Source organism: Hippoglossus hippoglossus, chromosome 4, assembly GCF_009819705.1.
Source record: "Hippoglossus hippoglossus isolate fHipHip1 chromosome 4, fHipHip1.pri, whole genome shotgun sequence".
Lineage (NCBI taxonomy): Eukaryota > Metazoa > Chordata > Actinopteri > Pleuronectiformes > Pleuronectidae > Hippoglossus > Hippoglossus hippoglossus.
In genome coordinates this window covers 11691407-11746472 of record NC_047154.1, presented here as the reverse complement: position 1 = coordinate 11746472, position 55066 = coordinate 11691407, and the positions used below count along the sequence as shown (strand labels likewise).

The following is a 55066-nucleotide window of genomic DNA, read 5'->3' as shown; positions in this document are numbered from 1 at the left end:
CATTATTATAAAATCATCTTTTCAGTTCATCTGTATATTGTTAAAGTAAAAGTGAAGTTGCAGCATCCTGAGTTGTAGTGTTGTAGGCTATCTGGAATAATAATGTTTTGATTAGTGTTAATGTCATCTGTAAATATAATACAACAAATCGTTGCAGGTTCTTTTCTGTTTTCCTTGACGCCATATGTTCAAATCATTGGTAGAATCACCTTAATCATCAAATTAACTGTATCACTGAGGGGCAGAGCCTCATAATGCAGCTCATCAGTGTGAATTCAGAGCATGTGCGTTTTGATTAGAGCCGTCCCTGAGGTCTCAAATGCATCAAAAAACACATCTCTGGGGAACACACACACAAACACACCCACACCGCCAGGAGCGAGGCTGTGAATGTGGAACAGAACCTTTTTTTTAATTAACTCCAACCTTGTATCCAGGGAGGTGCCAGACGGCTGTGTGATGGCCTGTGCTGAACCAAACACAATACAAGTGTGAAATTATCTGTTCCATTTGCATCTGTTCGCGGCGCCTCAAGCAGTTTTGTTTTTCCTTATTATATGGTCCCTAACCTGAAGAGTCTATACCTCTTGGTGAAAAAAAAGTCTAAGTCCCAACTTCCTGTTAATGTTTTTTCATCAGTTTAACAGCAAAAGATACAAAATATTTTTTTTGGCATGGCAGAAATCTAAAAAAGAAAAGCAATTACACGACTGTCTGACTCACACTTAGAATATAAAAGTGTTTCAAGGGGCTTATGAGCTTATCAGCCATTTATGGCAAATAACACCAAACAGATTTTAGAGAATCTTAATTTGAGCAAGAGACAGCATTGACAATATAACTATGTATGTGTATATATATTTACATATATAGTTATATATAAAGTGTTATTGTATTCTTAAATTTGCATTACCAAAGGAACATTAACAAAGGACAATTTCTTGCGTTTAAGGTCATATTATTGCGCTGTGCTGCAACGTCTTCCTATTGGGTCATATTTGTAAAGATAATATGAATTTAAAGTTCTAGTACAGAGAACAAGTGTAGTGAGGAGGTTGAAATGGTATTGTGTTCTCCAGGCCAGATATCACTGCTTACTTGGTCACAGGTTGAAGAAAACAGAGCATCTGAAGGCAGCTGAAGTCGTTATGTCCTGCATCTTCAGCCCCAAGACATAACACATCTTCATTCCTTTTGCAAATCCTCTCCACTAACAGAAAGATCATTGACTCATCGAGTGACATTCCCACCAGTCACTGATGCAATTTCCTGTTGCCCAATGTGCAGAATTACTGTGTTTATCCAATTGATTAGAAAAAAATAAGAACACCCGGTGGAGTCTGTGTCTCTGTTACACATTAATGCAGCGATGTCCACTGCTACACAATGCTGTTGAACTACTTTTGAATGGTGAGACTTGGGGTCAGCAGGGTTGATTGTAACTGCAGCAAGAGTGGTGAAGGGTGATTGTATGAGAATCATCTTCTGTTTCTTATTAAAGAAAATTATATAATTGAACTGCCACAGAGAGAGAAATTGACTTTTGTTTCACAACGTGGAAAAAGGCTGCAAAACCAAACCTGCACAAAATGGGCCTGCATCTGTTGTGTACCCTCTCGATTATGTAATTAGCAAGCTGTTGACTTCCATCATTTATTGCTGAATGACAAGCAGATGGGCTGGCATCACACTTCTTTGTTTTAAGCACTTTTCGTCCAAATTAGGTTGATAACCACAGTGCTAGCGTCATCATGATAGATTGTTCCACATTTACCGTACTTTACTCGTGTAGCAGTCAGAAGAGTTCATACTTCCATCAAGGCTCAATTGTCCCTTAAATTCAATCAAGCTGCACCAAATTGTACACACTCAGAGATATCAGTATCAAAATCCATTAATACAAAAAATAATATTAATAAAACAATGAAAATGTTGAAAAACGCTATATCTCACAATGTTATTGATAAGGAAGAAAATGTCTGGATCCACCCCTGATCCCGATCTGCACCAAAATGTATTGGCTTCGTCCCTGACCCACCACGCATCCTTCCAAGTTCTGTAGTAATCCGTCCAGTAGTTTATGCATAGTACTACACAAAAACAAACACAGATGACAACATAACCGCCTTGGCAGAGATAATAACGTGATTCTCTGCTCCTGGCGTGCTACTGGCCGTGAGCTGCCACATCAACATATGTTATGTCCCAGTGAAGTCAGTCCCCTGTTAATGACCGGCCTTTGGCAACCTGAGCTCTCATTGCTTTCATCTAGATTACTAGACATTAGTTTTTAGATGTCAGTGTTTAATGTAAATTAAATGTCCCATTTGTAATCCAATTGTGCATCAAAGACATAAGGTATTCACTTTTTAGATATTCTGTCATTAAAAAGGGATAAGGTTTGGCAATGTGTGCACTTACTATTCAGGAAACATCCATGTTGAATCCCTGTAACTGCTGCTGTCACAGATAAAACAGGCTTCTTATTTCTCTGCTGCCACTTCCCGTCACTATAATTGACCCTCAAAATCCTCAAAAATCGCACAATGGGTCCAAAGCTCAATTTAGTGTTGCGAGTAATTTGCTCCCTCAGACTCAACACTTTGCAAATGGAAAAAGATTCGATTTTTTTCCTCACCTACAGTTATCTATATTTACAATATTGTAGGTTAGTAGATAGATAGATAGATAGATAGATAGATAGATAGATAGATTTATTGAATTGCATAACAATGTATTGTACAACAAGATTTCTGTACATGTAAAAATGAGCACTCGTATGTGTTTTTTTGTTTTTCTGTTTTGTTTTTAGGTGGTTTTCCATTAAATGCAATGTACATTTACGGCATATATTGGAAAATGCAACACATAAATGTAGAACAGATGCATTAATTAATTATTACAATTATGAGAGGTGCCGCCCCTATAACTTCACCTTCTATAAGTCCACGTCTGCACGAGAATGACATTGCAATTTGGTACAAAACAGCATTGGACCAAAACCGAGAAACCAAAAAAGGCAAGAACGAACACTCAATAAATACACAATGAATGTTGTACTGTTTTCTTCACTGTCTGTCTCACACCTCCATGGTAATGCAGGCTCCACTGCAGCAGCATATAAATGGATGAAGCAGACATCTCTTCAAACTACCTGAGGACACGGAGAGAGGAAGCGCTGCAGTACCGCAGACACACCAGGCGAGGTCAGTGTTTCCCCACAGTACAACAGGCTAGCATGTTCTTTGTGGCTTTGATCAACAATAAGAAAACTCTCGTGTTGTTGCAGCACACGTGGGGGAACACGGTCCACCTGTGCTCGGTGGTGTTGAATCCCACTGATGTTCACGGCCGCTGGAACCACAGTGAGGGGGAGAGCTTTACTGGATCTCATCCCAACAAAGGGGAGCCAGGACCCTCGGCAGCAGCGGCGGCGGGGGAGGGGGGCGGGGTGTCGCGGCCCCTTTAAGCCCGTTTAGGAATAATTAATGACGTCGGGCTGTAAACACGACTGACGCTCAGCTGCGTGGTCACAGCATCCTCTCAGACCCGGAGCCCCGAGAAGACCTCTCCAGGTTCCCCGGGTTTATCCGCCGACAGCACCGACGCCACCGCAGTCCACCTCGACTCTCATATGCGGTCTCCAAAACCCAGACGACGGCGGTGCATCTCTCCTACCAAGTGCCATGGCTAGAAAGACGGACATCCCCTCCTCTTACTACGGTGAGTCGCTTCTTCTTTGTTGTAAATCGCGCAGGGCTTTTTTTTTTTGTTGTTCGTCTTCCACGTATATCGTTGGCATTTTCCTTATTTTAGCCCGAATGACGCTGTGGTTTACGGGGACGTTTAGCTAGCTTCCCGCTGTCAGCCGCTAACGAGGCTGTTTTAGGGGGCTGTTTTAAAGGTTGGCACCAAATACGCAGCAGCGACGGGATAACGATTGAAATGGTTGTTAATGTTAGAAGTGACCTTTCGCTTGTTTTCACCTCCATGTTTTTGTCCCCAAATGACCCATGTCAACAATGTTGAGTGTTTTCTTGCTCTGGTTTGTGCCCCGTATTGTTTGTGCTGTGTTGTTTACCTGCTGGAACCATCTCGACTTTCCTCCTCCACTGCTTCGTCTTTGTGGCGAGAGACAGCTACAGCACCACACATCTGCAAATGATCATGGTTATCGATTATTGTTGCTCCAATGATCGTGCGATCACACTGGGACATGTCCAGAAAATAGTGAAAACCTGATGCCATCAAATTCCTTTTGTTTAAGTCCAATACCAGACGAGAAACTCGAGATGTTGTCATCACATGAGACAAAGAGAAGCCCCTCCACTACTGAGAAGGTGACATTTGGCAATTGTTGACATTTTTTGCTCAAAACAATCGTCAATGATACACAATCAAAATAACTTGGTTGATAGTAAATTGTCTAGAAATGCTCCAACTAATCCTCTTAATCCTGAATGATGTCTGACCCCTTTCTGTGATTTAGTCAATTTGTTGTAATTGACGTCAAATATGCACTAATGCTAGAGTTTTGCTATTATGAATTATTTAATCATGCAATATCCAATTCAGTGTGTTTTTTTCCTTGAACGTTTCTCTTTTTTTTAAACCCTAAACTGGCTCACAATGATCCACATCCTTTGTTAACGGTTGGTTTGGTAGTTTGTGTCTGAAACACTTTTTACCTTCTTTTTTTAAATCAATAAATAAAGTTGTCTGAACAAAAAAAGAACCATTATCATTTGGAAAATTTGATACGCCCATCCTGCCCATGTTTTCACTGCGCATGACTGGAGTCTTCAGCCGGAGACATGTAACCACTGAAGCAGAGATGATAACCAGAAGTTAGTGAGCAAGTCAGAGAAAAGTCAGAGTTTTCATGCTGTGCACGTTCATATACTTTACTTTACTTTATTTGACAGTGACACTGCTAATATTAACATTTGTGAAAATATGCCAGAGTTAGCCACAGTGGCTAATTTTCATCCGTAGTCTTTAAGAATAAAATGCAATGAAAATACCAACAAATATAAACGCAGTGAAAAATATAGAGACACAAACGGGGCCTCCCTTACATAAAAGCAAGAGCAGCTGCCAACCTGAGCACAAGAATGACATGCAAGACAACAGATAACACAAATACAAAAACTATTTTAGTGTTCACAATTTTGATTTCTAATAAACCAGGCTCTTAATGTGGAGGAGAATGGTAGTTTGCACTGTTTCTTATGTGTTGTGATGGGTTGTTGCAGTAATGAAGGAGCTTTAATGTCTCGATCGCCACCTGGTGGCCGACTGCAGCATAGGACATAAATCCTGCCTCATCCATGTTAATGGATGGGACATGGACCAGACTTAAAAGTGCGTGTCATATAGATTTTTTCTTTTAGATAATTTCTGTCATTTTAGCTATAGTTATTATCAAACGGATGTTTTTTCAAGTCCAAATTTTTCGAGGAAGTTAGGTTTGAATTAGTTATATGATGATATAAAATCACAGTGAAACATCATGAATGACAGCTGAGCCTGTCGAGCACATGAATTGACGTCACATTGCTACTGCTGCTCCATCTTTGTCTCCAAATGCGCAAGATGACAGCATTGATATCCAAGATATTTTGGCTTGTTTTTGGGGGGATAGTGGGAGAAAGTGAAAACGCATCATCCATCTTTATAAAGTCTATGATTGTAGCAGCTGCGGCACCAGCATTGCGGTTTGTAATAAAGGAAGCAATTTCCTCTGTTAACAGTTTTAATATAAAATAATTTAGTGTCTTGTGGCATATCCGATGTATATTTAATCTGTGAGCGGATTTTGTGTCCATTAGCCTTCCTTTGTTATCATGTTGTTTACAAAAGCAATATAATCCTTTATAACCACCAGATGCCATGCAGACAGCAGGCCTTTGTCTGAAACCAAGAGTCACTTACACTGGTGATTTTCAACATGACTGCTGGTGTTGGTGGTGGCTTATTGAGATTTGAGGCCATTAATACTTACACAGCCAATATATGTCTTTATTTACCAATCTTCCATTTAAAATAACTATTCAATGCTTTCACAATTGTATTATTTGAAATATTAACAGGCTACCACAAGACTATTGTGAGGAACTCAGTGGATCCTCATCTTTACAAAGGATTATGTTTCACATAAAATAAAATGTAATTTCCGGTTTTATTTAAGAGTTGTTCTCATGGGACTGTAGTCAAGGAATAATTTTATATGATTATTAACTTTCTCATATCACACTTGTCAGTATCAGAAGAGTCTGCCTCATCAAATGCATCCTATCACGAATATCTGTTTAAGTTGTGACAAATTCGTATATGAGGCGTCAATCAGCGAGGCTTGATCATAAGATTCAGCGGCTGCACCGTCTCAGAGTGACACAGGCATCGTCGACTCTGCTCCTGACAGCTCTTGATAGGGGAGAGCTACTATGTCTCCCTGTTATTTCCCCACACGCTGACCTCGTGTGTCCCCCAGACCTCATGACTCCAGCACTGCGCCAATCACAACTGCAACCTGTCAGCTGTAGTCGATTCTCACTGCTCCCTGCAGACCTGCAGCCCACCATTGGGGCCTTCAAACGTTCTTTCACTCCATGTTTACAAGTTCATGCTGTTGCGTTAAAATGAACCATAAACCTGGCGTTACAGATTACGTGTAAAGTGTTGGAATTAAGGAGCTCAGTGAGCAGTGAAACACAGTGTGATTATATACACTATTTAGATTAGAGTTGGGTAATGTTTAGTTTTTTCTGATTCCGGTGCTAAATCAATACTTTTGAAACATTGACGGTGCCTAAACGGTTCCAGAACATACAATACATTTAAAAAAGATAAATATGTTTTTGATATGGTTTGTGTTTGATGATAGGAACAGATAAGCTAAGGCTAATTGGAAGTTAAGTATACTTTAAACTGTTTAGAGGAAATTTAATGTTTCCTCTAAACAGTTTAAAGTGTACTTAACTTCGAAATCATTTTACGTGAAATTCACACATTTAGCTTTAGGCATTTTTGTTGTTGTGTCGACTGTAGTTTAAGGTTGATACTAGCTAAGTGTAGGATAACGTTACATGCTGCCAGAGCCACATAGGGAGTGTCTTACCACCAGATTTAAATGTATTGTTAACCAGGCACATGCTGTGATACTGTGTTGCCTGGAAGCAGGGCAACTATTTCAGTACATACATCAGACACCGAAATTAGATATTGTAAATCTGAGTTGTGATTCGGTCCGGTAGGTACCAGCCGTGTAAAACCGGTGTCTGATTGGCACTGGTTTTTGGTATTCAGCCCTAATTTCTATGTGCATAATTATACAGGTTTATATTTATATTTGTATGCTTGCATTATCTTCTCGAGCTTCCACTCTGGTGGTGCTCTCCAAAGAATCACACAGAATACAGAGAGACAATTTAATGAGGGAACATCATTTTTCCCTAGCAGTGTCCAGTGACTAAGATAGTGCAGCATGGGATAGACTTATGGTGCCTCCCTGTGTTTAGGTCAGCTCCTTTACGTTATTGGCTCCCTGCTGCTTCTTTTCCATCAGCTAACTTGGCAAAAGAGCAATTCAAAGTATTTGGGCCCCACAGAACAAGAATACCAATTTCACTTCAGCATCCCCCACCCAGTAGTGTTGTCAAATTACGTTGGCAGCAAATGTTTCACACTCTGCATTTGTTTAAATGCAGACTAAGCGTGGACTGCACAGTAAAGAAAATCAGCTTTTTGTAGTTGCTGATAATAAACTGTGGATTTCTGGCTCTCATTCTCGTTAGGGATTTTTTCCAAAAGATAGTGTGGATGATACTGTCCAACCGATTATTTCCTTTCCAGCTAGCTGCTAAATGTCAGTAACTAAGACTAAAGAAAGGGGTTCTTTGTGAACTTCCCACATTGTAGCTACACTCAACTGTTACACAGGAATAGGTAGAGGAGACACACCTGCTTATGACTACAAGGCCTGTTCTGTGTTAGTCTTCTCACTTTATTTTCTCCAACTCACATAAAGTTATCACCATACATTTATGAGAAACGTGGACAACCAGTGTAGCAGAGGTAAAGAAGGCAGGATGATGAGGGATTGATGATAACGAGAAAATTACCAGATGTAAATTGGGATGTTCCGTTACCAGCATTGGAAATGCCTCTGATACAGCTGAAAATCCTGGGTCGGGCATTAGCGATGGTCTGAATCTATGAACTGATCCAATACCACGTCTTTTAAGTATATTAGTTTCACCCCGATAAAACTGCAATTGTCTTTTCCCAGAAATTACTCCTTCTTTGCTCCTTCAACACAGCAATTTCACTGTACTGCCACTGCAATTACTGTTTTTAGAGCAGCGAAGAAGAAGTGAGTAGCTTTAGCCAGAGCTAGCTAAAATGACAGCAAGTTGGCAAACTTTTTCACTGGATTGTCCCACAAGTATAACACGGATGTGTTCTGTAAGACTTTTAAAGCTATTTTAAAGGAAGTAATTGGATACTGTTATGACAAATTTCCTTCTTTTTTAATATTACTATTTTAATTTGTCATAACAGATAGCAATCATCAATCCAAGAGATTAAAATATGTTTTATAAGTTGGTATTTTCCAAATGCACTGGTATCAGATCGGTGTGTGGTATTCGCTGATAAGCAAAGACCAGGTATTGGAATCTATATCTAATTGGGAAAAATGGTATCAGAACATGTTCAGATGCAATTCCTCTTAATGTTGATGAGGGCTTATATAAAGTTGAATTCTTCTTTTAATGAATATAATTGGCACATGAAGGGAAAAAAACATAAAAGAAGATCACTGACTCATGTAGTCAAACTAGCTGCCATCTCGTCATTCACATCAAACACAGTTGCTCTACATTCCAGATTCAAGTGTACACTTGAGGCTGGTGTATTATATAACATTTCTATGTGTGCATAATTAGCTGAAATGTTCAGTCAGTCAGAAAAGTAGAAAAATAGCGCATAATCATTATGTGACAAGTTTGTAAGTAACAATTTAGATATGGGTTTCTTTCACCACAGAAAATGTTAAGTCCGGCACACAGTTAATTAAGAAATTTCTCGCATGGGCAGTTCCCCTAAACGCTGCATTTTTATACCGAGTCAATGCAGAGCCCTGGCAGAGAGCTGAGAACTGTGTTTCAGAATCAAACGTTCAACATTCACCGCCTCCTCCTGTGAAATTGCAGTCAGATAAGGTTGTGGCTCTAAAGGCCACATTCTAAAGGCATTTTGCACCCAAGACTAAGTGCTATTCAGGGATTTTTAAGTGTCATAGTCCTCTCCGCAAATATTCGTTTTAAATGAAGACCAATGCTCACTCTTTGCTACACATTTTATTTGTCTGTATGGCAGACTATTGGTGTGTATCTGCTCATTATTTTTAACAAGGTTATTTTCTTTTGCTACTAATTTCACATGTCTTTTCTCAAGAGGTAGCTGTGTTTTAGCATGGAAGTTTGAAGTATGTTATTCGCTCTAATGATGGGGTGAGTCTGTAAATCATTTCAGAAATACACTCTTGCACAGAAGGTAAGCGACAGACAGTTATTTGTTAGAGTCTGCAAAAATGGGAAAATCTTGCTGTGGAGAGGCTCTCTAGGTGACAGCAAGGAGACTTTAAATTTCCAATTTGCAGCACAAATACAGTCAGTTTGTTTATGACTAAAAGGCTAAGTGACGTTGACAGTGACTGATGAACCACAATCCAAAGATAGAGAGGATAATGGATGAGAGATGCAGCTACATTCATGCAAGACATATAGGTTTTGAGTCTCAGGTGCTCAGTGAGACTTGAGGTGACTTTTCTTTAGGTCTAATGTGCTAAATGATGTAGCTATTTTTATCTAAACAAATTACAACAAATGAGACAAAGTGCTCTGATGTTGTTCAAGCTTGGTTGCTCAGGTGCACCTTCCCAGTTTGCTTAGATATTTTAGGGTTTTAGCTGATCTAAATTTCATGTATGCAGATTTATTCAACGTAATGATTTCTGTTGAAACTGTGTGAAAAAGAACACATTTTGTGGGGAAATCCAAAGGACGTGACGTTTATGCTCGTGTCCGAGTATCAGTTCACTTTCTGGTTAATGCTCAGATATGCTTGCCTGTTTATTATGGCATTCACGCACAGTGTCATTAATAACAAGGCTTTTCAAATGTTACATACTTAACCTTTACCTAGTGTCTCACAAGTTGCACACTAGAGGCATTAAAACCTGAGCACACTGAACATTTCTTGCTACTTCTAGCAACAAGAGAATAAAGATCTGCAATGTGACACATACACATGGTACTTTAGTTTGTGTGGGGTGTAACATCCACATGACCTTCAACTATTTACGAGCGTCTTCACCAGAAAATATCAGAAAAATATACAGTTGATTCTAAGACAGAGTTGTGGTCATGAGTATAAGCTTGTTCCTCTTTCCAGCTTTATGTTAAATATATACTCTGATGTGCAAACCAAGATCAGGATATTTGTGTCAACATAGACAGGAAAGAAATCCCCATCTTAATTAGTCATTTAATCTGTTACAGGGTCTTAAACCTTATTTTCCTGAGACATGTGAAAGTCTGCCTGCAGGGTGAGATTATTTACTGTAACCTATTTCCACTGCAGATTAATTTTCTGTGCATACTGTTGTGAAAGTAATGGAGTCATCTGCGACATTTGTCTGGGTTTTTCAAGATACCAACGCTAATTGCTAAAACAAACCTGAATAGGATGTGGCTGTATTGGTGGAAACGTGAAATTAAACAAGCTTTGAAGGAAATTACACGTGTACCGGTAGAGGTGTGTAAACAATAGCCTCTTTTTAATTGCCCAAAAAACCTACTAATACGCACTAACATCTGGAATTTGTGGGAATTGATACAATCGATATTCACACCCGGGTCGATTGATTCAGCAGTAGACACAGACAGACAGTACACACATTTAAAAATTCCCAGCGTATACTTGCTAAATTGGTTGGTGTAAAATAGGTATAACTGTATGTGTCTTTCTACACATTGTTGTGTGTATTGCATATTTGGATATGAAAAATTGGCCCCACTTATTTCTAAGTCTTTACAAATCCAGGCCAAAGCTGGTTGAGCCTGTCACTGATCCAAAGTTGTGAGTCTTACACAGGGCTGCCACTGACATGCCTGGAGGCTCCCACAGAAGTAACCAAGGTCACAAAGCACCAGCCACAATACTGCCTCTCCACTTGGAGCAGCAGGCCAGCTGTCAGCGTCTGACACTCTCAGATGCTAACTCCCCTCTTGGGGCTCGAATCCCGGCGTAGATCTCACTGTTCTCAGCATTTTAGGGGATGTCAGATAGCACTCCTTCCCTCTGAAAATATAATTACTAAGTACCGTTCGTGCACTGATAGGAGATAACACAGTGGGCTACGAAGCCAGTTATGCCAAATACATATACAGTCCTCAAACATCTGTTATTAGTTATGAGGATCCCAAAGGGACTGTGCTGAGTGAACCTAAACCAGAGATGTGGATGTTGTTGTCTTGTTTCAATAAGGAGTCAAGTACTTTAAAGGTTGTGCTTTTCTCCAGGGAGGGAAAATAAGAGCAAGACCGAAAAGATGTTTCATGATTCAGGAGGGCAAGAGAACGTTGGTGTTACACGGAGCATGATTGCGGGAATTATCTCTTGACAAATTTCAAATTACGAAGAAAGTGAGCCTTCTAGAGGTTTTTAAATTGCTCTGATTCTTTCAGATAGGGACTCTAAGTCTCTCTCTTTTTTCCTCATCCAAGGAGTGTGGGAGACCTGCGTGATCACGATGCTGTTCCCAATTCATCTGTGTGTGAATATGTGCGTTTGTGTGTGTGTGGGCACGATGTGTTAGGGTTAGTGGGATGTGAGAGTGCTTCCTGACTTAAGTGAAGTCTTGCCAGTAAATCACTACCCACCATGACGCTCCCAAGTCCGCTGAGTTTGTGAATGTCTTTGTGATTCAGCTGTGAAACCTTGATAAAGAATTTCTGCCCCATAGACTACCCCATGACCTCCTTCTTCTCTTTTATCTTATCACAGACTCACTGGCCCCTTTATCTTTATGGCTAGCTTTGTTACTAGTGCCCTGTACCCAGCATGGCAGGAGAAGCCGGAACACTGCTAGTTTTTAAATACAGAGTCGAGGAACACTCAAAGGCCCACAGCCATGTTACTGATGTTGTTTCCCTCCTTGGATTGACAGAAGCCTGCACTTTCATCAAATATGAATGAATATACTGTACACAGCATTGAGACTGTGCCTACCCTGCTAAGCAACATCATTATTCAGAATTTTTAACATTTGCTTTCTCCTTTTTTGCTTATTCTTAGCTGGATATTCGAGGTCTCTGAGCCCAACTTCAGCTTTTTCAAAAGTGCAGTCTAATGGCACATTCCCCTCCAGGTCTTGGAAACATTTATGAATCAGAGTAAAAACAACAAAAAAAGTCCTTTCCAAATGGCCCCTCTGACCTAACCCATGTGAAGCACCTGCAGTGTTCGAGCTGTTTGCCTGACCACAGTATGAAAGAGGCCTGTGTTGGACAGTGGAGTCTGGGGACACTGGTGCCTGTGTCTGCCCATGTTGATGTGTCAGTGAAGTGGATGTACAGAGACGAGCTACGAAAGTTGGGTATAGTGTAGGGGTAAGTTTTACTATGGATGGTGCACTGTACTGTATAACAATTTCTTGATTTCTTGTACATCCATATTTTCTATTGACTGATGTAATTTTATTCGCAAACCGCACTCTTCCAAGCAAAGACCTCAGTTGTTGTACCTGCATTTGGTAGAGCCACTCTCCCAGTGTGGGTGTGACAGCTCCTAATCCTAAAAATTCCCACTGGGACTACTTTAGACGTCACCCTCCACATCTGTTCCAGATGTTCCTTCAGCCCCTAGTACTTCTTGATCATGCTTCTTCTCTCTGATGTCAGTTGGGATTACCACATCTATCAAAACCCCTCTCCTCTGCTCCTATATGTGTGGTTGGTTAGCAAATCGCTGCTTTTCAGTGTGGAACTTCAAATATCACAGAACCTTAGCTCTGTTGTTCTCAACCACTTTTGGTGATGTGTCCCAATAGGATTCATGGACATCTAATCCATACCCAGAGATATTCCTATAGACTAACCCAGACACATGGTTATCGCTCTCAGTGTACATTCTCCTAACTTGCATACACCCTGCTGTAGGAGTCGATGGGATGAAGTAGTCACCTTTGCACAACCTGCATCTATGGATCTGTTGCTTTGGGCATGTTCTTGTGTTGCCATAATCAGAACCTTTGTGCTGTCCTTCAGGCCGGTCATGTCTATCCACTGATAGGATTTCTTCATGACAGCCTCTTCCTCTCTTTTCAAACTATGCATCCCATGGAAGGGCCACCTCTTTTTTCTTCCTGATATGACCCTCTGCTGCTGGAGACAGTCTTTGCAAGCTTTAAAAGAATATGCTCATAATCCCAGAGCAGTCTAACCTTGTGATAGAGTGAGCCACAGGAGATAAGTGCACAATTTAGTCCCTTTCAAAATTGTGAAATAAGACTATAAACTGCTTCTGTGACTTTTCCTTGAGGTTTTATCACCTCAAGCCAGGTCATTAAAACTGGCTCTCTTCTAGCACAGGCACGCTTAAGATGATCTTAATAGTCAATATCAGCTATACTTACATATAGAATCTATATGGACTTCAAATTGAGGCATTGTCATAGTGCTTTTCAATCTTTCGGTGAGTGCTTTTTTTTAACAACATAATAGTTGAAGGAATTATATCCATTATCTATACCACTAATCCTTTAAGGCCACAGGGGGCTGGAGTCATTAGAAGAAGGGATTTTAACAAACAATTTTAATGTGTGTCACAGTTAGTTAATAAGAGCCTCACCACTGTAAATGTATCCATAGATCTTGTTGATCTTGTACACTAGATACAAATGCAAATGATAATAGGGAGTGAAGATTATTGCCAAAGCCTTTGTATAATCCTGATGTGTAATTCCTCACCCATCTAGCCTCATTGCCTTTAAGCTTTTGATTACCACCACGATTGTTTTGTTTTGCATAAATCTTTCAGTCACAGTCGGGACACGGTTGCATTATCCAACACTATGTCAATAGAGTAGAGAAGCAGTTAGTGGAGTTAAGAGCGACCCTAGCTGTCCCAGTGTAGCATGCCTGCCAGGCTTTTTCCAACTGTTGTTGACAACAGACCCTCATTCAACCTGACTTCAGCCAGCAGTACACATCCAGTCCACCAGCCTCATCTCTCGCACTGCCAGACTGCAGTGCTGCCCAAACAGCCGCCATCTAATGCAGAGTCTGCTGGTGGCCTGGCATTGCTAAAAGATCTTCACCACTCTGTCTTATCTCTTCACTAAAATCTGCTCTGTGGGCTAGAAGAAACTATTACAGCCTTGGAAATAGTCAGGCTGATGCGGGGAGTAACATCAGCTAAAGCTAAATTTAGCTTCGCCGAACAAGCAAATGCTCTGCCACCTGAAAGTTATTGTGTGAGACTGAAGAGGATTGTAATCCTCTTCAATCTAACACAATAAACTACAATGTTTAGGTGTGTGCATGTGTGCTTGTGTGCATGTGTGCTTGTGTGTGTGCGCACTTGCCCTTTTCCAGTATAAACACTCACTTTGTCGGGACCAGTAGATCTCATAAGCCATTTTCAGACATGACCTACGGATAAAGTCCGGAGAATGGGTACAAACTTCCCCCGCAGTTTGCCTTTCACACGTACACAACAGAGCGTGAGGTTTTATGCACAGATTCGTTCACAACAGCAACAAATCCTCCACAGAGGTGGTGCAGTCCGGTGCAGCAGGCAGAGGCAAGAAGTAACGTATTCATTCCACTGCCAAGATCACGTGATTTTGTTTGCAACACACAGACACCGGTGTCGCCACAAACTCTCTAGACCTCTTCGGTGGTGTCTTCTATTTGTGCTTCACCGCTTTTTCACCCGGAGATGTTTGTTTTCTTTTCATTTTTGCGTCTGATGCATGTTTGAGGCATCAGCTGGGATCCCCTGCTGTGTTCTCACATGGGATTGTCCTGGCTTTCTGTCACAGGGTCCACAGCTCCAAACAGTAGGCTGTTCAAGAAACCACTGATCTGTTCCCCGAAAAAGGCTCACTCCCTGATACTCACCACCTGATCCGCACCACAATCTGTCCTCTCACCACTGACCCTCCATGATATCAGTGGGATTCAGCTTGCACTCGCCATATGGAGCAACCTGTTTTTACCGCTTGGTACCCGCCCTATGGAGACCTGCATGTGTTGAATATCCACACAAACCTCGGATGATCAAGGAATGGTTTTTTTTTACTATATATACAGCTTGCATTGGACACAGTCTAGTAGCTATCTAAGTATCTTGCTCACCCCCAGGAGTGGTACTTCTAATTAGCTCTGATGTGATCTAGCCCTTCCTTCTATAATGCTGCAACAACCACTGAGATATACAAGTAATTGAAGGTAACTTCAACCAAAGGAATAACAGTGTATGGTGCACAGTTGCTGGCTTTGAAAGTGATATGGAGCTGCCATCAAGTCACATGTTTAAACTAAACCATTGAAATGACAATCTCTGGTTCTTGGGCAATGTCCACACTACGTACTATGTTTTAGTTTAAAGCTCATCACTGCTTCTACATTTAGCAGCTACACCAGCATGCGCATGCCCAGTGTAATATATTATATTATTATTGATGCAGAGCTGAAACGCTTGTGGACAGAGATCCTTTTTGTATTCAAACACCGTATTAAAAACGAAAATGTATTAATATTGATGTAGCCTTGGCATTTGACTCATTTCAGCTTTCTAGTCAAAGTTGTTCATTTAGCAGCATCGTTCATTTGACTTTGTGTATCGGGAACAAATAGTTAAGTAACTCTAATTGTTCAAGTTGTATTATTAAACTGGATTGTGTGTATAATATCTTGTGCGTTTGCATTTGAGTTGTGTTCTCCACATTCCAGACAGGTATATTACAAGGTCCTCTTATCCTCATCCTCATATATTCAATGTCAGTGCCCTGCAAATGCTGCAGTGAGCACCTGGACTGGTGTCACTTTGTCCTTGGTTCAGTAATTTACTCTGAACACCCCCCATTTTCAGACCTGAAACACAAATGCAAATGAATGACTTTCAGTGACAACCAACAGATATTGAAGGTCATATGACAGTAGAAATAAGGAATAATACCTTTTAAAATAAAGTTAAATGCTCACTCTGCTTCAGTGTAAAAGAAAAGGAAGTGGTCGTACTGTCATTTCACTTTCATGTCAGGAATGTCCTCATTATTCAGCAGGTGTCCCATGTATAGTCATGACACCAGCCACTGGTTCAAAGAGGTAACGTCTGATACCTGCAGCCCTTCATCTGCCATAACTGTCGACCATCTGCAATAGACAGCATGTAACAATGGACCAAAGCAGCAATGTGACTATACCAGCTCAGTTAAATACAAGCACAGTTTGTGGTCCTGGCAGTTTTTGCTGCTGACTGTGCAGCTTAAGGACACCTCCTGGGCTTGCTACTTTCCCAGACATTATTTTGCTGTTGGCATCTCTATCCTTCACACGGATGCTGCTGCGGTAGAGAAACAACAGCAGGGAAATGGTTCAGAGTACATTGAAGATGAAGGAGGAAATTGTGAAAGCACATGAAGGGCAAGAATGGAAATATAAAACTGACTTTACAGGTTTTGTTTTTAAATTTTTTAGGACAGTACAGCTGACAGGGCGTGGGGACCTTGTTAAAGTACTCTGAAGTCCCTTATTCAGAAATACAACCTCTTTATATCCATTTACAAGTGGAATGTGTTTACATGTTAACATCCTGGCTTTTTAACATGTTTTCTTCACGCAGAATTGTTGGCTCTGGAAACCTTTTTTTGCCACAGCATGTAGGAATTTCACACCAGCCAGACAATTGCCGGTCGCTGTGATTAACTCGCTCACTCTGGGATGCATAGCTGGCTGTGTGTAGGAAGCAGCTGTTGGCTTTACTCTGCTGAATCTGTTATATTTACATAAATAGAGGGAAGGTTTTTTGCACGCATTTGTTTTACTACAGGGTTTCCAATTTTGCAGCTGCTACCAATTTAAACTTAACTGCAGTTGCTGTGTCCAGGCAGTATATAAGATTAACAAGCTAATAATATATGTGTTCTTGTTATAGTCTATTATCTCAACTGACAGATTTCTGGTCAACAGAAGACATAAGGGACAACATTTTCTGGTTATTTTACTCTGTCGTGATTTTCAATATTTAGCCCGCCTTTTTTTCCTTTCATGATTTCATTATCAGTATAATACTATACAATAAGAACTGTATGATACAGTGTTGGTTGTTATTAAGGACAGGTTAAATACTAATGCTAATTGCTGTGATTTAAATGTTTTTTTCATGTCCAATTACTGTATTTGACTGTTTGGTGACTTAAATCCAGGGATAAAATACATTATGTTCTTGTACTGCAGACCAGTATTACCAGTATTAGCATCACTAAGTTCACCATTAACCATTCAAGTTCAATGTCACAAACTTCAGTTCTTGGGCAGAATATCGACAGATAAATGATGATGTTGTGCATCAATGTGACCAGCACAAGCATCATTGTTGAGCTGGTTTGATCCCCGGCATGACGTCGCACACCACCAAATATGGATCTGAAGCTCACTCTAATAAGAAGCTCACTCATTATTGTCAGTATGGCACTGATATCATGGCAAAGATCCTATTCCCACCATTCACATTTTTGTCAACAGCAGCTGTGGGTTCGAAGTCTGACTTGAAGATTGGACAGTGTTATTGCTGGTCTGTACTGAGATAATGACTCTTATGTCTGTTGCCTGAGCGATTTTAGGCGTTGCTTCACTGTACTCTTAACCAACAGGCCTCAGAATCCAACCAAATTTTTTGCACCAGAGGCTGCTGTTGCTACTGTTCACCAAAAGTAACATAGTGTTGCTTTAAATTCAGAAGTTAAAACATGTTATAGTTAATTTAAACAGGACTAGCATATTTGCTTATGTGTAGTCCGTAGTCAACTCCTAACACATTTAGAACCAAGCTTGGCGTGTACGTCTCTCGATTGGATCAGTTTGGGAGATGGGGAGATGGAAGATAGGCCCACTTATGCTGCCCCTAGCAGCTTGGAGATATTACACTCCATGTGTGATGATTAATAGGTTCTGAGGAACATGTCGTGCTTAGTTTCAACTGGGGTAGAGACTACTCAGGCACCCAAGAAAAGGCTGATGATGAATGCAAATGCGTGCGCTCCGTCACACCTACAGGCGCACGCAGGCTGAGTTAGCCCCTCAGGTGACTGATGGCGCTCGCAACTGTGGTTCAGTATTTACTCTGCTGGGTCAAATTGGGAAGTCCTCACTGTGACCCAGATAAGCTGTTTGGCTTAAAAGTCGCTAAAATGATGTATTATATTTCCATGTTAGGTACATTGTTTTGGTCGTTACTGCCCTAGCTTAGTCTGATCATTCCTCTTCCTCTCAGTCCTGTGAGGCAACCTGCACTGGGAAATGACCTAGTTTGTCCTGGCCAGTCGAACAGCAGGTTAACTTGGGACTGAAACTTGTGTGTGGTGTCAGTGTAATAAAATGACTGTCATAAATGATTAGATATGTTGTTCTCTGTGTCTGATCCGTTTCCTCTTGCTCTAAATTACATTCAGAGCAACAACGTAATGAAAAGGATCCTTTACCGTATTTGGTGAAATATTTGTACAGTTTTGTGTTTTTTCATCTATATGCTCTCTTTCAGTGAACCTTCATTCCTTTTCTTGTAATAATTCTTTGCTTTTTTTGTCAACTAATCCGTACATATCTTGCTTGTCTTTTAGGTGAGCCACGCAAGTTTGACCCAAACTTCAGAGGGCCGGTTCATAACAGGTATGACAGAAACTAAACAAATCACCTCTTGCATTACAGATATGTTTACAAATACATTTATGTCATCACCCAGTGAGGATAGAATTTTATCCACTTTAATATTTTTTTGTAATTTGAAAGAACTGACCCTTGACTACTAGTCATTATCTTCCAACGTCTGATTCTTATATGTGTATTGATTTTTATTCATTGTATAATCTTTCTGGCACACATAGCCGTGACGCAACTGACGGATTGATCGTTTGTCATGTTACATTAATAAAGTTTGAGTTCTTGGCAGCTCTCTCCACTCCACCACACAGATCAATGGCCATAAGTCAAGCCGATGGCTGGACGTAGCACAATAACACACATTACCAGCCGGATAAACCCAAAGCAGATGTTGTCAACACATCAGGGGGGTTATTACAGGGAGAAAATGAAATAACCCCCGTTTATCAATTAGCAGCACATGTCATAAATGAAGTGCTTTAACATTTGTTTTTATAGTTGTTTAAAAACTGTATCATCATTTAACAGAATATGTATTTTAATTAACATTACATTGTTAACATTGATGGTAAAGGTTGGGACTTAAATTCAAGGATTTTAATGATTGAAAAAACTTATATTATTAAACTAACGATTAATACAAATATTAAAAGATAATGGTGCATAACAGGTGTGATCCTCAACATTTAGAAGCACAGAAACACAAACTTCAGGTTGGAGATTTTCACTCAAAAAAAAGGAGTATAATATATATGTTGTTTTTGAACTCAAGTCTAAATTTTAAAACTGCCATGATTTATTACAATGAATAGCAGAATTTTGCAATAAAGCAAAAACCTCAAGGGCGTCACCACAGGGCTTTTTTATGATTTAGTCATTTTCTGGGGTAATGTAGGCTCTTATCTCTTTTATGTGCAGTGTTAGTGTCGGCAGACTGCTGGGAAGGCATGTTTCAGTTCTCCCGTGTCTCTTTATCCCAACCTCTCCAGCCCATTTCACTGCTCTGGCTGGATGAAGGCATCGAGGATACTTTGATGTTGCTGTGGCTCTAAGGCTTTTTTTTCCTAATGAGAACTGGGAGTGAACTGACTCCGTGGTCGTCTTGTTTTCATCTGAGCTCAACGCCTAAATGAAGTTACTGTATCTGCTGCTGAGCACTGCGCGCAGAAGTGGACCAGACACAAGTGCAGACAGAGTGTTAATTCAAACTGGCTCCAGCTATAAAAATAAATATTTAGTTACAATCTGTGTCAAATTTATTGCAGTTCGTCTATCTAATAATTTCAGAAATCTCTCTCCGTCTGTCTGTATGTGGAATCTTTCATCTTATTGGTTTCACACTTGTCTACAATGTGTATTGTCTAGTTTAGTGTGATTTGGACATGTGATACGTTCAATATTAGTATACTTTGAATAAACAGGCGACCAGCACATTGTAGTATAGCGACGGCTTAGACTTGTTGATGACGTAAACAGTACGTTCATGGCATTGAAAGCTGATTCTCCAGTTCAGGTTTCTGCATTCTGAGTTGAGCTTCACCTGCCTTCAAATAAATAGAGAAACAGCTCTTTGTGCAGCAGCGGTGGCGCAGCGTCGGGGGTTCTGTGGACTTAGTGCTGTAGCCAGTCTATACTTGTCGCGGCTCAATTACTGCAGGTTTTACAGTTTCCGAAAGAAAGCTGCAGTAACTGTAAATGTAAGTATAAATCAGGTTCTCTGTCCTTTCACAGCATATGTGGCAGCTTACCTTAAAGAGGCTTGTGTTTGTTAGACAAGCTTCTCACTTAAGCTCTTGTGACCGTGCGAAATATCTCTTTTGTGTGCAAATCTGGCCCTTCAAATATCTCTTCCTGCTAATGTCTGTTACAAAGCAGAAAGAGTCTGGCAGAATATCTGATTCAATGGCAACCACGCTATCCAGTGCCATTGCTGCCATCTGTGTCACCTAGGCTCCTGCGGAGTGTCAACCTTGCAAATATAACACTGAAGCAAAGGTTTCTCCATGCACAGACGGAGCTACCTGTGCAATTCTCTTTCTTTCAAAGCATCACTGCCTGCCAGCGTGGTACACAAGCAGGGCAATGCTTTGGTCCCTGTGTATTTAGTGTATGTGCAAGTGACTGCTGAAGAGTTCTGAGGCCAGGTGGGAGTCAGAATAGATTTGCAGGTTGACTTGTTGTCCATTGGGGCCTGCTCTCCCGAGATAAGAGAATGAAAAATAATAATTTTCACTCCCCTCATCTTTCCTTTCCTTTACATGCTTCAAATGTAAAGGATGTTATATTAGCACTGTGGTGTTGTGTTTGCACTTCATCTTAATAATGATGTCATGTCTATATGAAGGATCTGCGAAACAAGACAGTTCTCTACTAACAGTGGAGGAGGGACCAGATGTGCTTTACACTGCCACCCCTCACATCTTCTCCTCTAATCACCTTGTATGTGAAGCTGAGTGATGGCTAACTTATCCGCCATCGAGGATAGAGAGGAATACGAAAGACAAAGAATGCACTTGTCACCATGGCAACCTAGACAGCTCTTCCCCTTGCTCTTTTTGAATGAAATGAGATGGTACTCCCTTGTCTCCCTTTGTTAATAATAACATGCACAATATCAGCTACAGCTTAGCTGGTGGTGTGGCAGGTTGTCTGTACACTTCTCATATTGGGCGGCTGTGGCTCAGGAGGTAGAGAGGGAAATAAACTAACCAGAAGGTCGGTGGTTCCCAGTTTTATTTCTGAAAAGTCCTTGGGCAAGACACTAAACCCCACAATGTGCTGACAGTGCTCGGATGGTGTTTGATAGGGTTAAAGGGTGAATGTGACTTGTACTCTAAAATGATTTGAGTGATCAATTAGACTGGAAAAAGCGCTGTACAAATACAGTCCATTTACCTAACTGTGATCACCAGGCAGAGCTGTGTGCCACTTTTAACTGCCTTTGATTGCCTACAAAATATAGTGATAAACTTAAAAAGAATGACCCAAGTCTTTTCACATATGACAACCAACTACTCTTTTAGTCTCATCAGATTTGAGGTTTTACCTGATGCTGGAATCTTTGCCTGAAGATACAGACGACCTGTGGGTCAGTTATTTATCAGCTCCAAACATGCGGCCCAGCTATTGAGCGGAGATATCAAATTTTGCATTTGCACGTAGGTAAGGCCTTAATGAAATTCAGATAAGAGTTATGATAGTGGAATCATCTTACTCTGAAATGAGAAACGAAGGGTGTAACCCGTCCTGCTGGCACAGGAAAGACTCCCCGTCTACCCATTAACATAGATTGCAGGTTTTACTGCAGTTATTAATGCAGGGCCACCTCTTAACTGCAGCTGCACATGTAGACAATATAAGATCCTTCACAGTGCAAGCTTAATTTAAACGGCTGACTCTGATCTTAGAGGCTAGCTACACTAAGGGTGCAGTTAAAATAAAGTCATGTTTGTTAATAAAAGTACATTTAATGATAGCGTTATATAATAAATGTGAGTTATATAGCACCCCCCCCCTCAGTGGGACATACAAATATTGGAACATAACCTATATAAACTGCACTGAGACCATGCATTGATAGATCGATGTAAGCAAGCATAATTTTGTTTAAATTAAATTACAATTAAAAATAGGAACAAATGCTACTACAGGAAAAATGATCCATCAATGCAGGTTGAGTAAGATAAAGGAAATACATAGCTAATACTTATATAATCTCATATGAAGTGAATATATACTGTAATTATATAAATGCTCATATAGATACAGAAATGTTGAGAAAACAAGTACTGTTCAGATTTATACAAACAATAACTAAAATAGATGAAATTAATTAAAAACACTATAAATGTATTAATTTTAATTGTAGGCCATCTTGTAAAAGTGAGTCTTCAGGTGGACCTTGTGTTTGCATTTTAATATGAATGCATTAGTATCTGTTTCATTACGGTTTTATCCCTTAGTGTTGCTTGATCCTTCAGCTGATATCCTCTGTATGTGTGCATCAGTGCTCTAATGATTGTCTGCTGGTCTATCATGAGAATATGTTCTGAGGCAGAGGAGCTGCTCACATATGAAGGGTCCTTAAAAACCATGTGACAACCATGCTGCATAAAAAACAAGTACAATCATCTCCTCAAAGAACGACACAAAGGAAACACTGTCACATCGCTGAGCTCAGGCCTCCTCTTGACCTTGGCTTTGCTCCTGTGGATGAAAGAGGAGAAAAGTTGAAAGCGGAAGGAACCAAGGGTGTCAAGTGCGTTTGTGTAGCATATTGTGTTAGGAGGAGGCTACGTGCGTCCCTCATACATGTTGTGCAGTGGATTGAACTTTGCTTTATTCAAGGCTGGGCTCAGTACTCACAGTCTGAATAGTTTTGAAAGAGGGCTAAGAAGGGGCTGGACTGACAGCCTCTCTCAGTGTGGAGAGGAGGGGAAGAAAGCTTGTTATGGGAGAGACAGTGAAGAAGTGCCCAGAGAGAGAGAGAGAGAGAGAGAATCTGAGGGAGTGCTTTAAACTAGCAGACTGGGGCTACTGTTGAGAGAGAGGCAATGTTCAAAAAGCTGTCTCTGTGCCTGTGGGACAGTTGATTCTTGGGGGGGATTCAGAGTCTCATTAGAAAGTCAGCAGAGCTCTTCAACAGTCTCTGAAAAAAACTGTATCCAGATGACAACATGTCATGACTGGTGGCAAGCACTGCACCCAGATATAGATCTTAGACTTACTTATCATACAACAGCTATGTCATAATTACCAACAATGAAACGGTTGAACACAAAAAAATCACACTATATTTTTTCCTCATTCATCTGAAGCAAATTCCCAATTCTATCTGTGGGTGCTTTGCTAAATGAACTTGCTCATGATTCAGATTTGGACAAAATAATCCAAAAGCAAACTGTGTTTAAAACCATATTTTAGTGGCCAGAAGCATTGTCTTTTCAGGTTCTCTGTCTGTCCCATGGTATCTCAAGAAAGTCGAGGGGGTATATCTTCAAATTTCATACTAACATTCACTTGGATTCAAGGATGAACTGATCACAACTTGGTCTAAGGACCTTACAAAACATGTTTTTAGTCTTGTGAATACAACATCTCACATCTCTTCAAATTTGGTATAAATGTTCACTTGAACTCAGAGATATATTAGGAACACCCATAGGGAATTTTATTACATCTGGTACAAACATTCGCTTGGATTCAAGGATGACCTGATTAGAATTTGGGAGATCCAAGGTCAAGGTCACTATACCTCACAAAACCCATTTTTTACCTCTTGAATGTGTTTTCTTAAGTACGCCTCGAGAATATCCTTTCAAATTTGGCACAAAAGTTCACTTGGACTCGATTAGATGATTCGAATGATTAGATTTGGGTCAAAGGTCACAGTGGCCTCACAAAACATGTTAAGGCCTCTTGAACATTATATCTCAAAATCTTCCAGTTGTCACTTGGTCTCAAAGATGAACTGATGAGACTTCAGTGGTCAAAGGTCATGCTGACCTCAGATGAATCTGGAATAAAATGTATGGAGACTGAAATTGAACTGATTGGCAGAAGCATACAACCACAGGGAGGTAATTCTGGTTGTCTCTTATAATCTTGCTTTCCCACACACTTCTCATCAAGACCTTTTTTCACAGGAGCTGCACTGATGTGGTTTGCTGTGTTATCTTCGTCATTGTCATCTTCGGCTACATCGCTCTGGGTACCGTGGGTGAGTTTTGGCATGTTTCATAATGTCACACACGACCACACACACACACACACACACACAAACATGGACATGCACAACTGTGATGACATGTTCATGGTGTGGAAGTGTGAATTGCTCACATACCCTGTTCGGCCTGGGTGTGCGATTCAAAAAAACATTCTAGTTTGTGGAATGAATGGGAAGTTTATGCTCTGAATTTCTCTGCATTTTTCAACATGTTTATTCAACACCATTAAAATGGACATTATTTCATTGTGGGTTATTCAACAAAATGGATGATTGTTAAAAGTGTGGGGGAGTTGAGAATTGCAGCTCCCTCCAGAACACAGGCGAGGAGGCTCAGCACCACATGCAGCTGGTACGACTCACTGTAGTCTCCTTGACTCGAGGTGATTGTGTTGTCCGAGCTGTTTTGCGTCCCAGTCGAGCTTTTGACTTGATGAATAGTGATTCCTTCCAACTCTTGTTTCCTTCAACACATCCTAAAGCGATTTAGTTTGTTAAACTGTCACTGAGACTCCTCTTTGTGTGCAACCGACTGAGGCCATGCAGTTGTTAGGTTCTCCCCCTCAGCTCTTCTTTCCTTTCTTTCTTGTTTTTTTTTATTTTTTCCCCTGTTTCTTCATTCTTCTCTTGGTGTTTCATTTTGCTCTTTTCTTGACCTCTTCCTCATAAAAACACAAATCCTAATTTATATCCAGCGCGCCTGACCACACATCTCTTTTTTCCATCTCCCCCATATATATATTGCACACATCACAAATAAGGGTGAAATAAGGTCGCAGCACTGTCACCAAAGTGCTGTCCCTTGCCAGCTTGTTGTCATTGGAGTCACGTCTCAATCCAGGCAAGCGAAAGACTTACTGTTTTGCAATAATTTAAAAAGAGCTGGAGCTATGACAATGGATGTGGCTTCAAATAAACGCTGACATGTCTGCAATCAGCTGAAGAACTTTTTTTTGTCTGTGTAATTTTTCAGTTTTACCATCGTAGTCGTGTCAGTGACTTGTACAATGTCTTGGTTGTACTGTCTCATGTTGAGCACATCCCTCCACTGATTGGCAAGGTGAGAGGCCTCAACACTGTGTTGTGCAGGTTGGGCAAGAGAATAAAAACACAAAAACTGCTCAGTAAATAGAATTTCAGGGTTACTGCTGCTCCTATCTAGAGGAACGGCTCAGAACAAATTAAACAGGATTTTTTGTTTTTGTTGGTTTGTTTTGTTCTGTGCAAATCTTTCTTGTCAATTAACATCCATTCATGCAATCGTCCAAATAATTTCCCCTTGTTGTCGTGTTAATTGCGTCTTGGTAAGTGATTGACTTAAACAGGACCCTCTTTGACCCAGATCTTCTTTAATACTATTGCACTGCCTGTCCTTAGGTAGCAGGTTATTTTCTATATAGAACATGAAAAAAACTAGACAACCTGTCAAGACTCATATGGGTAATTTAGAGCGTCTGAGAAAGAGGATAATCAGTTGACCAGTGGCCTCATGTATTTCAGTAGTTAGGACACATGTGTCTCATATGGCTTCAAATGTTATAGTCCATGCAATTAAAAGAAGCCTGTTTTTTTATTTTTAGCCTGGATCCATGGTGACCCCAGGAAGGTCGTCTATCCAACTGACAGCCACGGTCAGTTCTGTGGCCAGAAGAACACACCCAATGCGTAAGTGGAAAAATGTCTGCTTCCTGAATGATTGTACAGACGAGTAATTATGTTCTTTAATTTGCCAAGCTTTCCATCCTTATCTCTACTCTGGAAAAAGGCTTTGGCCACAACAATACAGGGAGATGATTTGTGATTAATTATGTCTTTAGTGCACAGTGTGCGAGTGTGTGTGCTTGTGTGTTTTGGCTGGTCCTCACTGTCTCACTCTTGGTTTATACTTGGTTTTACGCTCATTTATCTGATCATCTAATCTATGTCTGCATGTATGTAGCTTTCATATCTCCAGAACCATTCATCTTATCACCTTCACATTTGTCAGGTGGGATGTTAAGGGCCCAACGATGTGCAGTATCAATTTTGGTGTGATTTGGACATGTAATATGTTCAATATTAGTAAACTTTGCATTAACAGCTTTGTCACAGTCAGTGACATTGTTGATCACAGCAACAAGGCATTCATAATAACAGGTGTGTTCATGATGACGGGCATGTACTTAGTCAAGCTTCAACAGCCGATTCTAAACAGGCAGGTTTAGAATGGCCACTGCACCAGTGGTTAGAATAAGGCTTAAGTAATAGCGTTAGACATTAAGTTGTGATGGTTGGGGCTGGGGAATGCATTATGTCAATATCCTCAGTGTGTGTGTATGTGTGTGCTTAAATTAATTGATATTTCTCATTGCTCTATTCTGCCTCTTCTCCACAGAAACAAAGCCATATTATTCTACTTCAACATGTTAAGATGTGCCAATCCTGCAGTTTTAATTAACCTCCAGTGCCCTACAACCCAGGTAAGACACTGAATCGAGCTCCTTCGAGCAGCTCTCTGAATAATACCGTTCTTCAGCCTTTTTCCTCCACGCTTGATTATGCAAGATTGATGGGCTTTCTCATTAAGATGATGTGTTGCCTCCTCCAGCTCTGTGTCTCCAAGTGCCCTGACAGATTTGCCACTCTCCTGGATGCGTGGAATACCAAAAACTGGGAATATTACAAGCAATTCTGCAAACCGGGCTTCAAGATTGGCAGTAAGGTGAGAGACAGTGGTTATTGGTCCATTTTGTCTATTTTTCATGTGTTCCAGTGTGTCTCTTCCTTTGAGCACTCACAAACTGCATGACAGGTACTTATTTTTCCATTTTCGCTGACTTTTAATTGTGTAGCACCAAATCACAACAGGCATTATATCAAGGGACTTTACATTTTGTGCATAATTGTCCCCAGAAGTTGAGAGACAGCACTTAGACCCTTTTCATCTGTCGTAGAATTTTTTTCTGATTCAACATCATTTTATTAGAAAAACAAACAAAAAATAATCCAATCCTCAGATCTCTTTTATCTGCACACTTTTAATAATGAAGAGCTCATTTGCATGTGCTTTGAGAGAATGGCAGATAAGAGCGAGCAGCCACTGATGCACATCAGAGCCCTGTTGTGTCGTTTGGCAGCGTTTCAGTGACGGTGACGGTGACGGTGACGTTAACATGACGGTCTGTAATGATCAGAAATTGAGGTGGTGCGTGGGAGCACCAAACAGCTCAGTCATACTGTTAGAACTGAATCATCAATTTCCCTTCCCACACCAACTCATGTATGGCTGTGTTACATCAGACAGGATGAAGTCCAACTCGGTCACATCTGATTTCTGAGTCTTGTTCAGGAAGCAGTGTTTTTAGTTATAACAAAACAATAATCACTAAAAAAATTAAATGTTGCTGAAGATGGACTATTATCATTATAATCATAGCTTTCACTATTGTTCTAAAACGTACTGATGAATGTTAAAATTAGATAACTGATTGGAAAAGACCCTCCAATCTGACTATGATAAAAATGGTTAGTGATTAATTATTTGTTTCATTTCTTTGAGTAATTTTTACCTTTATTTCCCTTTCAGTCCACTATAGAAGTCATACGAGATGAAGACTGTCCATCTATGATTGTGCCAAGCAGACCTTGTAAGTGAATCTGATGCCCTGCAGACACAGTAACACACAATAGGTCCTTCTTAAGAAGATAAAACCTTCTTCTTCTTTTTTTCAGTCCTTCAGCGGTGCTTCCCAGATTTCATTACAAGAAATGGAATTTTAACTGTAGCCAATCAGACCATCTTCAAAGACGGCGACAATAACAAGAGAAGTGTCAGTGACCTCAAAGATGCTGCCAAGTAAGTCCCGCTTCCCTGAAACATGGATTTCTGTGCTTGTACTTGTACAATTTAAAGCAACACGATGCAACTTTTTTACCTTAAAATAGCAGCATGGTGCTGCTTTCATTCCCACTCCTCACACTCAACGCCTGTTCTTGCTCTATGTAACTTTGGTGAGCAGGTACAATCTCCTGCGAGAAGTTACAGCTTAAACTGTTGGAATCAGGCACAGCAAGTTCAAGAGCAAAGCTGAATCGTAGATCAGTTAAAAAGACTTTAGTCGTTAAAAAGCAGCATTTATCGCCAATATTTTTGATGAGGAAACTTTTAAATATCAAATTTCTAAACAGAGTTGGGTGTATATGTCACAGCTGCTGCTCTGCTGGGATTGTGACGAATAGCCAATGTTCAATTATGGTTCAGTTCAGTTCCATCTTTATTTCATTGTTTATTATTTACATTAGATGAAAACTACTTAATTGTTCAGACAAGGAGCTCCACAGAATTAATCAAAATGTGTGTCTGCAGAGGGCGCTGTTGTACCATAAGAGTTACATAGTGTTGCTTTAACTTAAAACAAGTAGAAAAGACGCACACTGTATGTTCCATTGAGAATTGCCACATTTGCTTTTGAAAAACACTGTGCATAATAATTAACGCTGTAAAATGAAGTGTTTTAAAACTGTTACACTGTCAATAGGGCTGCCGACTCTGCACCAAAAGAGTTCGGGACAAATATTACAGGGTAGGATGAGTGGGCATGTCGCTGATGCCCAGGAATGTGTCCAACCACATTCAAAGGGATTTGCATGTTTACTGCATGAAACTGCAGCGTAACTACAAGTTCACCAGTAGAACCTCAGCAGTACCTACGCGCTTCTTATAGCAGCTGTGTTAACATGTTAATGGGCTGAGATTACAAAGGTTAAACAGAGAAATCATGTATCTGAACAAGTGAACTGGGATCATAAATATACATGATTCTGTCTTCGCTCTCCATGACCTGGATATATAATGTGCTTTAATGCTTTTCCTTTTGTAGCCAAGTAACCGCCATGCAGCAAGGAGAGGAAAGGTCTCAAAAATCCTTTATTCTAGCTTCTTAACTTTGCCTCGGCTGCAGCCGGTATCAGCAAGTAGACTAACACCTCCACTTGTTCTGTTCATCATGACGAATCTGCTCCTGCATCCCTCCTCCTGCAGCAGCACAGAGGAATCAGGACAGATTAATCAAACTGTTTGTGACATAAATCTACCTGGTAACAACAAGAAGTCACTTACTGAATGCCTGCACAGCCTTTGTTAAAGAAAACAGAATAGTGCAGTGCCTCCTGGTGGTCGTTGCTTTAGCAAGTTTGCATAACAGTGCTGGATATGAACCCGACTCTTGGATATGGACAGGGCATCAGTGACCTTTAGCTTTAGCTGAATAAGAGCTCTTCATCATAAGGTTGTTTTCAGTGCTCCTGTCGTTGCTGTGTCAGGCCCATAGAAGTGTGAGCTTGTCCTCTAACCCTCCTCTGAGTCATACAGCAGTGTGTCTGCAGTCAAACCTCGCTGTGGTCACGTCCTGACTCTGTTACCTGTCGTGTAGTTTCCCTTCTATTGGTGTTGAGAAAATGAAGCTTTTTTTTTTGCTGAGGTGAGACGCTGGACTTGAACTTAATGGGACCTCATTGATGTAGAGATCTCTTCATCAGAGGCTGTTTCCAAATTTATGTTGCTAGAACTCTTTAGTCTGATAGAATATGGCAGGAGATACGTTTTGGTTTATGCAGAATCATTTGTCTTTGGTTGAAATGTAGTCTTTGCTCACCACCAGGGAAAGGTCAAGATAAGATTTATAGATAGACTGAGTGATCCTGAGATCTTTTGTACACTTACCTGTACTGTGAACAGGAATTAATGATCTAATATTAAAACCACTACTGTGCTTCTCCACTTGGCACTACCCTGTATCACAAAAGCTGTTTTCAGACATGAACTCTGGAAAATGTCAGGAAAACTAGGTCTGGACATTCTCCAGAGATGGCATCTAGGTAGAGCGTGCTGGAGGAAGGAGATGACGTATAAATTCGGCTGCAGAAATCACATGTTTTTATTTACAGCATAAAGATGCTGGCGTTGGACCTTAAAACCAAAAGCTTTTGAATCTTGTTGTCTTTCCAGGTTGTTCATCGGTGTCTTCTACATGTATGGCACCTCTTTTTCATCCTGAGATATTTTTATTATTAGTTAACTTTTTCATCCGTAATGTGTTAGAAATGTGTTCATCAACTTTTCTGACATTTTCCTGCTAAGCTTTTCTTGACATTTTACTAGGGCCTGGTAGGAAAGGTTCTGGAAAATGTCCGTAGTTCAGTGTATGTCTGAAAGCAGCTGTATTGTAACACGCTGCTCAACCATTTTCCACCATACTATAGGAACTACTGCTCAAAAGTACTCCAACAACACTAACACCGTTATGTGCCTCTTTGATATGAGAACAACCTAATAATGGGCTCATAGATCTCAGATTATCAAAAGCATTTTGAAACCGTATTCATCTTTGTTTATTGCAGTGAGAGCTTTTAAAGATAAATCAAACGTCAAAATGTTTTTGAGAAACCAAAACTCTAAGGGGCAGTAACACAAACCTGTCACCATCCCTCTCTCTGTTTTAATAAATCTCTTTTCTTTCTCTCTTTTTCCTCCATCTCACCTTGTGACTGTGTCACAGAGGTATCGCCAATCTGCTCAGTGCCAAAGAAGTTGGCATGAAGATCGTTGAGGATTATGCAAATTCCTGGTACTGGATCCTCATGTAAGAAAAGCTGTGTCTTCTGCTGATTCTCATGTTTTCTTTTCTCTGTATGGATTATGTGTTCCTTTCTGGGTATATAAATATCTCTGACCCTGACCCATCCGCAAGAGTAATGATGAACCATTTTAGTAACTTTTAAATGCAAATATTTCCTATTGTGCAACCTGCTCAAATCAAAGATTGTATACACAGATGGACGACATGACTGCTCCTCAAAAGTGAAGCCAAAGCATCTCAATCGCCCCCTGGTGGCTGGCTGCAGTATAGGTCTTAAATCCCACCTCCTGTTAGCGGATGAGTCATGAACCAAATTAAAAAGTCAAACTATACGTTCTTCGCAAAGATAGTTTCTGTCATTTTAGATTAGAGTTTGTATCACATTGATTTACGTCCAAGTTTTCATTATTATAACCAATTTTGGTTTTAATTTGATAGTTATTAGTTTTAATTTAATAGCTTAATACTTTCATACTATAAAACAAGATGAAACATCATGATTGACAGCTGAGACTGACTCACGGTAAGTGTATCGTGTGTGTGTATCGACGGGACCTCGATACCATAGCTCCTTCCCCCGATCGCTACTTCGAAGACTCCAAGATGGCAGCGTTCGTATCCTGCATATTTTGTCTTCTGGATAGTGGGAGGAAGTGGAGATGCATCGTCCATCTTTATATACAATTTATGGCTCAAGTGGGAAATTCATATATCACTAAATAAATAGCTATTTACAGAACATCGAACTTAACAGATTATTAAAGTCTGCCTGAATCCCTTTATGGCAAACCCCACCCATGTTATATTATCTGAATCGTACAGTTATTTGAAGAACACTGGTCATTTGGCATTATGCATGTGTTTGAGTGTGTTTGTTGTTGCAGTGGTCTGGTGATAACCATGGCAGTCAGTCTGCTCTTTATCCTGCTGCTGCGCTACACTGCTTGTGTGCTCCTGTGGCTCATTGTGTTTGGTGTCATCACTGCTGTCGGCTACGGTGAGTATGCACCATAGATGGTCACCCACATTGCCAGTGGCTATTCTATACTTAGCACACATGTTGGAGATGTTGCCCACTTTTTTTACACTTGACATCTCTTGATGTGAGTAGTGCTGTTGTCATGACAAACTGTAGCAGATGTAGAATTGTCTTTCTTTCTGTCGATCAGGTATCTGGCACTGCTACTGGGAGTACAGTTTTCTGAGTGGGAAGCCGGGAGCTAACGTCACCATCTCTGACATCGGCTTTCACACAGACTTCAGCGTTTACCTTCATCTCAGCCAGACGTGGCTCGTCTTCAGTACGTTGTCTGCCACCACACCTTTACTTTATGATTCTGTGATATTATGTGAGGTTCACGTGACAAAATACATGTCAGTTGGTTGCTTCCACTCCACGAATGTAAAGCATTGGTTCTTCTATCAGCAATTAATCTCCAAACCCAAATGACTGTCCCACTTTGCAGTAACCCAGTTAGAAAAGATATGTAGACTTTAACTGTGTCCTATTGAGCAAATGGTATTATTAAACTATAATTTTTTACTAATTCAGGTAAAAACTTATTAACTTTATAAATTCTGAATTGAAGAACATACCAAATTTGTTGTGTTCCCATTGCTAATTATAATACACTATATTATAATTGCATAAGTTATAGTATAATATTTAACTTTTGCTTTGTAGTGATCGCTCTGGCAGTGATTGAGGCCGTCGTTGTGATTATGCTGATATTTCTGAGGACGAGGCTGCGGATCGCTGTTGCACTGCTAAAGGAGGGCAGCAAGTAAGTTTAGCTCACTCCTTATAATGAGTGTACTGAGTTTAACTCTTTTTTCGTACACACAGTAATAGATCTTTGCTGTTTCCAGGGCGATTGGCTACATCATGTCCACTCTCTTCTACCCTATCATCACCTTTTTCCTTCTGGCCATCTGCATCGCGTACTGGGCCGTTACAGCAGTGTATCCTTCTGACTGAGACACGAGTGAACTGTTTTATCTGAAGGAGTAAAGGAGTTCTGCTACTTTAATGTTGCTTATGATGCTTTGACTGTAAAAGCTGAGTGAATCATGAACTGAAGTTGTGATAGTTGTGTGTAGGAAGTTTCCCTTTGTGTTTCCCTTAACTCATCTGCCCTCAGGTTCTTGTCATCATCTGGTCATGCCGTCTATAAGGTTGCACCCGCTGACGATAAATGCATGTATGCCAACCTCACGTGCAGTCCAAAGGTTAGCCCCACACTCTCCTACACACTGAAGATCATTTACTGAACAAATACTTTACCTGTTTGTTTTGTTTTCAGAAAAATACAAGTGTCACTGATTCTGTGTTAAATTTTGATGAAACTGAGCATTAAATTTTGGCTCATTTTAGTTTGTAATATATATTTAAAAGGTGCTTTTTGAAAAGACGACATTTTGGATCATCTCTATTAACACCTATCTGTATATGAATGCAGATGAATTAGAAAGCTGATTGATGATGCGGTATCAATGTTGTGTTCCGACTCTTTTGCTGTTTATCTGTGAGTAACCAAAGCCTGCTCACGTGATCACAAACTAGAAATGGAAACCAGAGGGCTTCTGGTTCCAAAATCGTATCCATCGCCTACAAATTCTAAATATTCACGTACAGAATCTGTTTATAGAAATGAATGGTAAGGTATATGTGTCACTGTGCTCTGCATCATCATCCTACAACATATCAAGATTAACGCTCTTGCTTTTCTCTCAGACCTTCGATCAGACCAACATCACCAAAGTGTGCCCCGGGTCACAGTGCATGTTCGCCTTCTATGGTGGGGAGAGCGTGTACCACCGCTACATCTTAGTCCTCCATCTGTGCAACCTGTTTGTTTTCCTCTGGCTCGTCAACTTTACCATCGCCCTGGGACAGTGCACCCTGGCTGGAGCCTTCGCTTCCTATTACTGGGCCCTGAAGAAGCCAAATGACATCCCTGCCTGCCCCCTCTACTCCTCATTTAGCAGAGCCATACGGTACAGAGCAGATGTTGTACTTTACAATGTGCCAGATTTACATTTATGTTTTGTTTAGTATTATGATTATTATTACTATTGCTTGTGTTATAAAAAAATCAAGTTGAGTTAAATACACTCCCCTCCAAATGTTCCCATCTACATTATTCCATCTCGTGTCACAGTTATCACACAGGTTCCCTCGCTTTCGGTTCCCTGATCGTTGCCGTGGTGCAGATGATCCGAGTGGTCCTCGAGTATCTGGATCACAAACTGAAAGGTATGTTGTGACTCTTGAAGGCACTTATATTCCCACTCGTACACAATGTAATGGATATTTTTAGAGCAATGTTGGTGATTGATGATGATTTTCCCAGGTTCTCAAAATGCCTGCGCTCGTTACCTGCTCTGCTGCCTCAAATGCTGCTTCTGGTGCCTGGAACATTTCATAAAGTTTATAAACAGAAACGCGTACATTATGGTGAGTTGTGGAGCATCTGCTTGGCCAGTAGTTTGCACTGATGTGGTGCATGTATCATTTAGCAGTTCAGTTTTTAATTTGCTTGGCTCGTACCTCAGTGCCTAATTGCCTTCGACTAAGCCCTGTCTCCCTGTGTTTTTTTCCCTAACAGATGGCAATATATGGAAAGAACTTCTGCACCTCGTCCAAGGACGCTTTCTTCCTTCTGATGAGGAATGTTATTCGGTTAGAGCTTTTGTTATATCTCTGTCAGCTCCACAAATGGTTCTGAGTGCAGATGATTTAAGGCTGAGGTATTTTCCTGAAGTTTTCCAGAGGGGCTGGATGTGAGAACGCAACTTAACATTTTCCACAACGTTTCCTGCCAGCCCCCACGTAAAATATTCTGAAAATATGAGAGTGAATCCACATGAGAATACAGCTGGAAAATGTCCAGACAATTCATAGCGACCGAGGCATCTTTTATCGCTATAAAAGATGCTGAAGAAGTCAACCTAGAAATATAACAAGATTCAAAAGCTTTAAATGTGTTTTTAAAGCAGTTGCACATTTTTCCTAATTCACCCTCATGTTTTAAATTTAGTTTGCACTCCCACTGACCTTGACTGTGTCTCTCCTCCTCTCTGGTTCTTCTCTCTCTCCTCTGCAGGGTGGCTGTCCTGGATAAGGTGACAGACTTCTTGCTCTTCTTGGGAAAGCTGCTCATTACAGGAGGTGTTGGTGAGTTTCTTGTCACCTGCAGTTGAAGGCATATAAACAGTGACACGGATGGAAAAACTGCAGAAGAGACAGGATGTGATATCTCTGAATAATAAGGGGATGATAAATCATCTCACTCCCAGTTGTTTTTACCATACATTCAACATTTCCACTCAGTTTGTGTCACCGAAGTTGAGGTTTATTGTTGCATTTGTTGCCTGACTTGCATTAAGTTTTAGAAGGTTTTAATTTCAGTCAACAAGATATTATTTACATATTATTCCAAATTAATTTGCGTAGTTCCCCTCACAAAGCCCTGCATAATTATTGTTTTTATTCAATACACTATATTAACCCTGTACAGTATCATGTCGTGCCTTGCCCTCAGGTTTTCCTCATGTATGGTTTATTGAATTAAAAGTAGTATAGTAATTATGAGTTTCAACAAATTAAAAAGAATTAGGAGAATTATATGTGTTGCGTCAACTGAAACCCTCATACTTGATTTCTTTAAAAATCTCTATGTTCTTACAGTATACGTATTTATATACGTATATATATGCTTGTTATTGAGCAGTTTTATCATGTTTTCCAGGTGTTCTCGCATTTTTCTTCTTCACACATAAGATACCAGCTATTCAAGAAGAGGTGCCATCCCTAAATTACTACTGGGTTCCTGTTCTGGTAAGAAATGAAAATATGTAGTATTTAATAAGTAATGGTTTCCAACTTTAAAAATGTCTGTGCTGGCATTTGTCACCAAGCTTACATTAGGCCGCTTGATTAAAAGCCTATGCATAAAAAGTAGCAAATAATAATTACAAAACTTTTACACCTCCCCTCACACATGGTTGCCCCCTGTGACCAAAGGTGTAAATACAGGAAGTGTCGTGACACCCCGTTCTTTTGTTCCTGCAGCACATGATGGGAAAGGGTATCAGAGAAATTCAGATAAACTAATGGAAAACTGAACCAATAAACAGCAACGAAAGTAAACTATTCTTGTCCATTTTGATTAAATTATGATGGTATGTGAATTGTAACCGAACATTATGCAAAACACAAACAAACCCAGGATAGTGTGTGTTTAGCTGCTGCAACTTAAAGGTGATATCATGATTCAAACAAACAATTATTTGTTTGTTTTAATTAATGGGTTATGGGTTCTTAAAAGGGGGACAAACAGTGTATTCTCATCCATTTTATAACATTGAGCAATTGTGCTGTGTATTTAGAAAAATTTGTCTTCTGACTTTGACTGTTCGCTGTGCATACAAAGGATTTTATCCAGACGCCATCAGTCAAGCTGTCAGCTGTTTTCTCATCTTATTATCTTAACATTTGTCAAGTTCACACCAAAATATCATATTTCACTTGTGGAAAGTTGTTAAATCAGTTTTAACAGCGTTGGACACACTAATTAGTTTTGTCGATGGATTTATGACTCAGTGGATTTTATTATTTCTGATGCTCTTGTGTTGGGGTGAATGCAGATTTTTCTTGACTAATAATAAAACATAAATGTAAGACAGATACTGACAGTATGTTGCTCACTGACCTTGAACTGTTGATTCTTTCAGACGGTGATATTTGGATCCTACATGATTGCACATGGCTTTTTTAATGTCTACGCCATGTGCGTGGACACATTGTTCCTGTGCTTTTGTAAGTATACCCGTTAATCAGTACGTGACATGACACAGTGTGAGGATACAGACTGCTTGTACTGTTCGGGCGGTTAAAGATGGAATCTCCAGTCTCTAAGCTGAATATAATAATTTCCCTCTTTAGATCTGGCTGTAAATCTTAACTGATTCCTACTGTCTCACAGATTCTCCTCTCTGTAATTCCTGCATGTCTGTGTTTATCTATCTTTACTAAGCCTTTGCCTTCTCTCTCCTCCTGTCATTCTGTCTTTTTTTTCCTGCTCCTCCTCTTCTGTGCTGGGACCTGGTCTCAGGTGAAGACCTGGAGAGGAATGATGGTTCTTCCTCCAGGCCCTACTACATGTCTCCTGGCCTGCACAAGATCCTGCGCAAAGGAGAGGAGGGTGCCAAATCCCGCACTGCCTCCTGAGCGACGTGCAGCCACGTCACTAATCCGCTGACTCTCTCGCTCACTTCTCCATATCTACTTTATGTGTCTGGATGTGTGAGAGCAAGTATTTGTAGGGCTAAATATTAACTGGATGCATCCCTGATGCCTGGTCCTGGATGACCTGGACATGAAAAGACATGATTTTACTTCAGTCCCTCCCAGGAAAAAAGGCACGGGGGACTAGAGAGAGACCTCTGTTCACTTCCTCTCTTGAGCCAACTCAGAAACTTGCCTTTTTTTCTTTCACGCTTTTACTTTTTCTCTTCTGTATTTTCTGCTGACCTCTGCCTTACTGAGAGGGTAATTGTCAACTCGCAGGACGGATGCACAGACTGAAATAAAAGCATTTTTACCCAAACAAACATGAGGACCTTGAAATGTACAGATGCCACTGACGGACTACGGCATATGAAATCACCATTTAAACAAAAACAAAAAAAAGTGGTGGACTTATGGGGCACCCTCTTGTCGCACTTTGGTCTTCTAGTGTAAAATCATGTTTTGTATGCACTTTCACATATGGGAAAAGAACCATGTGATTTATTTCTTCTGCCGAGCATGATTCTTTTGCTGGCTGTTGATGTTTACCATTGGTTTTATAGGTTTCTCTGATTCCCTGTATTTATACTAACACAACACACACAAATCCCAAAAATGGTGTGTATACTGCACTTGGAAAAACAGGTTTCTCTTTTTTTTCTCTTCCTGTCTTACAATCATTTCAAAGTTTCCATCATGCTCATAGATGTACTGTAAACCAGACAGAGACTTTGTGGGAGGTCAAGACTTCAAACGATATTTTATGGTCTTTGCTTAAAATTGGAACTGAACCTGACAGATTTCAGGAACACTACTGAATGCAGCCACTAGTTTATGTGCCTAGTTGTGAAGAAAAAAAAAGAAAAATGTTCCTCTTACTCTGTGGTTTTAGACCTAACACCAGGAACTCTTTGTGATACTGTTTATAAAAGGATGTCAAAGCCATTTTTGGTAAATTTTTTATTGGATGGTTCAGATATAGTGCTGTTTTAATACTAAGTATAATACACACATCTGTCTGGAGGTTATTCAGTGTTCTTTTTGTACAGGACAATTTTTTTTATCAATGAAATCCAATGAAAATGTGAATCATTTTTTGGAATAAACATAAATGGTTGAAGTTTCGTCCAGTGCATTTTCCAGAACCTTGATTTTAGTTTTATTTTAACTGTGGGAGACGATTTGAAGTATCAGGGTTTAACTTTGATTCACAAAGTGATTTCCAAACTATGTGTTTTAACATATTGCTGCTGCTGCCTCATAGTGTGGGACCTGGAGGTGAATGACGGCTCTGCTGCTCGGCCCTTCTACATGAACAAATCTTTGAAGAGCATCCTGAACAAGAAGAACATCAGGAAATAGAAACAAGAAGAGAGGTGAGGGAAGGAGAAGGACTGGAGGTCATTTACCAGAGCATGGGACAAGCCTGTGTGGCAATAAGCATTTTTACCATATGTATTTTAAGTTTGCATAAATTTTACTTGTTCATTATAATGGACAAAGTGTAGTTATGCTACTTTCAAAATTTCAGTCACCTGCACAATCATAATTTATGGATTGGATAGGTCGTCTATACTTATAGCTCACTCCAGGAATATTTGTATTGATGGTGTACAAAGTTTTTTAAATGTTATAACTAAAATGTGGTTTGTGGCATAATTCTTACAGTCATTTAAGTCTATACACAGCCACAGTCACAGTGCATAGTAAGTTCCTATTGGAACAAGTAATGTCTTTGTTTATTGAGGTTGTGGTTGAACCTCAGCTCTTTGTTCTTGATCTCTTGTAATTACCACTTTTCACCACTCGGTGGTGCCAGTTATCACCAGACCTCACTTTTTATTCCATGAAATGGTCTATTGTAAACTCATCTGTGGGTTGTTATCACAGTTTCTGACCTAAGATGTCTCACATTGAGAAAAAATGTCCATTGTTTTCATATTCAACTGTCAAGGATGGTATAAAAGTTCAGTTTTTAATTCCTATGTGCATTTATTGTCTAATTGCATCTTGCAGTTACATGTGTTTTATACTCACAGCTGTTTTTCCTCAAAGAACTCTTTTAAAGGGACAGTCAGTCGCCAACTGTGGAGGTTTTTGTCTTTTCCAGATATTTGTAGTAAAAATGAAAGGTGAAGTGGAATTATCTTATCCAGTTTTGAAGAACATCACATAACCAAATAGAAATGCTCTCAGAGTACTAAGTGCAACAATCAATATCAATACTGCAGTGTTAGTTATTATCCCCCATCGATCTCAACAAAAAACTTCCCTCTGAAAGTTAAAAGGCAACTGCTTATATAGCCCCTTCCATCAGCAGGAGCCAACCCAGACCATACCACCCTCGCCTGGAAACAGGCAGGTGGAAGTTAACTGTTAGATCCAACTTTAAAAATGCCTGTGCTGGCAGCTTGATTAAAACCCTATACACAAAAAATAGCAAATAGCTGCTTAGAGAAGCAGCTCAGTCAGCATAAATCAAATCCGGAAAGAGCAATGTTATAGGCCACGCCCACATGCACCAATCAAAATGGCACTTCAGATTTTGTTTAATTCTGGCCTCCAGACCATGCACAGCTAATTTAGATCGATTTTGTTGACCTGGTTTTGAGGTACATATATTTGTAATTTCTGGTGCCCCCTTTTGGTTGGGTTTAAAATGCTTTTGAAGCCAAGATTGGCTGAGCACCTCTCTTTGCAGAGATGACGGCAGCCATGTTTTGTGACCGATCCTGCTCATTTCTAACAGAAACGTGCATCTCAGGCCCCAAAGGCTGTTTAGGGGTTTAATTCATCTTAGTGTTTGCATTACACTAAGACTTAACCTTTTGACAGATTTGAAATAGAAACTGCAGGTCCTGACCCAACCACCAGCCGATTTACCAAATTCGACGAAAACTGCAGTTATCTCTGCAGACATGAACGGGCAGACAGACACCACTGATTACAATTACACCAGACTGCTACCACAGACCACATAACGTGGCTGTGAAAATCATAGGCTTGTTCTCTAGTGTGTGTCCAAGCAGCAAAAAAACACAGAACCTGAACCTGTGACACGTTCTGTTTCTTATCTTTTCAACCTATGGGCGAATCTGTGTGCGACTCAGAGGGTCATACATGAATTAAGTAGCTGCTCTTAAAGAGATACTCTCCATAAATGTATCTCATTAGTTTTAGAGTTGCTTCCTACTGGTTGAAATGTTTCTCTGTCTCTTCTTATTAAAGGTTCAATGTGTAGAATTTAGTGACATCTAGTGGTGAAGCTGAATACCCCTCCCCTCACCCTCCACTTCCAAACATGAAGGAGAACCTGTGGTAACCTTCAGTTGTCATAAAAACTCAAAAGATTTTTGTTTGTCCAGTCTGGGCTACTTTAAAAATCATGGTGTCCTCCATAGAGAGGACCCGCTCCCTATGTAAATACATTAGTGAAAACATCACTAGGATTATTTTATATTAAATGTTTGCCAATAGATCCATTTCACCTAAATCTTACACACTGAACCTTAAAGCCAAAAGTGAAACTGATCCTGTTTTGTATTCTCCATTAGCATTTTAGTCAAACAGCATAATTTAGTCAAGCCTTTGAAAGGACACAGCCGATGGTGAAGATCAGAATAAGATGTTTTATTATTATTATAATATTTAACTATTTTTGGGATTCCAGCATCCCTCTGTATGACACTGAGCTCTAAATCTTTGAGATGTGACCCCTGTTTGTGAGTGTTTATCCTGTCAGGCCTGAGCGCCTGCCCTCATGGTGCCTCCGAGTGACAGCACCGCCATAGGTGCACACCCTCCGCCCCCGTTTGTGCCGAACACGCTGAAACACGTACGACGTTAACCATTCAGTGAAAGCACAACAACTCTGCTTGTGTAACTGAAAGCAGCGAAACGATGCATGTAATGCTCAGTTTGGCATTTGACACATAAAACGTCATTATTCCTTTCATACATACTGGATAACGACTTTCCTACCAGGTGAATTAACTAACTGTTTGTGTGTGTGTGTGTGTGTGTGTGTGTGTGTGTGTGTGTGTGTGTGTGTGTGTGTGTGTGTGTGATTGTGATTGTGTGAAGCTCAGGTGTTGTTTCCTTCCCACGAAGGTGAATACCTAAGATCTGATAAGTGAGGTAAAAACAGTTTTTATATGCTTCCCCCTCCCTCCCATGTCTGGAAATTAGATTCTTTGGTCAACCACAGTCAACAAGTACACACAAGTAAAACGTCTCTCTTTGTTAGAATGGGCGTCAGTTCTCTTACTGCAAACTCTTAAAAGATGCAGCTCTCTAACCTGTTGATCGACTGAAAGATGAGTCTCACGCCAAACTGTTTTATTTATTATGACCTCTGTTGTGTATTTATTTATACAGTGAAAGGTGCGATTCTTTTTTTTTTAAAGAATATATTGCATGTGGCCATATTCATCATGATATATATCTGCTTTGTTACTTGTGTTTTTATCAATAAACTGTTTTTCTACTCAACCTCCTAAATTCTTCATTCACTCACTCAGCTGCTTGTGTGTCACATGTGTTTCCAGTCACTCACACATCTCACAGGTTTGGGAAATTAGACATTTATTCTCAAAACAGACTTCACATACAATAAATAAATTAAATTGCAATATTTAAAACAGTGCTAAACAAACAATTTCAAGTTCATCTTGGTAATGAGTTGACATTTGTGATCCGGTGGCTTTCACTTATGAATAGCACAGTTAAACTATGTCATCAACTACACAAACAGATATGAATCCATAATGTCATGTGCCATAGTCCCATGAGGTACACTGAAACCTTTCCATCTCCATATTGTATATATACATTAAAATGGTGGAGTACACTTGTCCATGATGATGCACAGCAGTGACTGAAGTGTTTTCATTTAATATAAAAATGAGATGAGCTGCTGGTAGTTTCATAAAAGAGGGCTTCATGACCCTGAAAATGAAATAATATTTACCATGGAGGTTTGAATACTGCGGCTGCTAATGACGAATGATCGCTGGTGGAGTGTGTGTGTGTGTGTGTGTGTGTGTGTTTGTCAGCTGCTCAGGCGTGCGACACAGGCAGGGAGGTCATGGCATGGGCTGGCAGCAGCGGCTGAAACATGGATGGAGGGGGGTGTACTGCGGGCACACACAGAGCACCAGAGTCATTACAGTGATTCACACATTTACTCATGAATCAACTCACACTTTGATTTGGAAAACGTTCTTATATTTGAATCTCCTTTAGTCTTTGGTAAATATTCATATAGATCATCCTCGACAATGTGAAAATCCAGATTATTTGACTGGTTCTCCATTGATATCGACGACTTTCAATGAAGAAACAAAGTATGAAATGTTATATTTCTAAAACATTGCTTCATTAGAAATTAATACAAGAACGTAAGTAGAAATGTACTGTTGAAAGACTGCTATCAAAACTATGTTGATAACCATATCATTTCTAATAACATGTATCCTCCCAATAAACATTATGGGCAAGTCTGTCCATTTATTTGTTCAAAAATCATTTTTTTATTATTAGTTTGTTGATGAAAGAGGAAAATTTGTATAATCATCTTGTAGCCTGATATTTCAGAAAACAACTCTATGATCCCCTCTGTATCTTTTGTAAAGGGTTTAAGTTTTACTTAAGTGTTAAATATAACACTGAATCATCTGCATATAAACTAACTTATATTTTTGTAACTTTTTATGAGCCATAAATTAGGAGAAGTTAGTTTGAATTCCTTGAGATAACATTATATTTCAATAAACCAGTGCAGTTGGTGACTTAAACATATTTATCATAGTAAAACGCTATAATCTTAAACAGATTTATTAAAACAGTTTGAGTCAGTGTTGAGTCTAATTTCTTGGCAGCAATTAAACATTGGAACACATTGCTCTTCAGATATTTCGTACATCAAATGTAAGTTGTCACAACGTAAGACATCAATTTAACCTGCGCTTCTTTTGTTCATTTTTCCTTCGTATCACACACATAACAAAGAAACTTAATATTCAAAATGTGAAAATAGTCATTCCTCTGATTATTGTAGTAATCCCTGTAAACATGATCAATTGTCTTCTGACACAAGGTTGTAGCATTTCGCTGAATACAGAAAGAAATCTATGAAAATCCCTCGTGTAAAAAATCATAAAAAGTCTGGTTCTCACTGTCTATGAAGGAGTGTAGTGCAGAGAGCATTGAGCCCTCGGGGCCTCCGTAGGCTGTGTACTGCAGCTCCTCGGGCGTTGGGGTGGGCTGCGACAGGCGGCTGGGCTGCAGCGAGGTCATGGGGGTGCTGGAGGAGTGGTTGGGGCTCACGTGCTTCTTGTGGCGAGCTCGGCAGTTCTGGAACCAGACCTGAGTTAACGGGACAAACAGCCTTTGAAAGGAACATGCAATGAAAGAACACTGTCCAAAACATATGAATAGTTACTGCAGTTTTTAAATCATTAAGTCAAAACACAAAACTCTAATTTTCTATTTGAATGGAGGTACAGTCATATTTCCTGGTGAGTGTAACCATTATTATGTTTTTATAGCCCTGTGATTTTTATTGTTCTTACAACTCAGTGTTCCCAGTCCATGTTCATTTAGTGGTGCCTTTATTATTCGAGTATCCCAAGTTTGACTTTGTCCTATATGTGTCATTATCAACCTAGCGTGCTTGACGTTAGCAGTGGAAAAGTTTAGTTTTAATCTCACAACCATTAATTTCTGTGACTAAAACCTCCGCTCAGGAAATTTAGATAACACAGTATATTTAACTATACATTAATGTTTATTGCTTTCAACCAACTTCTTCTTTGTTGTTGAATTATACACAACTTATTTAAGAGTGGCTTTAATAGAAGATATATTTTGTTGGTGTAAAAGTATTTCTCTCTGTAGTCGTCCTGGATCTTATCCTTACCGTGCGCTTTGCCAGCGTACTGTACTGGAGGATTATTTTTGAGATACTATAATTTAGTATTTAGAGTATTTTCATACTATGGTACATTGTATTTATATACAGAAAAATACTTTACTTTGTGCTCCATTCCATTTAGTTATAACATACTTTGTTGATTGATATTTGAGATCCAGTCAAAATTATCAGCTAATATGATACAATACATGCTTATAAATTAAACTTATATATATATATATAAAACTGGGCAAGTATACCTCGTTAGTGGGTTGTGAGTTATCTCTTGCTTCTCTCTCAGTAAGTGTATGGAGTTATGTGAAGATGTGCATTTCTCTCATGCACTGATCCCTCACTGACCTGTATGACTCTTCGACTGAGGCCCGTCTGCTCCGCCAGCTTCTGCAGCGTTTGTGCGTCTGGGTTGTTGTCCTGAGCAAACTGGGCCTGCATCACCTGCATGTACACAGGTAAAAGAAAATCTGTTCAGTATCAGAAGATTTCCTTTCTTGTCCTTGGATTTAAAAGATTATCTGCAGCACCCTGCTGTGAGGGGACATGACCAGGTTTTTACTCTGTCAAATTCATTGCTGTCAACAAAACGTTTTTTTGGATAATGTAGGTATTAAAAATAAGAATCAATATGTTTAGGAAAAAGTGATTATGAATCATCAATCAATCCAATTTTATTTGTATAGCCCATATTCACAAAGCACAATTTGCCTCACAGGGCTTAACAGGGTGTGACATCCTCTGTTCTTAACCCTCAACAATAGATGTCGCGTGTAACTGAACACATCAACAAAATTACTATATTTACAACATTGATTCGAAAAAACTGATTTGATCCTAATTGAAGGTGTGTTAGTGGTGAAAGTGTTTATGCATAAGAACATTTAAATTTAAAATAAAGAGTTATTGCCAGTAATGGTAGAATATGTGAGTAGACGTATTGTTTATCACACAGTCGATCATAGTCAGGATCATGATCCACAGAAATGACCATGTAACAGAAAATGAGTAAAATCATATTATTTGGAAACCAGCATCCCTGTCACCTGCATAATATCTGTTTCATTCAAATAAACGTGTCACTAAACTAACTAACCAACTAAAAATCAACAATTGATTTGACTTTTCTTTAGGTGAAGTATGATAATTGAGCTCCCGGTAAAAAAAAAAAGAATAGTTATCTTGGCTGCAGCTCTTACTGCGGACGATGGGTTATCTTTCTGCCTTTTCTCTCGTGTTGCTGTTTTGCTGTCTGAGCTGTGCGTTGTGCTCTGACACGTCTAACAATGAAAATCAAAGGTAAATCCATCTGAGCTTGTTTCACTCAATCTGCCCGTATTCTTAATTTCATAGGTTTGTGTTCTAGTATAATTTTAAAGGCAGAGGCCACTGGTCCAATATCTTTGCATTTCAATTTTCTTCTGCCACAAGATAAATATTTTCTGGTATTGTTTGGTTCCTTGCAGATCAAGCCAGACCATTGTGGGAATTATCTGATAAACAGCAGTTTGTTTTAACACTGGCCTTTTTTCTTTTATAACATATTTATGATTAAAGTAAATGATGAGTTTTACTATTTGCCTTTCTACCCACCACATATTTCACCCTGTATTTATCCCATTTTTGATGCAATAGCCTGTGTAATTTGCGATGATGGGGATTAACCTGCAGCTGGTCGGCCGTGAAGCTGGTCCGAGCTCTCTTGGAGGGTTTGGGCTGGTTAATCTCCTGCTCGGTGGGAACAGCCCCCTCCATGTTAACACTGCTTCCTGCAACAAAGAGCAATTCCTCATATGTAAACCCCCTGGTGCTATATCACATTGCAGAAACACAACAGAGGATATATATCATTTTAAAATACACTGCACATTTTAAACATTGAAATAACATTTTTTTAAAAAGGAAAATAATATTATTACAAGTAACATGCATGCTCTTTTTTAAATAATAAGTTGTATTTATTGTTTGACTCTTAGTGGGGTCGGTACCCTGTTGCCTCCAAGGTCCCATTAAATTCAACTATAACCTTCATTTACATGTTGTATAGTGAAGTGAGGTACGGATGATTATCAATGTGCCTTGTCCTTTGAAATAAATAAACATAAACCACACCTGCTGAAATAGATATTCATATATTTTGTACTTTGTGGTAATTAAACACAATTGAATAAACATATTAAAATCAAACTATTTCTTTTTTTTTTAAAGGGAATATGTGAATATTTGGCTTGAAATTTAAATTGTTATTCTCAGGACATTTCATGGATGTTTTATTTTGTAGGTATTCAGGTTGTTTTTCATCATTTTGACCTAACTATGTTATAAATAATGAAGGCAAACAGCTTATTTCACCTTTCTTTCAGTAGCTTGAAGTGAAGAAAAAACTATTTCCACATCAATTTGATAATAAAGCAAATATTGTGATTTCTATGTCAAAATGTAACAAAGCTGTGGGAGACATTTGAAGCATTCGTTCATTTAGTAACCTGTTTATAGAATAGAATAAAACGCTATAATAATATTTCTGAAAGCAGTGGTGTGTGCGGGTGCCGGGCTCACGCACCTTTCTCCACGGCCCGCTTGAGGTTGTCCAGCATGCAGTCGTAGTGGACCCTGCAGAGCACCTTCTCCTCCACCAGGGCGAACTCCTCCCCGGTGGACAGCTGCCTCTTGCAGGAGAAGCAGGCGAAGCAGGCCAGGTGGTACACGTTCCCCTTGGCCCGGCGGACCCAGTCTGTGGAGTGGATGTTCCTGCCGCAGCACGCACACCAGCTCCCGTACCTCCTGCGGGTGGAGGTCAGGGTGAGCACATCACGCACCCACATCCAGCACATCCACACCTGCGCGCTTTTAACGCATCACTGTAAAGGCTTCTCTGCGTTTTGAAGGGTTTGAACTCACCTCCTCTTTCTTTTTGACTGATTTGTTTTAGGCCCAAAATGAAATGATTTGTTTTTACCACAACAGATAAATCCTCAGACATGTAGCTGACTTTGTTGATTGCAATAGGTCCTTTTATATTAAATAAATCAGAGCCGACGATCAAAGTGTGTCCCTTAAACAATGCTTTACCTAGTTTATCCAATATTAATAAAATCATTAGCTGCGGATCCATTTATCCATCGATCTGTGTTTTAATTGTGATTAATGATGGAGACATAAAAAATGCGGCGAATATTTTTTGTTAAGGGCAAAACCGCTTTGGTTTGGATTGATTATTAAAGGATTTATTGGCCAGTAAATAATTCACATTTAAATACATACATCACTAGAAGCAAAAGCAGTGACAGATGTCAAACCCTGTCGCCATATTAGCTATTATTACTAGAATCATTACTTTTATTAGTCATTATTATCCCTCAATTTACAGATTTTTTTTGTGTTTCTGACTTTCGTTTCAGTAGCTTTGATTTTCGTTAGCATTTTGCATTAGCACTAATAAAACAAATTCGCTGCACATACCGAAAGTAATCCACTTTACAGAAAACCTCCTTCTCTTTGATGTAACAGCTGCTGTGGCTGCCAAGTGAAGTCTGGCACACGCTGCACGACAGGCAGCGCACATGCCAGCACAGGTCGTTCACCTGAAGCAGAGACAGAGGATAAATTATGTAAAGTCACTCAGGTTTGGAGACGAGAGGCCTGACTGATGCGTTGAGCCTTCGAAACCACAGAAATGCAGCACGCGAAGGAGAAAAACAAAAACACCTCCCGATCCAAAGCTGAATGGAAGACAGGGGGAGAAGTGAAAAGACTCGGCGGTGTTTTTAATTCCTTTTTTTACCTTTAATAAATATTTATCCACGATTTCCTCGTTGCAGCTCGCACACACGGTTCTGCCCAGCAGAGGCGCGGAGGCCATCGCCTGCAGCGACGACGCGTCTTCATCCAAAACTTCCACCGGCGCGCCCTGGAGGGATCAGACCTGCGGTTAGAAAATTACGCACGGGAACGCATCCATCCTGCACCTATAGAACATACCGAGCAGGGCTGTAAAGACTGTGAAATACCTGAGCTGTCACCTGTCAACCACATCAGCCATTAGGATGACGCGTAAACAATAAATTCATAATGAATACTGAACTTTCTGGCTCTTAACTTGGCTCCACTTCTCTTGCGCTGAGGTTTTTATTGCGTCAATATCTTAAAACATGACACTAAAGTCCGTTCACATCATACAATTTGCAGCCATTGTTAGTAACAGAATAATATATATATTTTTTTAAACATTAGATATTTTTCTTGCAAATTCCACAAAACCTTTCAGCAAAAGTTCAGGTTTAAGAGTTGTCTCCAGGCTGGATGTATTTTTAAAAGTTAATTTGACGAGTTGTTCGTGATATTTATGCCCAATTTTTTTACCAATTTTCTTTCCTCAATAACAATTATTTCAAGCTTCATCCCGGGAATTGGCCTCAGTTTCATTCCCAGCCAGTTTCTGGAGAGAAAGAAAGTTTCATCCTCAGCGCTCGCTTCCTACCATGATGTCCCTCCTGTCCTCAGAGCATCTGCCCAGCAGCTCCTCGCCTCCCTTGCAGTCCTCACACATGACGCACAGACTGTGGTGGTCGCTCCGTCACACCGCAGCTGCATTAAATGCCCCCCCGAGGCCCCTTCCCCATAAATATCATCACGCCTGTCGCCTTTTCACCATGACAACGCCGCCGATTAACCGAAGTGACATTTTTTAAGAGAGAGGGATAGACATCACTTAGAAAAACAGACAACACTTGAACTAATACCCACAGCACTAATCCTTATGTGCATTATGTGCTTGAGATCTGCAATGGTGATGCGTGCGCACGTTCCACGCAGAGACCACCCCATACGCACCAATTACGCACGTCAATCAAAAGAAGCAGGTCTCCGAGGGGGAAAGGGGGACTGATTTATTTAATAACAGTAATTAAAACAGGCTAAGTTCACCACAAACGTCTGCCCAGGGTAACCAAAAGGTGAAGAGGTCTCATTAACTACTTGAGTTTTAATTGCAGACTTTCAGGGAGGGATAATCTCCCCCCACATCTCAGCCGAATGTGAAAATAGTGAGCTGTCAGCCGCCACACTCTCGTTTAATTGGCAAAGCAAGTTCGACCAATATCTGATCTCCCGTCTACTGACCCGTGCACACCTCAAAGAAACAACATCACGCGTCTGTGCGTTTTCATGTCTTCCATCACTCACCTCATCGCTTTGTCCCACCACGCAACACTCCACCTGCACCTCACTTTTCCAGCGCATGTCTGAGTCCCGGAGCAGAGAGAGAGGAGAGAGAGCAGGAGCTGCAGGGTTTCACAGTAAAAGTCTGCCTCAGTGTGTGTGTGTGTGTGTGCGCGCGCGTGTGTGTGAGCTGTGTTAGAGGGCGGATCATAATTCATATTTTGCTCTCCTCTGTGGCCGCGCCTACCATAACACTGCTGTGTGGTATTTCAGGTGAGATCTGAGAGGGAGAAAACAAAAGATATTCTTACAAATCATGCAACTACTTAAAATAACGTGAGGCACAAACAACATCATGCATTTTAATGGGCGATAAAATGTACCTGAATAGGCATTACTGTAAACCAAATCACTTAACCCATACTACTGAGGGCAATACAGTACTTTTCACTCCCCTGCATCATTCTGATAGGTGAAGTTTTTTACATTAAGAGCATACACATATCGAATGAACAGATTGAAATACATAACAGAAGCTTTAAAAATAACCTCAGCCAGTTAGTTGTATTTAAGTATTTTTATGAATAGCAATAACAGCAATGTGTGATTTGGGTAAATGTTAAACCTTCAGGGCAGAAGTGTCCAGTGACTGGTTCAAGGGATTTTATTTCCTCGTTTAGTCTGAACTGGTTACATTTTAGAGGCATGAGGATATTAAAAATAATAATAATCTTGAAATAAAAAAATAAGTAAATATTCTTCAAGTATTTTTTTATTTATCATTTGACTCTTAGTGGGGTCTATAGGGCAATAATTTGAGCTCCGACTCCGATACCCACCTTCTGTCTTCTGTGCATTGTCTCTTCACCTTGTTGCCTCCAAGTTCCCATTAAATTCAACCTGCAAATTCAACTATAGCCTGCATTTACATGTTGTGTATTGAAGTGAACGCACGATAACCCATGTGTATTGTCCTTTTAAATAAATAGACATAAATCAGACTTTGTGGTAATTCAAACACTGTTTAGGATTATGCATCACGTGAATAACACCCTATAAAGTTGCAGGGAATAAAATGAACAGTGTCATCTTGGTATCAGCCTTATTTGAGTCCATGAATTCTTATAGTAATCATTTATGGTTAATGTATACTATACTATACATATATATTGTTTTAGACAGATTTCCCACATAATGACTTTAGTTATACATTTCTATCAGCAACCCTAACATGTAATAATGTTTTCTTTTATTGTCATAACTTTTGTTTTGTAATGTCTGTAAACTGATTTACATACAGCTTCAATCTAACACAACATTTTTTAAATGGAGGTTATGTAAAGAACCAGTGATGAAGTGGTGAACTTGAGCTTTATTGACTTGCAGCCAATGAAAGTCAATAAAGCTGTATTTATATTAATATATATATATATATATATATATATATATATATATATATATATATATATTCTAGTCTTGATGACCACTCAAAGCTTTTTACAATACAGTTTTTGCCATTCACCCACACATTCATACAGTGCATCTATGGGCAGCAGCTTTTTCTATGAGTGCCAGGGGCAATGTAGTGTTCAGTATCTTGGCTAATTACACTGCGGTATATGGGGATGACTGGGATCGAACCGCCGACATTCTAGTTAGAGGAAAACCTGCTCTACTCCCTGAGCCTGCCCTCATTAGAACAGTATACCACACAAACCTGAATATAAAACATAAACCATAATAAAAACATTTGTTAAAGTAAAACACCCCAAATGATCTCATATTGTGGGTGTGTTGTGCTTGTGTAACATTAAACCTGGAGTACATTCATCATCTGTGGTAAAAACAAGATCACATCATCAAACACTAATCATCCGATGACTCCTCCTTAATAGTTTGATGACAGTGGAGACAAAATAATTTCTCACTCTGTTCCACCTGAAGCTGACAAATGAATGTACCTGTCACTCAGGTGCATCAGTGCTTCCCTGTGAACTGTAATAGAATTGTGCAGTGGCACAGAGTGAGACGTCAGTACAGCACTTGAGTAAATCTATTTGTTCCATGGTTTTTGCACCTTGAGCTGCGTCTCACTGTCTCACTGTCTCACTCCTGTCAGCTTCCACTCTGCATCCAGGCTGTGACAGGCAGAGACTCTGTTCTGTGAAGTGGTGATTCAGAAGGATTAAAAGGACCAGATGACAGGCGTTCCATAAACAAACTGCTCGGTCCACTTACCGAAGAAAATCGGTATTTTATTTTTTTATTTTATTCTTTCACCAACTCGTTCAACCTAGGCGATCTGGCAATCCCACCCATCACCATAACCCACACACACACTCACACACACACACTGCAGAAAGACTATTTTCTGTCCTCAGCTGAGAGATAACAGTCCGACCTGCACCGGCATGAGTCTGTGTCCGTATCGCACCATCGCAGAGGGATAAAGGAGTTAGCGTGCCTCCATCGAGATGTGTCCTGTTCCACCTGGTGGAGATGAATGCCCTTTATCAGATAACACATCTCTGACATAGCCCACTGCAGCACAGACGTTTCACTGCTGCAGCGTGGGATTCTGTCTGGATATGACCACCAGTGTTCGAAGACTGGCGGGGTCTCTGAACACTGGGGGGGGGGGGGGGGGGGCTTGGCTGTGCTCGCAGTGATGATTTCACATGGAGGAGGTCAGAGGTGAGAGGAGAAACCGTGATACCAGGCAGGAAGACGGTTTTTTAATATTATGTAAAAACAAACCAACACTGATCTGAAGTCACGAGAGGAACGTGTCGAGAATTTTATCATCAAAAGACAAACAGTTTCTCCCATCTGTGGAGTCTGTGATGTGAACTCACATGTTGGGAAAGATGTGTATCTGAGTGTGTAACAGTTTGAGCTGCACGGCTGAGTTCCAAAATGTTTTTCTGCTGATGTGGACCAGACAAAAACAAAGTCTCATCTGTCATCGCACTAACAGACTTGTTCTACTGCTCTGCTGCTGCTGTGGTGTTTACAGTGTATGAATACTTCCTCGTTACATGCCAGAGCGAGAAAGTAGGTCTGTAATAATGACACCTTCAAAGACAAAGTGGGTTATTGGTTAGAATTAGGTCACACAGCTCCCGAGCATTATGAAAACAATATCTCTCTTTTTGAAGAGCTGCACTGATGCATGTGCAGAGTTCATAAAGAATTTAAGTGTGATGACACTTAAGCGTATCTTAAATTTCCCGCTTAAGTGTCATTAAGTGTAAAATATCCCCTTTATTGCCATTTATGCACCTTTCATTTTGATTATGGAAAACCCCCTTAAGATATATTAGTCAATATAATAACAATAATAATAATAATAATAATAATAATAATAATATGGAAATACAAATGTTGCTCTATAAGTCCATTTATGCTAGACCCTGTCTTTTCTCATGAATGTAATAAATATAGTTATTTTGTTGACCTGCTGTGTTACTCATGACATCTAATGCACTTCTGTCTGTCCTGGATGAGTGATTTTTGTTGTTGTTGTTGTTGTTGTTGTTGATAAGTTTCTTATTTCCCTCACTCTACTTGAGGGTTGAGGGGCAGAGGATGTTGCACCTTGTTAAGCCCTGTGAGGCAAATTGTGATTTGAGACTTTCGACTATACGAATAAAATCTGAAATTCAATCCAGGCAGTAATGACTTTTCCTATTTTTATGTTGAATTGCAAATATATTGATATGAATTTGAACAGAAATCCCTGAAAGGAAATGTCTCATTACTTCTTTAGCCTACAGCTCTAAAACAAATTGAAGTTGTTTTAATATGCTCTGTATCTGTGATTGAAACTGAATTTCTAATGCAGAATTCTGCCTCCACAGAGATTCATGTTATGCACGTTAGCTTGTTAATCAAAGGTCAAACAGGGAGTTTGACTCCTGTAAATCGAATTCATTCCAAACACGAGTAGAACCATTTTGAAGGATAAGTAACTGCACAATTCTAAACATGTCTTTTCCTAATTTATTGTATTTATATCACTTTTATCGAAGGTGTCCAGTTTGTAGGAAAAAAATATATATCAAGGGAAAACATCCATTATTGTGTTCATGTGTGTTAATGTTAACATAGCACACAACTGCTTGAACAAAGACTATGACAGAGATGAATAAAACTACACAATCATATTTAAAAAGTGTTTGTTCAGTATCATACCGACAAACAGAAACTCCCTCACTATCCCATAAAGCTTCTATCACAATGTCTATACACATCCAAACCAATATTGAAACTCTTAGTTCTTAGACTATCAAATTATTCCATAATCTCCCATCATCTTTTACATCCTGCACAAGTTTCTTTAAGAATACACACAGAACAAATACACGTAAAAAATACATTTAAAAGAAAGAATGTGGGAGACTTCTGGGCAGCGACGAGCGTTTGGCCTCCATTAGCCTCTGAGAGAAAAACCTCCTAATTTGCTATTTCCACTCGGACCTTTGCTTTTCTTTGGGGCTGCAACTGCTCATTTCTTTCATTGAAATCAGCCCGAGTCCGGGTGGTTTACAATTGACTCAACGAGTTTGGCGTGACCTTTTCTCCTTGCTGCAAATGGGTACTCATTGAAACTGAAGGGGAGAGGTGGGGTGCACGGAGGAGGGATGGTGGGGTGAGAGGCTGGGAGGGAGTGAAGGTGGGTTGCGTTGGCTGGGGTCCGATGGGGGGGGGGGGGGATCGGGTGGAAATCACAGCAGTGGAAATGGCAGTGCGGTGAAAGAGGGGCCTGATTGCATTGGGACGGCGTGCGAGAGGGAGCAGCATGCTCAGCCCAATCAGAGCCACATAAGGGAAAGAGTGCTCTTATCAGCTAGTAATGGCCCACTTGACAATCACACAGGCACAAAACTGCTCTATTTAACGCTGATTGCAAAAACTGTCGCCCCACCACCGCCTCCCCTTCCCCACCTCAGAACTGCATGACTCCACCAGAGATCTCCCCACCACCTCCCAGCTTACAGCCAAGGCCCTTTCCTGAATGGAATTTATAATCAGCCGTCATCTATTTCTATGCTAATTGTTATTTTAAGACTTTCATTGTGTGTTAAGCGTTTAGTCTGCCTTGATTACTGTGTTTATCGAAGACATATCTGCCTCAGCTCAGCAGCTTTGACAGGAGATGGATGTTTGAACAGGTATCTCTGTGTTTCATCCACCTGCCTGTTCGTTGGAGTTCCCGTCGGACACCTGCTGCAGCTTCCAGGTTCCATTTATTAGAATATTAACACGGCAGGAGAAAAGAACAGTATTCACGATTTTAGCTTTGAATCTTGAAATATGCAAAGTTACAGAGCTTCTCATATTCAACAAAAAAAAAGAAACTGTTGCCATATCCAACAACATATCATAACATCA

The 55066-nt window shown here is 40.0% G+C and overlaps 2 protein-coding genes across 8 annotated transcripts; one reads left to right on the top strand and one right to left on the bottom strand.

The window, feature by feature from the left end:
- Positions 1 to 3296: 3296 nt before the first annotated feature.
- Positions 3297 to 39224, top strand: slc44a5b (solute carrier family 44 member 5b). Of its 4 annotated transcripts, none has more exons than XM_034582775.1 (23): positions 3297 to 3723; positions 18914 to 18962; positions 24599 to 24672; positions 26259 to 26343; positions 27053 to 27137; positions 27266 to 27379; positions 28244 to 28304; positions 28390 to 28513; positions 29538 to 29570; positions 31215 to 31298; positions 32180 to 32292; positions 32465 to 32596; positions 32980 to 33079; positions 33165 to 33257; positions 33437 to 33524; positions 34030 to 34292; positions 34457 to 34551; positions 34649 to 34752; positions 34904 to 34977; positions 35402 to 35472; positions 36047 to 36135; positions 37032 to 37116; positions 38852 to 39224. In XM_034582775.1, exons 1-23 carry the CDS (start codon positions 3687 to 3689, stop codon positions 38947 to 38949), a joined length of 2151 nt encoding a protein of 716 aa, XP_034438666.1. In that variant the 5' UTR covers positions 3297 to 3686; the 3' UTR covers positions 38950 to 39224. The 4 variants fall into 4 exon arrangements, with proteins under 4 accessions (XP_034438666.1, XP_034438668.1, XP_034438665.1 ...); XM_034582777.1 differs by lacking the exon at positions 38852 to 39224 and adding an exon at positions 37243 to 37392 and having other exon boundaries at positions 3298 to 3723; XM_034582774.1 differs by lacking the exon at positions 38852 to 39224 and adding an exon at positions 37412 to 38707 and having other exon boundaries at positions 3299 to 3723.
- Positions 39225 to 41595: 2371 nt separating this feature from the next.
- Positions 41596 to 49905, bottom strand: LOC117760057 (LIM/homeobox protein Lhx8). Of its 4 annotated transcripts, XM_034582779.1 has the most exons (9): positions 48993 to 49655; positions 48297 to 48422; positions 47975 to 48096; positions 47076 to 47296; positions 46178 to 46281; positions 44861 to 44956; positions 43764 to 43953; positions 42636 to 42722; positions 41596 to 41653 (listed from the first exon to the last, which is right to left on the bottom strand). In XM_034582779.1, the coding sequence occupies exons 1-8, from the start codon at positions 49059 to 49061 to the stop codon at positions 42646 to 42648; spliced, it is 1005 nt and encodes a 334-aa protein (XP_034438670.1). In that variant the 5' UTR covers positions 49062 to 49655; the 3' UTR covers positions 41596 to 41653; positions 42636 to 42645. The 4 variants fall into 4 exon arrangements, with proteins under 4 accessions (XP_034438670.1, XP_034438671.1, XP_034438672.1 ...); XM_034582780.1 differs by lacking the exons at positions 41596 to 41653; positions 48993 to 49655 and adding an exon at positions 49697 to 49905 and having other exon boundaries at positions 42166 to 42722; XM_034582781.1 differs by lacking the exon at positions 41596 to 41653 and having other exon boundaries at positions 42166 to 42722; positions 43764 to 43941; positions 48993 to 49660.
- Positions 49906 to 55066: the final 5161 nt, after the last annotated feature.

Coding starts and splice junctions, on each gene's coding strand:
- slc44a5b (XM_034582774.1), top strand. CDS start 3,687: ATGGCTAGAAAGACGGACATCCCCTCCTCTTACTACG. Junction 28,305..28,389: donor GATTGTGCCAAGCAGACCTT/GTAAGTGAATCT, acceptor TCTTTTTTTCAG/TCCTTCAGCGGTGCTTCCCA. Junction 34,753..34,903: donor ACAGAAACGCGTACATTATG/GTGAGTTGTGGA, acceptor TTTCCCTAACAG/ATGGCAATATATGGAAAGAA.
- LOC117760057 (XM_034582779.1), bottom strand. CDS start 49,061: ATGTGTGAGGACTGCAAGGGAGGCGAGGAGCTGCTGGGCAGATGCTCT. Junction 44,957..46,177: donor TCACGGCCGACCAGCTGCAG/GTTAATCCCCAT, acceptor GTGTACATGCAG/GTGATGCAGGCCCAGTTTGC. Junction 42,723..43,763: donor ACTACACTCCTTCATAGACA/GTGAGAACCAGA, acceptor GTGTGCCCGCAG/TACACCCCCCTCCATCCATG.